The sequence below is a fragment of the Cannabis sativa genome, chromosome 6 (assembly GCF_029168945.1).
Source record: "Cannabis sativa cultivar Pink pepper isolate KNU-18-1 chromosome 6, ASM2916894v1, whole genome shotgun sequence".
Taxonomy (NCBI): Eukaryota; Viridiplantae; Streptophyta; class Magnoliopsida; order Rosales; family Cannabaceae; genus Cannabis; species Cannabis sativa.
The window spans coordinates 26,978,225-27,050,313 of record NC_083606.1 but is presented as its reverse complement, the minus strand read 5'-3'; the positions used below and the strand labels follow the sequence as shown (position 1 = coordinate 27,050,313).

The 72,089-nt window shown below is 34.3% G+C and overlaps 2 protein-coding genes across 3 annotated transcripts; one reads left to right on the top strand and one right to left on the bottom strand.

Moving 5' to 3' along the window:
* Positions 1–7,434: 7,434 nt before the first annotated feature.
* LOC115724455 (uncharacterized) lies at positions 7,435–16,079 on the bottom strand. Of its 2 annotated transcripts, XM_030653743.2 has the most exons (20): positions 15,523–16,079; positions 15,319–15,407; positions 14,940–15,052; positions 14,796–14,850; positions 13,852–13,940; positions 13,514–13,580; positions 13,359–13,421; positions 12,950–13,120; positions 12,777–12,870; positions 12,604–12,683; positions 12,440–12,515; positions 12,080–12,123; positions 11,565–11,632; positions 11,227–11,312; positions 10,954–11,111; positions 9,520–10,852; positions 9,092–9,366; positions 8,505–8,711; positions 8,228–8,384; positions 7,435–8,095 (listed from the first exon to the last, which is right to left on the bottom strand). In XM_030653743.2, the coding sequence occupies exons 1-20, from the start codon at positions 15,632–15,634 to the stop codon at positions 7,809–7,811; spliced, it is 3,624 nt and encodes a 1,207-aa protein (XP_030509603.1). In that variant the 5' UTR covers positions 15,635–16,079; the 3' UTR covers positions 7,435–7,808. The 2 variants fall into 2 exon arrangements, with proteins under 2 accessions (XP_030509603.1, XP_030509604.1); XM_030653744.2 differs by lacking the exon at positions 7,435–8,095 and having other exon boundaries at positions 8,244–8,384; positions 8,483–8,711.
* A 26,211-nt stretch (positions 16,080–42,290) lies between these two features.
* On the top strand, positions 42,291–51,977 carry LOC115724695 (protein MALE DISCOVERER 2). Its single transcript, XM_030654034.2, has 12 exons — positions 42,291–42,729; positions 42,830–42,962; positions 43,071–43,142; positions 44,446–44,589; positions 44,671–44,814; positions 49,053–49,154; positions 49,243–49,769; positions 50,296–50,486; positions 50,617–50,749; positions 50,872–51,029; positions 51,109–51,294; positions 51,392–51,977. Exons 1-12 carry the CDS (start codon positions 42,630–42,632, stop codon positions 51,650–51,652), a joined length of 2,151 nt encoding a protein of 716 aa, XP_030509894.1. The 5' UTR covers positions 42,291–42,629; the 3' UTR covers positions 51,653–51,977.
* Positions 51,978–72,089: the final 20,112 nt, after the last annotated feature.

The window sequence follows — 72,089 nt, the reverse complement described above, 5'->3', positions numbered from 1 at the left end:
CATTGGTTATTAAGATTCTTTAGATATTTTTTAAGTTAATATCTTTTCGAATATTAACTTAAAATGGAATATTTTCAAATTAAGTGGTTACAACTTAATTTTTGATATTTAATTAAATTTAAATTTGAAAATATTTAAGTTCTAGATTTTTTCTAATACAACTTAAATTAGATATTTTTTCAAATTTTGTGGAAAAGATACTTAGTTAAATAAGATATTTTCTAGATAGTTATTTCTAGACTACTTATTATTTCTAATATTAAATAGGAAAATATTATTTGTGAAATTAATTATTTAATTAATTTTGGTACAATTTATTTTAAGTATATTTTTCCTAGTATTAAACTAGAAATTAATAATTAAGCCTTCTCTACACTTAATTATTTATTTCTTGAATTTAATACATTTAATTAATTTGAAAATTAAATATCTAAGTTGATTTTTATCATCATACTTAAATATTTCTTTTTCATGACATTTAATTAAATAGAAAATTATTTTTAGTTGAAATTTAATTTTTCAACTAAATTTAAATAATTTTCAAAATATATTTTTTTTATTTTATTAATCAATTTTCGAAATTGCATTTCTTAAATGCTAGAATTTCGAATTTTATCTTGAAAAATAGATTAAGTTGTAAATTAATTATTTATTTAATTAATTCTTGGATCAACTTAAATCAATGATTTTTTCATTTATTGATTAATTTAAAATAAATTGAATTAAAGTATATTATTAGAAATTAAATTAATTAGTCAAAGGAAAATCTAGATAGGTGATATTTTTGCTTGAAGTATTTTTTCTAGTGTATTTAATTAAATAGAAAATTAATATTTAAGTTGATTTTCATCATCATACTTAAATATTTGAAATTTTTCTTATATATTTAATTAAATAGGAAAATTATATTTTTTGTTGTAAATTAATTTTATTAATTAATTTTGGGCCAACATTAAATTAGAATAATTTTTTATTTTAACATGCATTTTCGAAAATTGTATTCTTAAATACTTTAATTTTTCGAAATGCAATATATATTTATAGAAAGTTAAATTTGAGTTGTAAATTAATTTATATTAATTTTGTAACAACTTAAATTGAATATTTTTCTAAATATTTATTGGAAATTATTACTAAGATGGAAATAATTCATGTTATTTTCATATCCATCTAAGTAAAATTTATAAATATTAAATTAAAATTTATATTTGGAATTTTTCATTCTAAATTGGAAATTTTAATTAAATAAATATATATTTAAAATAAATAGAATAAATAAAGAGAATCAAAGAAAATACAACTCACTTTAAATAATGAGCTTGATTATTATTAAGATATTCGATCTCCATTGTGGGTTTTACACCGCGTTTGTTTTAGTGAGTAATCCTCCCTAATGGAGGAACGTTCATTAGCAATTTCGCACCGTTTAATCTCGAATGATAAGTAGTTTGTAAGTGTTTTGTATGGTATAGATCACCCTAATGGTGGCGACCATACTTGACTTGCAAATTATGAAACAATGGTGGAAGCTCATAAGATAGAATTGCCTTGACTCTCGCCTAAACGGGACAACGCTGAATTCCAATCTTGATCGAATAAAAGGTTGCTAGAATGGTTATCATTTTAGATGAGCTGACAACTCTATTCAATGGATGATGCTTTGACTCTCGCCTAAACGGGACACTGTATCAGTTTGTTGAAAAACCTTGGAAATTATTTAGGATTGTATGTTTTAGTATTTTCACTTGTCATTCCTACTTGCTATATGTTTATAATTTCTGAATTGTGTATGAATTTATATTGAACCATGTTATTTTCTGTTATTAAATTGTAGTTTAATTTCGAATCTTCATTGTTGGTCTAACATGTTTGTTTTTCTAATGAGATAAATCCCTAATGGATTTTCACCATTAGACATACATAATAGTGTAAGATCTCGAAAGATAAGTATTGTATATGCGACATCTAGCTGTTCATCAATTGATGACACCTTAGACTAGTATTTTTACAATATGAAACAAGAAGATTACATAAATAAGATTACTTTGTCTTTCGCTAATCGAAGCATCGTTGGATTCTTATTTATAAACGAAATTATCCTAATTCCTCTTAGCTTATTCAATTCGAATTAGCTTAATAATATATCATTGGATGAATGGTCTATAAATCATTTCATGTCATTATATTTTCTCTTAAGAAATTAAATGACGCTTATGATTATAATCCCGAAATTCTATTCCCAATTGACATAAATCCTCAAACTTAGAAATCTCCTACTTGTATGGGCAAATCTGACTTAGAGTTTGTATTAGTAGTGGTGGTACAAGAAAGAATTACTCATTATATTTGGTTGAATTTAAGTCTTTGACTTTAATTTTAGAATCCAAATAGAAATTTTCTTATATTTCTAATTCCAGAATACAATACAGTTACACTTTCTCAAGTGTTTAAATATCCATCAACTATCAATGGATTAGAACTGTATGGAATATGAGTTAGGTATTCTGTGACCAGGATCCACTTGCAGTATTCTAAGAACTCTTTGATGTAACTAAACCTATGTCATCATAGACACTACCACATTTTTTTAATCTATGGCATTTGTATCTTGTTCATAGTGGATTTGACAAGATCAATCTCTACAAAGAGTTAATATGCCTATATCCACTGAAAGTAGTTCATCTCATTCGCAGATGGATGTACATTCAGGGGTGGATATGAGTTTTTCGTTGTATTCTTAAAACGATAACTCTAGATTATACCTTTTAGCAAGAAATTTGAAATGTTTGAAAAATTTCATTAATTTCTAGCAATGGTTAAAACCATTAAGGTAAGTGGTTAAAGATCTTGCGAACTGATAGGGGTGGAGAAATAGTTAGTAGATATGCAGTTCAAAGATCATTAAATTGATTTTTGAATTATATCCAAACTTACCTCCCCAGAAATTTCGAGTTGCGTGTTGATGATTAGTTACTAGTCGTTGCCTAAATCCTTATATGGTAATACAATTTCAGAATGATGTAATGGTTGGCTACTTAATGTAAATCATTACTAGATTCATGGATGACCTAATCAAAATCTTAAGAAAAGCTAGAACTGTTAACCATGGTTTCTTAGCTATTCTAAGTGATTAGGGGTGGACCATCCCATTGTCAATAGATAAGAAAGTGTTTATTCAAACAAATACTACTTTTCTAAGAAAATAACTAAGTCTGAAAAACAAGTAGCAAATAAAGGAGATATTTAATTCTTGATTCCAAAAGTGTTCTATCATCTTATATAATATATGATGATCCCACTGCCTCTGTTGTCTTGTCACAACCAAAGAGGTTAATACCATTTAGTTTTCTTCGACATAATTCACGGTACCTCGTCGTAGTGGGAGAGTTTCTAGGAACTCACCTTCTTATGACTTGGGAGACACTAGTAATTAAAATCCATTGTGAGTTTAAACAAGTAATGGATTGTCAAGATAAGAAACTAAGAAGAAAGCCAATAGAACTATGGTTTAATCCATTCACATGGAGTAACCTAAAGTTTTCTATTACAAGGACATAAAAGGAAATTTTAGTTAATAAGTCCATTCAATGGACTTAACAAAACTTCCTGTTCCTAGTATTATAGGTTTGAGTTTATCTAAACCTATGGCTTGTGGTATACCTGGTAATTACTTACTCTAATGCAAGCAACTTACTTTAGTAAGATGCTGAAGCATTTTCTTTCTAATGGCAATCTATAGAAGCTTCACAACTTCTTAGGTATAGATTTTATTTATCTAAGGAAAAGTCTTAACTATTCCAGAAAAGATAAAGCCATGAAAGAATTTCTTATATCAACAGTGAAAGGTCTTAGATATGCTTTTGTATGCCTTAGACCAGACACCTGCTGTTGAGTGGGAGTAATGAGTAGGTATCAGATTAATCCAGGAGAAGAACATTGGAAGACAATCAAGTAAATCTTAAGATTAAGAAGAGGAACTATATGTTAGTCTATAAGGGTGTGTTTAAAACTCTTAGACTACACCATATCAGATTTTCGAAATTTGCCTATGTGCTAGTAAATATTTCTGATAAGATGGTGGTTACTCTGGGGGTGGAATAGTGATTTTGGAGAAGTGTAAAAACCTATCTGAAGTCTCTAGGTCTACCAGAGACTGAATGTTAAAGTTGCAGGAAAGGTACTTATTCAGTCTAAGGAAAGTTCTATACATCTTTGGCACCATTCCAAATTGCCTTAAACTACTAGTGTTAATTTCCTGATTAACCAAAAGTAGTTGCCAAAAGTATAGAATCCAGTATCCCAAGAGAGTAGACATATAGAGAGGAATTTCACATTATCAATGATTTTGTGATTAAAGGAAGAGTAATGGTGGAGAAAAGGTTGTGGTTAATTCAACCTTTCAGATCCTATTACGAGGAGTTTACTACTACTACACTTGATTTGTATATCAAGGTGTTGAGATTATTTGAAACGCACTTTTTGTTTTATATTAGTGCAAGTGGGAGTTTGTTGGGTTTTATGCCCTAAATAAAACTCATTTCAATATAATCAGATTTACTTATTAATATAGATCAGAAATAACATTTAATGTTGCATGGTTCACATGATTTATTTCATGATTATATGTACATAATGTATAAATTCATCTGAAATCCTTTTCACATACTTGATCCTGTTTATTGTGTCGTCAACACATTGGAAAGTAAACATGACTATGTGAATAAAGTTTCCTAGATTTATCAGACACAGGGTTTTACTGATATGATAATCTACAACAAGAGTTTACTTGCATTTGGAGAAGTGTTATGTTCTTTCCAGAGCATTGGTTAAAGTAAAGCTCAGGTTGGATGCATGGAGTATGCATCGGTAGGGACCGATATTGAACTTTGACTTAGATTTAATTAAACTTACCATAAAATCTATTCAAGTCAATATCGCCTAGTTGATCCTAGATCAAATGATCTTAATCCTGTTATGATTAGGCTCAATCTTGAAAGGCTATTCGTGTTCCTTGAATTGTTAGTTAAGCCTACCTTTTGGTCAGGGTGATACGTACTTTTTGGGAACACGGTAGTGCAATTGAGTGGGAGCGCTATCATAAACATGGAATCTATAGCTTCTATCTGGCGAATAGTAAGCAAAGGATGATCTCCTTCGAGCTTGACCAAACGAACATAAATGGTGGAGTACTCATTTCACATAAGCTGAAATATCATTTATACGGGGTCAAGTGTTTTAAGGAATAAATACATTGTAGGGTGTAACGGTAATCTAATCCCTTTACAGTGTAGATCATTCATATAGAGGATCATTGATCACATTAGGATTATAACAATGGATAACTAATGATGTGTCTATATGGTGGAACATATAGAGCATTCTATATACTGAGAGTGCAATTCTAAGTTCTATGCGTGGATTCAACGAAGAATTAATAAGTTAGTGAATTTTAGTGATAAATTCTTGATCTACTTATTGGAAGCTCGGTTATATAGACCCATGGTCCCCCCACTAGTTGAGATAATATTGCTTGTAAGACTCATGTAATTGGTTTTGATTAATCAATTATAATTCACGAATTAGACTATGTCTATTTGTGAAATTTTCACTAAGTAAGGGCGAAATTGTAAAGAAAGAGTTTATAGGGGCATATTTGTTAATTATGATACTTTGTATGGTTCAATTAATAAATATGATAAATGACAATATTATTTAATAATTATTTATAGTTATTAAATAGTTAGAATTGGCATTTAAATGGTTGAATTAGGAAATTGGCATTTTTGAGAAAATCAGATACAAAAGGTGTTAAAATTGCAAAATTGCAAAGCCCAAGGCCCAATCCACTTATGTATGGCCGGCCACCTTTATGTATATTTTAAGTTGATTTTTTCATTATTTTAATGCCATATAATTCAAATCTAACCCTAGTGGAATGATATAAATAGATAGTGAAGGCTTCAGGAAAAACACACTTTTCTTCAGACTTTCTGAATCAGAAAAAACTGAGCCTTCTCTCTCCCTATCTTTAGCTGACCACTCTCTCTCTTCTTCCTTAGAATTTCGAAATCCTTAGTGATTAGAGTAGTGCCCACACACATCAAGCAATACCTCAATCATAGTGAGGAAGATCGTGAAGAAAGATCATCAGCAAAGGAGACTCAGCATCAAAGATTCAGAGAAAGAGATCCAGGTTCAGATATTGATAATGCTCTGCTACAGAAAGGAATCAAGGGCTAGATATCTGAACGGAAGGAGTCATATTATTCCGCTGCACCCAATGTAAGGTTTCTTAAACTTTATATGTGTTTATTTTATCGTTTTAGAAAGTTCATATTTAGGATGTTAATAAACATACTTGTGAGTAGATCTAAGATCCTGGTAAAATAAATTCCAACACCTTCCATGTCAACCTGCACGCTAGGTCTAGGGTTTGCCCCGCCTGGGCACAATTTTTAAAAACTCAAGTCCTAGCATCGTTCTTTGTTGGATTTGAGGAATCGAAATGTAAAGAAGTTTCCGAAAAGCCAAGCCCTAGTTGTCGTGTCTCCCAGGTTGACTGAGAATGTCAACCTGGGTGCTGGGTACCCTGGCACTCAAGATTGGAAATGTTCAAATGTTATTTCTAGGCTTGTAGCTTGCTTTGTGGCATGTTTCTCATGTATCTGAGTGCAAAGGCTTAGCAGTTTGCATAGAGATAATGGCTAGGGGAAAGGAACTAATGCATTCTATGGCACAAAACTGTCAACTTCGGCACTGGGCAAGGCCCTTGGTACTAGTTTGATTTTCAAGATGCCGAGTTGACATCCTTAGCTTCTTGGTCCATTGTTTGGAGTCTTGAATGACAAAACTTTGAAAACGACTTTGTGGGATCCAAGTGCCTACTTTGGGGACTCAGTGTCCGAGTGACACTGCACTATCCTGGGAAGCGGGGCCCCAAGGTTTGGGTACACGAAAGCCATTTCTCTTGCTGGTGACTTGGGCTGAGGCTTTCCACTATCTTAAGTTAGTCAAAATGTTCAAGTGCCCGTAGCTGTAGCCAATGAGTGGACTAGAAACATTTATCCTCTCCTCAACCTACATATTCTATGGACACTTTAACCCCTAAACAACCTTAATACACTTCGAAGCCATCTTTGGCGTTCAGCTCTCATTGATACTGTCTCAGCGGCGTTGGGCAGAATGCTTTGAAGATTTTTAACTTTTATAGTTATCTATTCTTTATTTATTGGGTCTCTTTCTCTTTCTATGAACTCACTGTTATGTAGAACGAGGGAGAAGTAGATTGGTGAGTGGTAAGTGGAGAGAGTAAGTAAAATGAATTTTTATTTTATCTCTACTTTTCACCGGCTTTCTTTATTTATTTCTAATTATCATTATCGGTCAACATTTGGTCATTTTTAGGGTGATTATCAATAAAAGACAAAAGGAACAGAAAAAAAAAGAACCATTAAAATATACCTCAGAAAATTTACCAACTTACAACTAGATCCATTTGGCACAAAATTAATAGAAAGTTAGACACCAAGAGTTTACGCTCCTCAGCTACCAAGCACCAAGCATAGTGGTTAAATTTTCTTCTAACAAAAGAACACGCGCATTGTTTTTCCTTTCAAAGCTGTAATTCATACGAGGGATCTATCATGTTACAAAACTTTTTTACTTATATAATTTTGACTTTCTGGCTCTAGTTCTAGATACACTCTGCGTTCAATGTATAGCTATGCACTATATACAGAAAAAATGGCTGCACTATATAATTGGGATCCTTCACATCCCGACCTATAATAGCGAACAAAAAGTGGAACCTATATTTGGGTTCGTAACTGTGTCAGAAGAGACTGCATACTTTCAAGTTTCTGAGTAAGTTGAGTGATAGTAGCAAGATTTACAGGAGAATCTGAACCTTCTAAATCACTTACAAAAGTAGCACACTGGGCTTGTGAATCTACAATGGCTTGCTCAAGTGAAGCAACTGTTGATTCCAAAGTTAAACGTGAGTTTTCACCTTTTAAATTTGATGAAGTTAGCCCAATACTAGAAGCACTAGCACTGAGCTTCTCTGAGGAGAAAATCTTGTCAATGCCCTCGCTTCCTGCAAATTTATACTAAATGTTATCATTTCCTAAAGAAGTTCGACATCCGTGTGAGGAAATGGAATAATGCAATTAATTTCTTATTATAATTGCAAAATATATTCATTTCTCACAAAATGTTAAAAGCATACCTAGATTGCTTAGTTGATCTATGGCTGCTTGGCCAACGGACCCCTCCAGCTTGAGTACCCTCAGAATGCCAGCTGTTATTCTACCCATTGAGTCAACTTCCGACTTGCACAGAAAAGCAAGGTGTTGCAGCTCATCCTTCGTCACAACGGCCTCAATCTATAAAGATAAAATTTCATGGTGTGAGTATAGGGTGAAAGTAGATCTTTCATACGATGAATCATTGATTATTATGATTTTTCTATTAAAATAGTCACTTGAAGTTAAGGATCAAATCACCGGTTCCTTGACCGAGAATTTCACATTTTCCACAATCCATTTCACCATTTCACTATCGACATTGTTCTCTGATATCACAATGCGAGTTTCAACATTTATTCCTCCAACTGTCTCAACAGGTTCTTTGATCCCATTTACTTGAGCCACAATTGAGCGGTTGTCCTTTTGGGCATGAGGCTTTAAGGTCTGCAAGCCTTCAATACCAACCTGTAAAGACTTATAATGTGAGACCTTAGGTAAAATGTAATCAATGTGCATTGTAACAGAAACAAAACGATTCTGGACCTAGCACGTCAATATAAGCCAACATAGGCTTCAAATTAACAAATTTTCAGCAACAAATAAATGGGCTAATCCAATTTCAACAAATCATGACACATGGTATAACCATCATATATGCTTGCTTGATATTCTAGCTTCCACATATTCTAGAACAGCATAAATATTTTCTTAAGATATGCTTCTAAACAATCAAGTTGAATCAACCAAATTTCCAATTAATTAAGAACTTCTAAACTAGAGAATGGTATTAACAATCTTATAAACACCTTTAATAAACTCTATCAAGCATGCATGAAAACACTTACTGTAACCAATTCAACAGGATATTTCTTTATTCCATGTGTACTGCCATTCTTCTTTGGACTACTTTTTGCTTTTACTCGTACATTCTGGAAAGTTGTGTGCCAACACCTTTCTTCTCTGCCTAAATGTTCATTATCAGAAAACCACCAACTTTCTGCCATTTCTCGTGCGCCTTCAAGAGCAAATAACCAGTTTTTCAACTCTATAGAGACTTCCACATCATCCGGCTTTCCCAAGTGCAAAAGAGTGCTTTCTTTTCCATCTCCCAAACTTCCATCTAGAGAAAAGTATGAAGGTTAATAAAAAAGAAAAAGAAAAGACTGAATGAAACTATATGTAATAGAGAGAAAAGTTAACTTCATGACTAAGTACATGAAAGATGGTGACCTATCTGATAAATTCAAAGTAACCCAAATAATTTCTTTCTTACCGTCTTCCATATCATCAACAAAAGATGATGTTTTGAAAATTTTTGACAACGGTCCTGCCTTTAAGTTATCCAACCCTTTCGAGAGCCCTTTTCCAGGGCCACCATCAGGGCTCAGTATTCCAAAGCGATGCAACAGAGCTTCAGCATAGTTCATTCCTCCGCCTAAGCGAACACCCGAAATACAAGCTGACACATTCAAACTATGACACTCTATGTCCACTTCATTCAAAGGAATGACATTTTCGATGTTAATATCCAAAAATGGATCAACAGAAGCAATGCCATTTGGTTTCTGGTGTTTTGGATTATGTATCCAAAGAACAGCTTTTAGCTGTGGATACCCAGTCCCACACATAGAAAGACCATTTTCATTGGAAATTAGTGCAGTATTATTCTGATGAACCAAATTACCCTCAGTGTCAACACAGTCTACCTCAACATTATCCCAGCGCAAAATGGATGAAACAGCAACTGCGCCACCAAGGGTTCTGTGAGTAACTTTGATAAATAGATCATTCCCAACAAACTGTACCAGAGGCATTCCCTGAATATTCATAGAAGTAGACTCCAAAAATCTAAGCTTAAGGTTCTTGACTGCTAAACTTACTCCTGTATCACTAGGAACCTTATCTATAAGCCTTTCATGAGAAGATCCCTTACAGTTCTTTTTCCTGGCATTTTTTCCAATGAGAACAATCTTTTCACTAACTTTGCCAAAGTATGCATAAAGATCCAGGACAAAAAATAATTGTTCAACTGAAGTATTTGACAAATATTGTTCACAGGCAACTCCTATTCTGACAATACCACCTGGAGGAGGTACGTTTGTTAATGGGCTCCCATCAGCAGTTACCATAGCTACCTCAATACAAGCATCTTTAAGTTCAACACATCTCCACAGGTCAGAGGCAGAATTAAGAACAATTTGAACCCTAGATGATTCGGCTGATGTTTCAAGAGACAAACTAAGTTCTGAAGCTCCAGCAGTCCATTTCTTTTGACTCGCATCAACAGGTTGCCCTTCCCAGAGACAAAAGCAAGCAGGATCTCTCTCCAGATTCAGTAGCTTCAATTTAAGTGAAGGCGACTGTGAAAAGAATAAATCCTCAATATGAAGCCTTGCTCCAGTAAAGGAGTTTTGAGCAATAATATCCCTGTTGCTAGCAGGACAACCCAATTTAGCTGGATCCAAAGGAACTGTAACATCTAGCTCCATCAGATTGAAAATAAATGAGTTTATGGAAAAATCTGGTAAAACAGAACCAGGATTGACTACAACTCCATCAGCAAGGAAAGAAGATATGCGCAAACAGGATTCTTCTTGAAGATGAATCTGGCCATATAATGCAAAGATCATACTTTAGGAATTTATTAAAGAAAGAAATATTAGATAGAAATAAAAGATGCCAAGAATAGAAGTATTACTGCACTTACCGTAAGAGGTTGGCAGTTAATGACTGTTTGTGAAGCAAACAATGGTGGAACAGGGGTGGGCTTAATTTGAAGAGAATGAAGACATAATAGAGGGACACCCTCAATTAATTGCCACTGCTGCTCTTCCAATGGATATATGAGAGGACAGAAGTTCTTAGCTGTCATGAAAATCACAGTGATCAGCTTCACAGATAAAATGAAACTTTAACCATACATGGGGCCACAGGAGTAATCTCCTTTCTATACGATCAGTTCATAAATTTTAACTTTTACCAAAGTCAGGAACAGGAACAGGTTCTTTAGCAGTTGCGTGCATTGATGGTTGCACTAATGTACATGGAGGCCGTGAAAAGGTATCCCTACATTCCAGCTCACACAACATTAATATCATCTGCAACTCTATACAAGCATCCTACTCTGTACTAAAACATCGCAATTAAATACGAAATAGTATTTTTTTATTATTATTATTGTTATCATTAGCACACTTGGTGCTTAATTGAGACCAACTGCTTAATTGAACCTTCGATCTCTTGGTATTAATCCGAAATAGTATTTATAATACTCCCTCATCACCAAATCTCATGAAAGAGTTGAGCCAGAAAGGTCACCTTAAAAATAGTCCAGAAATCATGACTTTAGTCAAGTTATTGACATTTTCTCCATCAGAAACGCTAGCCTACAAAGCAAAGTAGGTTTGAAAATAAAATCTTGATAGTGAAATGAACATGGCACTGCAGAAACGCTATGATATTACACTGAAGCAGGCCACATCCAGTATATATATAAGCTATACAGAACTTAGGCATACATTGAAAATAATTATATAGTATATTTTAAAACTACTCAAAAGCAACCAGGTTAGTTGGGAAAATGCTCCAATGCACTTCTTAATTGTCAACATTTTAGAAATGTACTATGGTTTAACATATGTCAGCATGTATGAAGGAATGCGTTATTTGGATTAGATATACATTTAAGTTAGCTATATAGTTTAAACTAGCATAGAAGCTTATGGCTGGGTGGCTGCTTGCTTAAATTACAAAATATTCAGGAAAGGTGGGGGAAGAAATTTCCACCAGAAAATATAACTGAAAGTAAAACTACACACATACAGAGTACATACCCGAGAAAAGAAGAGTGACTGCATCAAAAGTTCAAGCTGGAATTCTGCAAGTAAATTGAAGTTGTTCTAGAATGTTAACTGATAGCATATGCTTCCAGAGAAAACAAAATATGACACTACTGCAAGCCAATACTAGACCATTTTATCAATTTATAATAAACCTTAGCCACTAGCATAAGTTACAGCCATATGGATCATTTTTCCAATATGTACCTAGAGTGTGTCTGTGTGTGTCCGTAAGTTTTATATTCCAAGCTACCAATAAATGCGTGTCATTTTATGAGCATGCATGCTTACATTAAAAGTTTAAATTATTTGATAAACTAATATAAGTCCAAACTCCCAAGTAAGAGCACAAACCAGCGTCCTTAATACATAGAAATATGTGGTCAACAACAATAGAGATAAGAGAACGCCCAGCTGCTTCTATAGATCTCTGCAAAAGAAAGACACAACATAATTGAGAAGTCACATAATATGTTGAGCAAGAAATATTTTTCTAATTCAATAAAGGCAACTAAAACCTGCTGAGCCTTTGGATCAACATCTCCTCTATTTAGACAAACGTATAATCCAGTCATAAAGCGGAGAAGAGCACGTAATCCTGCCACATTATTATACATCAGAATCATGCTAAAAGCTTCATACTTTTAGTTCAAAAATTAAAATATGAAACTGGAAACACAAGGTTATTCACCTGGTTCACTAATAGCAGGACAAATAGCTTCTGTAATGTGTAACTGAACTTCAAGTCCAAGTGGACTGTTTAACACGGTCCTTTGCACTGTGATCTGGTCACAATTACAACGATACGTTAGATACACCTTAAAAATTTTATTAAAATTAACCTTACTGTAAGATTCAACTTACATATGCTTCTCCAGCTATTCCTTCAATAAAGCGCTCCCCACCAAAAAAAGCTCGCTTTGCACCATCGTCATCTCTCTGGTTTCCTCCCTCTTGAGAGCATGCTACATTAGCATCCATGAACATATCAGGATGAGGCAAGAGATCAATAGACAGTGACTCCCACTCAAGTTTCTGGTAGGAAAAGGATACATTTCATCAGTATCAAGCCAAGCAAATGTGACTTGTTAGAGAGCAATAACCACAGTATATTAATACTAATGTGCACACGCCAGAGAAGCAATAACCACAGTATATCAATACTAATGTGACCCTAATCAAGGGAAGTGATTACAAAAGATAAATATAGAAATAAATGAACATGAAAGTATATAGAAGAAATGCCTCTAATGAAAACGGAATAGACTATTACTTTGAACACGTATATGAACTTTTTGTCATTGTTGAAGTCTCGTGCCTCCTTAAGATTTACCACCTGTTACAGTAAATGTTCTGAGTTAAGAAGCTGAATGTGTACAATGTGGTAAAAAAAACACTTGTGAGTTGTGAGAATAATTAGTGAATTACCTGCCAATCTTCATTAGTTGTATACAGCAAAAGGTTGCGAATAGTAATGGATGCTAGAGGCGACGCCCTATTCAAAAAATGCAAAGGAAATTTGAGTAAACAAGGCTAGGATTACTATCATGTCTTAAGTCTACAATTGAAATATCATATGAAACATCAGTGTAAATAAATTCTCCACAAATGTCCTAGCATTTGATAGAATAATTGGATTTTTTTTATAGCGTGTACATCAGTAAGAAGTTGCATTCATGTGATGAGGACCTGTTCGTTAATAGTTTCAAGTTCAAAAAGAAAAAAAAAACATGAAAGCTAAACATTCGAAAGCAACAAGAAATTACCAACTTGCCCCTCCTTCTCGTCGAGCACCTCCACGAGTTTCAAGTAGCAGATTGACAGTACCAATCTCCACAGTCATTCCGTCTGCAATCTGACATTATGAAAGGCCCAAGTCATAGCTTATAATGCAAGTAGGCATGTATATTATATGCTCTTAGACACAGCCAGATAAGAGTGCTTTCAGGACGGCATCGTCATTGAATTTTTAGTACATGCCTTGTGATCAAAGTTCTGATATTACATCATATCAGAACACTTTCATGTCTGTACTAAAGAACAATGATGACAAGACAATCGACGTACTGAAATGACATACAAAAGTGGAAAAGCAAGGGCACAAAGACATGAATATGGAAGAAGGGAAGGCGCAAAAAGAAAACTGTTGGGGAAGCTGGGAGCCGCAAAGTGCAACTCTTAATGGGAGAAGACACGTGTCAATTACCTAACATACCAACTCCTCCCTACTTTTCATTGGGCAACATCACCCTGTAAACGTATTTACTTAAAAATTATAAATTTATACTTACCAACACCACACCTAAAAACTGAATTCAATACCTTTCATGCAACTACTTATTAAATGCTATATCCTTTCAGGACAATCGGGTTGAATTTGGATCAACAAATATTATTACTTACCACCACCACACCACAAAACTGAATTCATTATCTTTCATGCAACTTCTTATTAATTGCCATATCCTTCCAGGACAATCAGGTTGAATTTGGATCAACAAATATTATTATTATTTGAATTTTTGGCCCTGTCAGTTCGACCGGGAGACCTCCCACTCCCAGTGCCCCCAAGGTTTTTTTGAGCATGTGGGAGATTCGAACCTTGAAACTTGAAACAAATGCCTACCAGCACTTTCCAATACAAATAGGCCACCCCTTGGGGTTAATAATCAACAAATATTATTTTATCATACAAAAGATAGAGCCCAACCTTGTCAGCGAATCCATAACCGCTACCCTTAGCAGAGGTCGAGGATGTTTGGGAACTGCCAAAACGAAGCATAAATTAAAATCTTAGAGTAGAAACCTTACATTAATCTTCATAAGAAAATTATGCAACTATGTTTAGCATTACCTGCTTGGGCTTTTACATGCATCTGCATCTGGATTCTCCTCTAGAACCAAATCAAGTCTATCAATTTGCACTATTATAGGCTCGACTTGTACATTGCTTACAGATGATGGGAGCTAGTAAACCACAGAAGACAATGTTGCTCAAATAAAATATATTGTTATTTCGACAATAAAAAACATTTTGGCAGTTGAAAATTAGCTAGAAGAATTTCAATGTCCATTCTTTCGCACTCGAATAATGAATGACATCATTGTTCGCAGAGCAGAGAGTAGTTTATACTAGTTAAAACTAAATTGCATCTCAAATCAAATTCTGAGCAGATAAATGTTGAATTTCCTACATAATCAGGAAAAAGAAGAAAAGAATTCTAATCACCAACCACAATCTCTAATTTCCCAACTTTTGCAGTCGTCACATTCAGAGCAGGGGGAAATCCGACGCTTGAATGCAAAGCATCGCCATTTATATCTGCGAAAATTGAGCCCAAAATCAACCAAATTTCCCAACTCAAATCTCAAAACAAAACCCTCGCGGAACCAAATAATAATAAAAATGATCTCTGAATTTATTTATTTTCTATTACCCAAATTAGAGAGCTGAACAGTCCTTCCCTGCAACTTAAACTGGTCCCTGGAGAAAGATTTCAACCAGTACTTGAGAGTGTACTCGAGAGCCCGAGCCAGAATCGACTCCATTGCAGAAATCTCTCGCCCTCCCTGAGAACCTCAGAGAAGCTTCTGGAGAAGACAAACACTGGTCCGGAGTCCGGATCTTTCTTCCAGATCTACAAAATCTCAAATGCCAAAGTTCGATCGGAGGCCCGACAATGGCGGCTTCAGCTTTTATGGGGATTCGCAAGGAGAATTTCGCTTTTACTTTTGTTTTTGCATTCGCCTTTTTAGGTTCTGAAGCCCAGCTCAGAAGATCAAGGAATCTCAGAACAGTGGGGGTGGTGGAAGAGTGGAAAGGAATGAAGGTGAGTCGCACGTGACGAGAGAGGTGTGTCCGTATGTGTGGCACGTGCGAGAGAGATGGGGTGTGCAGTGGTGTTGTGTTGGATCTTGGATCTAAACACTCATTTAGCTCTCAATGAGGGGGTGAGTTTGGACTGTTTCAGTTCTGACACGCTGTGTACGTGTCAGAATGAAGATTTGTCGGCCTGCCTTCGCGTTTTTGGAAAAAGCGGTTCAAGTACTAACTTGAGTTTCTCAAACATATGCATCCCGCCAAATTATGCCTCTTTCCTCTAATTATTATTTTTTATTTCATAATTAAGTAATTTGTGACATAACTTTTTTAAGTGGTCAGATTTTTGCATTTAACATTCAATTTTAAAATTTTGGTGGTAAAACCTTTTAAACTTTCTGTGAGCACTTAGTCCTTTTCATCCATTTTGGATGTTAAGTGTTAAGTTAGATTGTCCACGCGTACACAATATACACGTGCCATAATATACACATAAATAAATATTTAAAAAAATAATAAAATTAATTATTTCAAAAATAAAAAATAAAATAAATTATTTTTCTTTAAAAATTAAAAAAAACAATTTTTTTTTTAAAAAAAAAAAAAAAAACCTAATTCCCTAATTCAACCTTCTTCTTCTTCTTCGTTCTTCTTCTTTTTCTTCAATTTATCAACATCACCAAGCCCACCACCATCCACAACTACGGACGCCACCACCACCAATATCAAAACCTATTTTTAGTTCTTAATCCAACAAAATCAAAATAAAATCCAAATCAAATTCAATTCCAACAAAATCAAATTAAAACCCATCAAATCCAACAAAAGTAAACAAAAATACAAATCAAATGAAAAAAATAATACTAGATCCAAAAAAGAACAAGATTTTCCTTCCTCAACCCAGAAGCCTAACTCCAAACAACTATCTCATCCTCAAGCTCGTCGATTCGAAGCTTCGTTGTCCCAACCTCCTACAGTTGCGAGTTCCTCCGTCGACATAACGTGCTAAAGATGATCTTGACAAAGGGGAGCCTAAATCTCGTTGTCCTCGGCGCCCACTAAGAAGATGAGGAGTGAGAGAGATCCAGAATGGGAGAATCGGCGTGGTATGTTCGAGGGAGGTCTGGGAAGGAGGTGGTGGTGGTGTCGTGCAAAGAGATCTGGGCATTGGATCTTGTCATTTGAATCTCATTCACGATTCCCATTTGAACGGCTATGGGTTTTTAATTTTTTCCATATGTGATTATATTCATTTTTGGGGTTTTAGTCTTTAGGTTAAATGAATGTTCATACCTACTGTTAAGTGAGAGAGTACGGGGAAGAGATGGGATTATGGTGGTGAGTGATGTGGGTGTTGGTAGTGAGTGATGATGGCTCTCAGTTTACAGAGAAAAAAAAAGGAAGAAGAAGAAGAAGAAGAAAAAAAGAAGGAAAAATAAAAATATTGTTATAAAATAATATAAAGTAAATGAAAAGAAAGAAGAAGAAGAGAGAAAGAGAAAGAGAAAGTGAATGAGAATTTCTGAGTTATTTATTCCAATGGGGTGAACCCCTATTTATACAAATACAAGAGTGAGATATTAAGAAACTAAGAAAAAGGGAAACTAAGAAAAAGATGAATATTGATTACAATTAATGGTAATAAATAAAAGATTTGGACATCCACATAATTATTAATATTTATAACACTCCCCCTTGGATGTCCATAATAACTGTCTTATTAAAAATCTTGCTGAAAACTTGACCAAAGGAAAAAGAGTATAGTGTAAACTAATTCCCCCTCATTTAGGCATTTGTGGAGATCTTCTAATCGACGAATTTCGATCTTATCTGCCGTCTTCTCAAATGTTGATGTTGGTAATAACTTTGTGAATAAATTTACAAGATTGACACTTAATTAAATATGTTGAATACCAATATGTATTTTCTTGAAGCGTATAAAGAAGAATTTCGTGAAATGTGTTCTAACTCTATCTCCTTCAATGTACCATCATTTTAGTTGAGCGATGCAAGCAGTATTATCCATAGAGAATTGCTTGGGTTGATACTTCTTTATTGAGTGCAATTCATATGTTTCCCAAATATGCTATGTCAATAATCTCACTCACACACATTCTCTACTTGCTTCATAAAATGCAAGTATGTTAACATAATTTATAGTTGCCTCGTTAAAAATCTTGCCAGAAAAACCCAGTGGGACAAAATCTGAGCTAGGGAAAAGAGTACAATATATATTTCATATTCATAACTATTTGCAAGTTGCCTCGTTAAAAACCTTGCCAGGAAAACCCATTGGGACAAAACCTGAACTAAGGGAAAAAGAGTGCAACATGAATATGTCTCCCCCTCATGCACATATGATCCATAATTCTTTTGGTGATAATATATCTCATAAGATTATTGTTATCACTTTTAAAATATCACCATATATAATCTTTGATCATATATTTTCTATAACTCTTCCAGAGTATGTATGGACTTCTAAATTATAGATGAGGGGTTCGTGGAACATTAGTCTTTATCCAACTAATTGTATCATTCATGTGTGTACACAACTTTGTTCATACGAAAATTTAAAATTTCAAGTAGATATGAACATAACACATTAATGGTACTATAAATTTTCATTTGTGACAATGATGGTACTCCAAGACCATATATTTATTCCATCTTGTTTTATGATCTTAATTTCCATATCAAATGATCATATATCTATAATTCTTGATACATATGAAGTACTTCAGGACTTCAATACTAATGAACAAACTTTATACATTAATATTTCTCGAAATACAAAAGAAATAAAAGTTTGTTCTTCAATTAATCAAAAACTCTTCAAGAGTCTATCACAACGTATAATTTACGTATTTATATTGCATAGACAACCATAGGTATTTTTCAAATAATAATTTACTTACATGTCTTTATTTCATACAAAGATCTTTGTCATATAGTGCGCGCGACTTTGAATTTATATCACTTAAGACATGTATTAAATTGTTCTAGAATTTTTAGATAAGGCTTATTTCAAATTCTCACTATATTAGGAGCTCCAAATAAATAATCTTTTGTTGCAACATTTATGTGACGCTTATAAATCCTCATAAAATATATTCCAGGCTATAATCAAATCATGATTATATTTTCTCAATATTTAAGCCTTACTTCAATCAATCTCATGTCTATGCAAACTTTGTACAACAATTCATTATGTACAAATACATATATGCAAATTTCTCATTAGAAATATTTATTTGCACACCCTACAGGTCTTACTTCACTTTATGTGAGTAAATTTGCTTGGACTGCGTCATAATATTTTGGCTAAAAATCAAAATGTATGTCGATAATTCTCGACAAATCTAATACAATGATCCTTGCTATCTCATGTTAGTTTATTGCATATGCACACATTCAATATTTATTGTCGACAAAAATTTCAATAAATGATAATTTCCTCCCATATTGACATAACTTATAGAGACCTCTTTAAATTACATATTTTCAAATATGTTTATCATTTATAGGTACCTATAACGAATCACTTTAGGGATTCAATTATGATTAAATGTGTTATGTATAACTTCTCTCGGGAGTCTCTTCGAGTACCGTTTTCATCACGGTTATCATTTTAATACTTTATAACATTAAGGTATCTCCATGAGTACCTCTAGATTTAACAACTTCAGGGCAAATCAAATGAACATTTACTAATAATTTCTATATTGTTCATTTACGCTTCAGGCGTTTTCAACTCATTCTATCTCAACTTTGAGTAATATTGATTTGCAGTTGGTATATATCATTTTGAACTATATCGTTCTTATATACTCTGTGCAAGGATCATTTTTCAAAAATTATCATCGATCCCAACTGCTTCTCTCCCCCTGATCGAGAGAATTTTAAGAAATTGTGATATCTAATAATATTAATACACCTGTAGGGATTTCAATATATCACAATGAATCAATATCTATTTAAACTCATATATATTATATGACATTGAACTTCAGGTTCAATAACTTCAGTTTCAAGTTCAATACTTATGAACTTAATTCATTTCTAAGAATGAGTCATACATGTATAATTAGAAATACATAAATTTACACATTTTGTAAATGCATGATCATATAATCTTATCACATCGATAAGAAACTATGCAATAAAAATCTAACAATGGCTCAAGATTGTTAAAGAAATATAATTTAAATATTTTCTATGTGCAAATATATGCACATTCTTCTTTTGAGCCTTATAAATTAACAATGAGAAGAATCTTTTGGTTCTTCAACAAAATTTAGTCAAATCCTTTGACAATTTATTGCATATGATTTATCATGTCAAAATAATTCAATTAATGAACTTCAGGTTCACTATAATTTGTATTTCAATGAAACTTTCAAAGGTAATGTAAATTTATTACAACATAATCATTATAAGTTTCATTTTTATATACACGAATAATATAATTATATTATTCTCCAAAACATATACACTCTTCAGGAGTCACTATTATGTTTATCAAATTTTATATTTCTTCAGGAATCACTATCATTAATTTAATGATGTGTATTATATAAAATGTACATAACAATTTCATCATATTGTTATAATGGTCAAATAGATATAACTATAATATATCATTCATTTTTCCTGATATCTTTTTAACAAGTCGTCTAATTTATTTAGACTATTCATCAGTCTAATTATCATGACTTGATATATTATATATTTAAATGTACAACCAGTACATATAATAAGCTATTTATTATCACTTTCATAACTAGATAAAAGTTATACATCTAGGTACATACAAAGATATTTTACTTGTAACACCCTAACTAACATAGGCGTATTACGTGATTTTTAAACATGCTGTGCAGCTCGTTGCTAATCAACGAGGTTTATGGAAAAAAAACGTGATTAATTAAAATTTTGCTTTTTAATTAAACTTATATAACAATAATACAAAAGACTCGGGATCCCGATTATAAAATTATTTACAAAAAGATTTAACTGTTTAACTGATACACAAAATAAAGGTCGTCTAACGACCAGTTACAAAAATCAGCCTCGCTGTCCCGATGATCGTACGCTCCAGGCCTAACCGCCCCGACATGTACAATCTTCACAAGCTCGCTCACGGCCCATCAGCTTTAGCCTTGCCTTTACCTACACATAAACGTAAAACTGTGAGTCGACAGACTCAGTAAGAAAAGCATAATAATACTCATACATAATCCCGGTTATGATCAGACGCCCATACCCCTGATCATAACCCTAACTGCCGTGTCCAACACGATACTGAGTCCCGCTACTGCCGTGTCCAACACGCATCGAGCCACTACCGCCATGTCCAACATGGTACCGAGTTACGAACGTTCACAGGGACGGTACTATTGACAAGTATCCTCCAGATCGGTCGAACCGGTCATACTCCGGCTGCTGGTCATACTCCAGCCTGTACCGACGGGATAGGTCAATAGCACGGAACCACCAACCAAATGTCAGCCTGATCGGTCAAACCGGTCATACTCCGGCTGCTGGTCATACTCCAGCCTGTACCGACGTGACAGGGTTGGATGGTTCGAAGCCAACATACAACTAATGTAATCTAATAGGCTTCCTACATGCACGCTAAACATGTAATCTACATATGCATACTGTTATACTAATCTTACCTGGATTCCGAATTCAGGTGTGCTTGGTCAACATTTGGAACTTTAGGCTGACGGCGGATTACAGGCTCCTAAACCATAAAAATCACAACGCTATAAGTGACACGCTAAATCACTTCCCGGGGACTTAAACTAGGAATTAAAAGTTTTCCTATCGATAAAAAGCATGGCAATACCCCCTAAAACATAAAAACGAGGAAAAACACGGGTTCTGAAAATTCCCCAACCGGTAGACCGGTTGCCCAACCGAATTACGGTTACGGGAAATTTAGGACCCTCATCCGAATTCCGGATGCACAACCGAATTCGGTTCCTCGCAGGCAGCAACAATCAAATTTTCATATCTTGCTCAAATCAACTCCAAATTACCTCAAACTTTCCAGACCTATTTCATATAACCCCTAGAACATTTCTAAGGCATCAAAACCACCCAGATTGCACAAATTCGAATTTCACCATTAGAGCTCAAGCTTTGAGTTCTAAACTCAAACTTGAGCAAACTTAGCTAACATGTAATCAAAACCATCTAAACTTACATAAACAAGCTTAGAATAACCTCTGGAAACACAAACAAACTTTCACAACATCACAGCAACAAAATATAACCTTTTCTTTCAAAAATCACATATTTTACATAGAAAACTCAAAGCTTTACACAACCTATCTAACATGCTTCACCACAGTTCAAATCAACTCAAATAAACAAGCTTCAAACCTCAAAAATCAACCACAAAATACAAAGAAGAACAACTTCAATTTATCATGCATGCATTACATCAATTTCATCAAAATTCAACAAATCTTAAAGAAACAATGAAGAGAAGCTAACCTAGCTTGAAGAATGCTTAGAATGGATGAGAAATTACTTGAAAAATCTGAGCAAAACCCAGCTCCTTGCAGCCCAAGACTTGGCCGAAAATGAGAGAGAGAATGAGAGTTTTTTTGAAAATTTCTTTCTTTTCCTTTACTTTGTAATTTTTGTTGTAAAATGAAAAATAAACAAAGGACACCTAGCATATAACTATTTCAGCCAAATAAACCTTAAAATAAATATTTAATCTTCAAATAATAAGGTCACTAAAGACAAAACACTAATGGGGTATTTTTGGGAAATTCTAAATTCCCGGCCATTCCCGACATTCTCAATGTCTAATAAACCGTCCCAAACTAATAACATGCTAAGTTGTGATTTCTACTGAGCCAAACGCCGAGTTCCAAAATACGAGACATGGAAATGCAAAATATGAAAACTACTGAATAACATAACCATGCATTTCTGAATTCCATAAATAACAGTATAATAAATTATTTAAATAGCTATAAATAATTTTCATAATTAATCATAATTAACTGATAATTTCCAAATTAACTAAGCGGGCTTTACAACTATTCCCCCCTTAAAAAGGATTTCGTCCCCGAAATCTAACCTGAATAACTCTGGATATTGAGCTCTCATATCTGACTCTAGCTCCCAGGTGGCTTCCTCCACCTTGCTGTTTCTCCAGAGAACCTTGACCAATGCTATGGTCTTATTCCGAAGGACTTTATCCTTTCTATCCAGGATCTGCACTGGCTGCTCCTCATAAGTCATGTCTGGTTGTAGCTCAAGACTCTCATAACTGAGTATATGAGAGGGATCTGAAACGTATTTTCTCAACATCGAGACATGGAATACGTTGTGAACTGCTGATAAGGCTGGAGGCAATGCTAACCGATATGCCACTTGACCTATCTTCTCGAGAATCTCGAAAGGTCCTGTAAATCTAGGGCATAACTTGCCTCTTTTCCCGAAACGTTTAATCCCCTTCATCGGAGATACCCGTAAAAACACATGGTCCCCTACTTGGAACTCAACATCTCTGCGTTTCGGATCTGAGTAACTCTTCTGTCTGCTCTGTGAGGTAAGCATTCTAGCTTTTATCTTTTCTATTGCCTCATTGGTCCGCTGCACTGACTCTGGACCTAGGTATTTCCTCTCCCCTGTCTCATCCCAGTGGATAGGAGATCTACATTTCCTACCGTATAACAGTTCATAGGGAGCCATCCCTATCGTACTACGATAGCGTTGTTGTAAGAAAATTCTATCAACGGTAGATACTTATTCCATGAGCCTTCAAAGTCCATAACACAGGCTCTCAACATGTCCTCCAATATCTGAATTGTTCTTTCGGACTGACCATCTGTCTGAGGATGGAATGCTGTACTAAATTTCAGCCTTGTACCCATTGCCCGTTGCAAACTTTGCCAAAATTTGGAGGTAAACTTCGGATCCCTGTCCGAAACTACAGACTTCGGTACACCGTGAAGTCTCACAATCTCTCTAACATACAATTCTGCCAACTGATCCACTGTGAATGTTGTTCTAACCGGCAGAAAATGAGCAGATTTCGTAAATCGATCCACCACTACCCAGATGGAATCAAATAAACCCGTGGTCCTAGGTAACCCGACCACAAAATCCATCGTAATATCTTCCCATTTCCATTCTGGTAGGGTTAGAGGCTGCAACAACCCCCGTGGTCTACGATGTTCGGCCTTAACCTGCGACAAGTGAGGCATCTCGATACGAATTCTACCAAATTCTTCTTCATACCGCTCCACCGAAGTACGGTTTCAAATCTTGGTACATCTTAGTGGTGCGGGATGCGAAGAATACGGGGTAGAATGAGCCTCCTCAAAGATCTCATTCCTAAGTTCCACACTATTCGGAACACAAACCCTGGCTTTATACAAAAGCATCCCACTGTCTGACACTGAAAAGTCCTTGGCTTGACCAGCCAACACCTCATCTCGGATCTTCACTAACTCCGGATCTGTCATCTGAGCGACTTTTATTCTTTCCAACAGATCAGATTGCAGCGTTAAGTTGTGAAGCTGACCTACCACAAACTCAATGCTGGATCTAACCATATCCTCTGCTAGCTGAGGTGAGATCTGAACCATACTAGCTACTTGCCCGAGACCCTTTCTGCTCAGGGCATCGGCCACTACATTGGCTTTTCCGGGATGATAAAGGATCTCACAATCATAATCCTTCACTAATTCCAACCAACACCTTTGTCTCATATTCAAATCCTTCTGAGTAAAGAAATACTTGAGACTTTTATGGTAGGTATAGATCTCACACTTCTCCCCCGTAAAGGTAATGCCGCCAAATCTTTAATGCAAAAACCACTGCGGCCAACTCTAGGTCATGAGTCGGGTATCGCTGTTCATAATCCTTTAACTGACGGGAAGCATAAGCGATGACCCGATCGGCTTGCATCAACACACACCCCAAACCCTGTTTGGATGCGTCACAATAAACTACGAACTTCTCCGTGTCTGAAGGCAAAGCTAGCACTGGAGCGGTAATCAGCCTCTGTTTTAGCTCCTGAAAACTAGCTTCGCACTTGTCTGACCAAATAAATTGCTGATTCTTCTTTGTAAGCTCGGTTAGGGGCATTGAAATTTTAGAGAACCCTTCGACGAACCTACGATAGTACCCAGCTAAACCCAAGAAGCTTCTGATCTCTGTCACTGTCTTCGGTCTCGGCCAATCCCTGACGGATTCGATCTTCCTGGGATCCACCTTGATCCCATCTTTGCTCACAATGTGCCCTAGGAAGGACACCTGAGATAGCCAGAACTCACATTTCTTGAACTTGGCATAAAGCTTATGTTCTCGAAGCCGTTGCAATACCATCTGAAGATGTAACTCATGCTCCTCTTCTGATTGAGAGTACACGAGGATGTCGTCGATAAACACAATCACACAGATATCGAGGAAATCCTTGAATACTCTATTCATCAGGTCCATGAATGCTGCAGGAGCATTGGTTAGTCCGAATGACATAACCAGAAATTTGTAATGTCCATACCTAGTGCGGAAAGCCGTCTTCGGAATGTCCTCCTCTCGGATTCTCAACTGATGATAACCTGAACGGAGATCAATCTTAGAAAAGACCATCTTCCCCTGAAGCTGATCGAACAAATCATCGATCCTAGGTAATGGATATTTATTCTTCACCGTCAGCTTGTTCAATTCTCTGTAGTCGATGCACATCCTCATAGATCCATCCTTCTTCTTGACGAATAAAACCGGGGCTCCCCAGGGTGACACACTGGGCCGAATGAACCCTATGTCAAGCAACCCTTGGAGCTGAATCTTTAATTCCTTAAGTTCAGCTGGAGCCATTCTGTATGGGGCTTTGGAAACTGGTTCCACCCCTGGTGCCAAGTCTATCACGAAATCAATCTCCCGCTGAGGTGGTAACCCTGGAAGTTCTTCGGGAAAAACATCCAAAAATTCCCGAACCACTCTGATGTCCTCTGGCCGAATGGTATCTGGCCGAGTGGTGTCCATCACCACGGCCAGAAACCCTAAGCAACCACCGTGCAATAATTCTCTAGCTGACATAGCCGAGATCACCGGGATCCGAGATCCCTGAACTGAACCAACAAACACAAATGGTTCCTCACTTTCCGGTTGGAAGACCACCATCTTCCTTTTACAATCAATGCTCGCCGAATATTTAGATAGGAAATCCATTCCTAAAGTAATATCGAATTCAACTAAACTCATCTCTATCAGATCAGCACTTAACTCTCTACCATCTATCCTGATCAGCATAGACCTAATCCACCTATTGGAGATAACCAATTCTCCGCCAAGTAACAGGGTTCCAAACCCTGATTCATATCTATCATACGGTCTACCCAATTTACTAAAGACTCTGGCCGCCACATAAGAATGTGTAGCCCCAGAATCAAACATCACTGAATATAGCGAGTTGTTAATAGAAAGCTGACCTGTGATAACTGATGGGCTGGCATCTGCATCAGCCTTCGTGATAGCAAACACCCTGGCTGGAGTGGGTATCGCTGGAGCTCTCGGTGCCTCTGATCGGAGATGGGGACAGTCCCTCTTGAAGTGTCCGGGCATGCCACAGTGAAAGCATCCCTGACCTTTGCACTCGCCCCGATGGTGCCTCTTGCAGCTAGGGCACTCGGGATAGGAGAATCGGGTCTCAGTACCACCAGGACGACTCCCTCTGTTCTGGTTCCCCCGGAACCTCTTGTTCTGACTCGAGCCACCGGAAGCAGTGGGTGCTCTCTTCCTCTGATCAATGGTCGAACCACTACTCCCCCTGCTAAAGCCTGATGCAGGAGGGGTAGGAGCCCCGCCACTCACCGGAGTACTGGCTGATTCTGACATATACCCAACTGCGCCCTCAGCACGCAGTGCCTTCTCCACCATCTGAGCATAGGTGGTGCTGTCGTCCGTGGTAATCATCAAGTCATGCCTGATCTTGGCATTCAACCCGTCCAGATACTTCTCCTTCTTGCTGAAGTCGGTCGGCACAATTCCCGAGGCTAACCTCGCCAACCGGTCAAACTGAGTAGTATACTCAGTGACGCTCATGTTCTCACGCTGGGTCAGGTGAGCGAACTCTTTCCTCTTGGCGCTTCTGACCGCCTCATTGTAGTACTTTGCATTAAAGAGTTCCTGGAACCTTTCCTAGGTCATGGTGGTGACGTCATGGATCTGAGACACCATGTCCCACCAGACCAGAGCGTCCTCCTGGAACTAGAATGTGGCGCACACCACTCTGTCGTTACCGGTGACACCCATGAAGTTCAGAATCTTGGTGATCACCGTCAGCCACTGCTCGGCTTTCATCACGTCCGGACCTCTCAGGAAAACCGGAGGTGCTTGCTTCCGGAACCGCTCATACCAAGGTTCCAATCTATGGGCCGCCACTACTATCTCGGCCTGGGCGGCAGGGGCAGGTGCCACTGGAACTATGGGCACTGGAACTGCAGGAGCACCCTGCTGTCTCAACCTCTGAATCTCGAGGTCTTGTTCTTCTATCCGGGCTTGCATTTCCGCAAACTGCAACTCCCACCCCGGGTTCCCCGATCGGCCGGGGAGCTGGGCGGCTGTGGCGGGTTCTCATCACCCCGACCACGAGCCCTGCCTCGGGGACCTCTACCTCGGCCCTTAACAGGTGGGGGAAACTGAGCTCCCTGACCTTGATTCGACCCCACTCAGTTGCCCTGACTCCTGGTGGTCCGCCTGGCGTCCATCTGATTAGAACCGCCTGCGAAACCAAGAATTGGCATATCAGGTCGTATACAAGGAGAGCTTACTAATGCCGCTTAATTTGGAAATTAAAAACGAAACATGCGCCTATTCTACTATCAGCCTACTAACATGCTTCCTAACAGGCTTTTCTTTTTCATAACTGAATAAAATAAACTACTAAAGCAATAAAGGCTTACTGAACCGTGAAACGAGCTAACTGCTGATGATGATTGTACATGTCGTGACGATCTTCGGAAGACAACACAGCGGCTACGATACCAAATTGTAACACCCTAACTAACATAGGCGTATTACGTGATTTTTAAACATGCTGTGCAGCTCGTTGCTAATCAACGAGGTTTATGGAAAAAACGTGATTAATTAAAATTTTGCTTTTTAATTAAACTTATATAACAATATTACAAAAGACTCGGGATCCCGATTATAAAATTATTTACAAAAAGATTTAACTGTTTAACTGATACACAAAATAAAGGTCGTCTAACGACCAGTTACAAAAATCAGCCTCGCTGTCCCGATGATCGTACGCTCCAGGCCTAACCGCCCCGACATGTACAATCTTCACAAGCTCGCTCACGGCCCATCAGCTTTAGCCTTGCCTTTACCTACACATAAACGTAAAACTGTGAGTCGACAGACTCAGTAAGAAAAGCATAATAATACTCATACATAATCCCGGTTATGATCAAACGCCCATACCCCTGATCATAACCCTAACTGCCGTGTCCAACACGATACTGAGTCCCGCTACTGCCGTGTCCAACACGGTACTGAGCCACTACTGCCATGTCCAACATGGTACTGAGTTCTGAACGTTCACAGGGACGGTACTATTGACAAGTATCCTCCCGATCGGCCGAACCGGTCATACTCCGCTTGGTCATACTCCAAAGATGTACCGACGGGATAGGTCAATAGCACGGAACCACCAACCAAATGTCACTGATCGGTCAAGCCGGTCATACTCCGCCGTTGGTCATACTCCAGCCTGTACCGACGTGACAGGGTTGGATGGTTCGAAGCCAACATACAACTAATGTAATCTAATAGGCTTCCTACATGCACGCTAAACATGTAATCTACATATGCATACTGTTATACTAATCTTACCTGGATTCCGAATTCAGGTGTGCTGGTCAACCTGACTGGAACTTTAGCTGAGCGGCGGATTACAGGCTCCTAAACCATAAAAATCACAACGCTATAAGTGACATGCTAAATCACTTCCCGGGGACTTAAACTAGGAATTAAAAGTTTTCCTATCGATAAAAAGCATGGCAATACCCCCTAAAACATAAAAACGAGGAAAAACACGGGTTCTGAAAATTCCCCAACCGGTAGACCGGTTGCCCAACCGGAATGCAGTTGCGGGAAATTCAGGACCCTCATCCGGAATTCCGGATGCACAACCGGAATTCCGATTCCTCGCAGGCAGCAACAATCAAATTTTCATATCTTGCTCAAATCAACTCCAAATTACCTCAAACTTTCCAGACCTATTTCATATAACCCCTAGAACATTTCTAAGGCATCAAAACCACCCAGATTGCACAAATTCGAATTTCACCATTAGAGCTCAAGCTTTGAGTTTTAAACTCAAACTTGAGCAAACTTAGCTAACATGTAATCAAAACCATCTAAACTTACATAAACAAGCTTAGAATAACCTCTGGAAACACAAACAAACTTCCACAACATCACAGCAACAAAATATAACCTTTTTCTTTCAAAAATCACATATTTTACATAGAAAACTCAAAGCTTTACACAACCTATCTAACATGCTTCACCACAGTTCAAATCAACTCAAATAAACAAGCTTCAAACCTCAAAAATCAACCACAAAATACAGTAGCAACAACTTCAATTTATCATGCATGCATTACATCAATTTCATCAAAATTCAACAAATCTTAAAGAAACAATGAAGAGAAGCTAACCTAGCTTGAAGAATGCTTAGAATGGATGAGAAATTACTTGAAAAATCTGAGCAAAACCCAGCTCCTTGCAGCCCAAGACTTGGCCGAAAATGAGAGAGAGAATGAGAGTTTTTTTGAAAATTTCTTTCTTTTCCTTTACTTTGTAATTTTTGTTGTAAAATGAAAAATAAACAAATGACACCTAGCATATAACTATTTCAGCCAAATAAACCTTAAAATAAATATTTAATCTTCAAATAATAAAGTCACTAAAGACAAAACACTAATGGGGTATTTTTGGGAAATTCTAAATTCCCGGCCATTCTCGACATTCCCAATGTCTAATAAACCGTCACAAACTAATAACATGCTAAGTTGTGATTTCTACTGAGCCAAACGCCGAGTTCCAAAATACCGGGCACCGGAAATGCAAAATATGAAAACTATTGAATAACATAACCATGCATTTCTGAATTCCATAAATAACAGTATAATAAATTATTTAAATAGCTATAAATAATTTTCATAATTAATCATAATTAACTGATAATTTCCAAATTAACTAAGCGGGCTTTACATTACTACTCAAAGTAGTAATTGTATGTAAGACTTCTTCAGGAAGCTTTTCAAATAATCATTTTGTGGTTCTTTATCACTTTGATTATATTGGATCACTAACAAATATTAGTAAATTATATATCCACTTTTGGGAATATGCAAACTGAATTATATAGTAACTATATATCTATACATATCCTGTACCAACAATAGTTTGAAACTATTGATTTCAAGAAATAATAAAATATGTATATATTAATTTACTTTTGGCATTGCCAATATATGTGAAATCTATATTCTTTGAAATAGAATTTCATGTCTATTCATTCTCTTTAGGTAATGATATTTAAATATTCTAAATGTACAATAAGTTTGTACAATTCACATTCTATTAAATAATCAAGTATACTTTTATCTTGATTATAAGTGTGTCCGTACTACAAGTACGCGACCACTATTATTCAATTCCACACATGATATATAGATTTTATGCACTTTGATTGTGTGTGGTATCTCATCTTTTGGTTGTTTCCACTTTTTTTTTGGAAATATTTGAGTAGTAAATAATGTCATTGATTATTTAAATCATTACATTCACTTCAGGGAATGACGTTGAACAAGTAGAACATTATTATAAATTTCTTAAAAATTTATTACTTGTTCATCCATAAAAATATAAGAAATTATTCAACAATTTCTTTTACGATATTTCAAAGAATATATGAATGCAATTTTTGCATAGTCTCCAAGATGTATGCAAAATTTAATCTTTAATATATGTCAGATTCAATAATTTCCAACATTGCAAGTAATAACAATGTATAATAACATGACTAATACGAGGAATCTTTAAAAGTAATTGACTTCAATTCGTATCATTCTCTGCAGGGAATGATGAACAATAAATACATGCCTCATGTATTTAAATAACATTAGTCATGCTCATTGTTATTCTTATACTTTGATGTTTCAATGCAATTTTCTTAACATTCTTTTTGGATATTCAAAACCCACTATAAAATTGCATCAATAATAATCATTTTTAATGATTCATTAGTTGTATTCACATAAATACAACCATTTTTTTTTTGACAAATATAAAACATTTACTTTAGGAAATGTTTGTCAAAATCTATCTCGATATTAGATTACTTTTCATTGTCCTCAAAGAATACAAGAACATATATATAAATATGTATTCATCTCTTTCATTATATATCCATCAACTATATAATGAATATTACGTTTGCATAATCTTCAGGATATATGCAAGATTTTATTGAGGACGCATAATCATCAGGATATATGCAATATTTTATCGATGATGCATAATCTTTAGGATATATGCAATATTTTATCGATGATGCATAATCTTCAGGATATATGTAATATTTTATCGATGATGCATAATCTTTAGGATATATGCAATATTTTATCGATGATACATAATCTTCTGGATATATGTATAATTTATATAGATTTTCTCTATCATATCATAGGGACACATATATTGTAAATATTATGAATGATGAGAACATAATATATATATATATGAAATAAATAATAAATATATAAAAACATATACATAAATATATAATATATAGATATATAGATAAAAAGAAAAAAGAAACTGAATGATTCTTGAAATTGTTTTAGTCAGAGGAGTATATATATAAATATATATTTAGTGTATTTTGACTTTGAAACAATTCAAGAACTTTAACAAGATACTTACATTGAGACTTGGGCAGAGACTCATGCTTGAAGCTTGGGCAGAGACTCGTGCTGATAACGTGTTATAAAATAATATAAAGTAAATGAAAAGAAAGAAGAAGAAGAGAGAAAGAGAAAGAGAAAGTGAATGAGAATTTCTGAGTTATTTATTCCAATGGGGTGAACCCCTATTTATACAAATACAAGAGTGAGATATTAAAAAACTAAGAAAAAGGGAAACTAAGAAAAAGAGGAATATTGATTACAATTAATGGTAATAAATAAAAGATTTGGACATCCACATAATTATTAATATTTATAACAAATAAATATTTTTTTTATTTTTGTAATTTTTATTTTTATTATTTATTTTCTAAAGTACTTTTTAAAATTATTTTTTTAATTTTTAAAGAAAAATTTATAATTTTTTTTATTTTTTATTTTTAAAATAATTGATTTTTATATTTTTTTAAATATTTATTTACGTGGACCAATAAAATTGTGCCACGTGTACACTGTGTACGTGTGGACATTCCAACCTGACACTTAACACCTAAAAATGGATGGAAAGGGCTAAGTGCTAACAGAACTTGGGTTTAGGAGGTTTTACCACCAAAACTTTAGAATTGGGGGTCAGTTGTAAAAATCTGACCACTTAAGGAGGTTATGCCGCAAATTACTCTTAATAATTTCATTAGAAATTATTTTAAGCGTTAAAATAATATTTAGATAATTCAAGATTGTCTTCGTATTTCATACAAATTTTATATTAAATTTCTTAAATTTTAAATTAATCACATATCCAAAATGGGTTTTCTGACACTATGGTGGCATTTAGTTGGAGGTAATGAAATAGAATGGAAAGAAAAAGAAATAATCTTCATTATATTCATTTGTTTGGTTGTATATTAAAGTGTTGGAATGTCATTCCAATGGAATGGCCTTTCTACCATCTTGGTGGAATGACAATTTCATTTTAAAATGAAATAAAAGATCATTCCATTGCAGGATGGGAAAAAATTTAATAATTGATTTAGTTCGTGATTTCAATATTATAATTTTAAAATAAAAAAAATTGAGTTTATAACTTAAAATGTGTTTTTGAAAGTATGATTGATTTAGTATTAGTAAATAGTTTTTTTTTTTTTATTTTAAAAACCTTAGATCAATGATTAGTAGAAAATTTAAAAATATAATAATATTAGTATATGTGATTGGTTTAACTGAATCTATAGAAAAATTTAGATTGTTGACACTGAAAAGTGGTCAACACTAGCTCGCTAGATTGACAAGATGAATAATTAATGCAAGTATATAGAAACACAAAATTTATAATAGATTCACTCCCCTTTTCGCGAAGGTAATGGAGCTACGTCCACTTCGAGCTTTTATTTCTCACGAGATTACAAAAAAAAAAAAAATAGCTAAGTGCTTCAGCTCTAATTTCTAGGAGTGTGCGAAAAGTCATCCAATGCAATTACAATCGACCAATCCAATCCTAATTGATCCAATAGAATCGGATATCCAATCATAATTGGATCGGATCAGATGTAAATTTTGAAAATCTAATCGGATCGGTTGTTGGATTGGACATCCGATCCAATAGATAACTAACCAAACCAATTCAATTATCATCCAATGATCATCTAATTATATTTATACATTTTTAAATAATATTTATAATTTTATATATTTAATATATTTTATTTAAAAATATATATTAATTGATTTAATATATATTCAACACATGATATTAAAAAAAAACTTTAGATTAAAAATATTAATTCTCATATTCCTAAACGCTAATAACATTGTCAATACGTATTGAATAAATTTTATTTTTTAACAGCTTTATTATGAGATCATGAGAATTAGGTTGGACTAAACTAATGTTTATTATATATGTTGGATTATTAAGTTTTAAATTATCTTTTTTTATATATATTTTTCTTCTTAATGAAATTAACTTAAATGATAGCTAAAATGGATTGAATGGATCCAATCTAATCCAATAAAAAACTAGTTAATGCATCCAATGGTTGGAACCGATCCAACCTAATACATCCATTGGATCCGATTGAATTAGATGAATCAATTCAATTTAATTGGATCGGATGACAAAATTCAATGTCCAATAAATAATTGGATTGGATCGGTTGAGTCCAAATCTAAATGAACACCTCTACTAATTTCTAAAAGATATGATCTGACCTTGTGGGTAGTTTTCTAAATATGAAAAATGAGCAAGAGGAGCTCTCGTTTTTTAGGTAAAGGAGGTCCTTGAAAATAGGAAAAATAATTCAAAATAGGAAAAAAAAATTGGCTAAGTTTGACCGTAAATGATGATATAACAGTCAAAATTAACTTCTGAGATTGATAGTCAATTTTTTGAGCCTGGGCCGCAGTGGGACTTGCTCTGGGTAAGTTCGAGCTTATTTTTGTAACTCTATTGGAGTAAAATTTGAGGTTGATGACTTCAGAATTGGAATTAAAATGTGAGACATGACTTAATAAAAGCATTGAAATTAAATAACTTCAAAACTAAAATTGAATCGTGTTAATCAGATCAATATTGAGTGAGTTATGACCATTTTACTGAAGGTTGTTCAAGGCCTAGCATCCAAATTGACATCCCAATGCAGTTGACATCTAACGCCCAGGTTAACATCCAGCGTGCATATTGACATATAACATCAACCTGGACTTTGGGTGAGTGAAAAAACGTCCTAGGGATGTCTTTTTTGATGCCTAAATTATAATTTGACATCACTTAGTTTGTTCTGTGTTCTGGAAAAATTAGTCACCAGCTCTTGGAGATGTTGCTGATTTGCGGAAATGAAAGACTGTAAACTCTTCATTAACAAGTGGTCTTCCCATGTTAAAAATGAGAAATGCAAAGTTTTGAATTTGACTTCTCTGAATTCATGGATCTTAGTTATTGTGAAAAACTATATGGACATTCGAAGTAGAATCAGATAAGCAGAACCCAACGCACCAGGCCATTTATCAACTTGGGCGATGGGTGCTTATTTCAGAGCTTCCTGGATGTCGTTTTGATACTTATAAGATTCTAGAACTTGAGATTAAGGTCTCCCTCTTCGTTTTTGACCATCCTGGAATGAATGCTCAGACCAGATTTGACATTTGGATCATCGAAACCAGCACACCAGGTTGATTGTCAACTTGAGCGCTAGGCCCAACACCAGCTCAACTTGGGAACTGTGCTCTGTTTCCAGGCCTTCGGGTTTGTGGTTTGTTCCCCGAGTTTGCTTGAATCTTCATTACTTCTGATAAAAAAAAATGCCCTGAACACTTTTTTGAGAATTTGATTAGAAAAGGCTCAGGTTGACAACATGTAAACCTGGGCACTGGGTCTCAGTTTTTGCCCCTTGGAAATTTTGTTTATTCCTAGAAATAGTTGAATCTTAATTTTTGCTAAAAACAGAGAATATGCTAAGAAGAGTTCTTGGAAAACATCATCGGAATTGGCCCAGGTTGACATTGGGCGCTACGCCTTGCTTTTGGCACCAAGGAAGTGTTATTTCTTCCCCGAAATTACCTATTTCCCCATTTTTTATGAAGATGAAGATGATGCAAAAGTCGGATCATTGATCTGATAAATGGAAGTCGCCTAGAGTGATAAATTGTCAACCTGAGTGATGGGTGCCTGGGCACCGGGTACTCTGGGTGCTCAAAAATGAACTTTCGTCGAATCTGATTCTGATGCCTCAAATATGTCTGGTATCTCTAGTTCATGTCCAAATGCAAAGCTTGACCCATTTGCACTAAGACGGTCACGAAAACTGAAACCCTAGTTAGGGATGTCAACCTAGGCACTGGGTGAAACAGTAGGTGCCCAAGTTGACTTTCGGGGTGTAAGTTCATGCAATTTCAGCTTCCGAGCCTAGATTTGGTTGCTCCAAGTCTTCATGGTACAAATTACCAAAAGATAGTTAGTTGGAAACGAGTTATCAAAGTCCAAACTTCTGTCCCGGAGTTCCTAAAGTTAACTTGGGTGAAGGGCTAGGGACCCCTCCCAGGTTTAGTTGCTATGACTTGAGACTACTCAACTCTGAGATGTCATCTTTCTTGTCACGTGTCAAATATTGATGTCCACATCATCAGGAGACTTTTGGTGTAAATATTTGCCCCCAAGTTAACTTTACACTTGCGTGAGGTTGACTTAATGACATTAACTAAGCTGTTTCTCTCAAAACTACCGGTTGGGCATCAATTACGTCCGGAGTTCCTAAAGTTAACTTGGGTGAAGGGCTAGGGACCCCTCCCAGGTTTAGTTGCTATGACTTGAGACTACTCAACTCTGAGATGTCATCTTTCTTGTCACGTGTCAAATATTGATGTCCACATCATCAGGAGACTTTTGGTGTAAATATTTGCCCCCAAGTTAACTTTACACTTGCGTGAGGTTGACTTAATGACATTAACTAAGCCTGTTTCTCTCAAAACTACCAGTTGGGCATCAATTCTGTCCCGGAGTTCCTAAAGTTAACTTGGGTGAAGGGCTAGGGACCCCTCCCAGGTTTAGTTGCTATGACTTGAGACTACTCAACTCTGAGATGTCATCTTTCTTGTCACGTGTCAAATATTGATGTCCACATCATCAGGAGACTTTTGGTGTAAATATTTGCCCCCAAGTTAACTTTACACTTGCGTGAGGTTGACTTAATGACATTAACTAAGCCTGTTTCTCTCAAAACTACCAGTTGGGCATCAATTTTGACAATCTTGAACAATTGTTTCTATTCTTCAAGCATTCCCAGTGAGAGTAGGATTTCAAATTCCCAATCCTTGTTGAATAGTGGAATTCAAAATGGTAAGTATAAAAGGAGAAGAGGAAAGATGATCATCTTTTCTTATCACCTATCCTTTCCTTTCAACTTAAAATTTAGATGACTCCTTGAGTGATTTTCTTTGATTTGGGATACTTCTGAAATGTGTCAACATCTGAATGTCAATACTTACTCTAATCTTTTGGTTGTTGTCTTCCCATTGACTCTCTGGTCACACTGTGCGTTTATGTGGTTATAGATGTAGTCTTTGTCTTCTCTTAGGTTGTAGCCTTGAAGTTCTTTAGCATTCCCTTAGTTATGCTATTAGTGAAGGTGGTCTTGTTCATCTCCTCAGTTTGGTAATGGATGAGGCCTTTGTCAACTTTTTAAATTTACAGTATAAGAGGCATTTAACATCCCCTCAACTTTGCAGCGGAGGAGGCCTTCAACATCCCCACAACTTTGCAGCGGCCTTCATTATCTCCTCAACTTTACAGCGAAGGAGGTCTTTGTCATCTCCTCAACTTCATAGTGGAGGAGGTCTTCATCATCTCCTCAACTTTACAGCAGAGGAGGTCTTCTTGACGACTATCAATGATGTGCTATAGCAGTTGTTGGCTATTCTTTGGTCAATTGAGTGTGTGACCAACTCCCAAATTAATATACCTAAGATGGGAGTGATGTATTCCCCGTCTCGTGTGCACCTTAGAGTGATTATAGGTGCGGTCTCCATTTTATCCTTGGTCTTAACCATAGAGGTCTTCGTCCACTACTACAAAAATGGGGTTCAGTGACTCATTTTAAGAGACTCTAAAGATTTTTAGTGACACTCAACTGCGTGTCACTAATGTAGGTGTTAGGAAAAGTAATATTTAGTGACACTTCAGTGCATGTCACTAAAACCTTTTAGACTCTCTCACCGCGCGTCACTATAGACATTTAGAATCTCACATTGTCAGACTCTAAAGATAACAACCACACCTGTAGAGTGTCACTGTATCTACTTTTTTTCTTTTTTTTCAATAATTTTCTTAACAATGGCCACACTTATAGTGCGTCACTATATCATATTTTTTTTTTAAAAAAAAAGAAAAAAATGTATGGTATATCAAATTTGTTTTAATTTTATTTTCCTTTTATATTAAATAAAAAAGAATAAAGCATAAAACTACAAAATACATCAATAATTCAACAATAGAAATAAAATTTTAGTGTTCACAAAAATTGTAGATCAAAATGGGTAACATTCAAGACTTGAAATATAACATTTTTAAACACCAAATCTAAAAACTGGAACTTGGAAGCTTACTCGGATGAGCTTCTTTGCCATAGATTGATGAACTTTTTTTTCCATTATTAGGGACCTAATAAACCTAAAGGAAAATAAAAAATACAAAGAAAAATATTATCATTACTAAATCTGAATACATAAACCATAGAGAGCAAAATAGTGATACTAAAATTACTGAACCAAAATTTTAAATTGAAACACTATACAATAATTTATGATTCAACAAATATTCATATAACATTAGGCATGAACAATTCATTTATCCAAAAAAAAAAAAAAATCAGAATGTACTGATTTCAATACTTGAGAGAAATCAAGGTAAGAAAGAATGAGGAGTTCTTCTTAGCCTTGTCAACAACCATCAAAATCTCTCCATTACAACTAGATAGAAGAAAATAAATATCAAAAGAACACATGTGAAAAAAATGAAAAACATAAGAAAAATACAAACAAAGCACAAAAGAGGAACACAAATATTTCATGGCCATCGTCAACCACAGACTGCTATCAACCACAAACCCAGTCGTCGTTGACCACCAACTCAGAACCAAGAACCCAATGTCATCGTCGACTGCCAGCCTAGAACCCACTCTCGCCGTGGACCGCCACCTGCATAGATAGTGAGAGAGAGAGAGAGAGAGAGAGAGAGAGAGAGAGAGAGAGAGAGAGAGAGAGAGAGAGAGAGAGAGAGAGAGAGAGAGAATCAGAATGTAAAAAAAATCAATTAAGTCAAAAGAGGATTGGACCTTAGGGATTTTTATGGTTTTAAGACCATCGATAATGGGCGCGGTCTCTATTTGAGAATACAACAGCCGGGAGTGGCCCATTGTCGTCGGTCGAGAGTGGCTTGAGAGAGAGACTATGGGTCAAGGTCCTGAGAGAGTCCGACGGTGGAGAAGAGTACTTCGTCTGCCAAGCTTGGATTCATGTCGTCGTCGATGGGAAGCTGCTGCACGAATTGCTAGCAGAGGGCTTGAGTCTTCAGGCGGCAAAGGAAGAAAGAAGATAAAAAGTTTGAGTGTTTAGGGTTTTCTAAATGTTAACCTTTTTATTTTTTTTATTATATTTATTTTATATTTAATTATTTAATTTTTTTTTTATATTTATTTTCTTTGCTGATAGAAAATAGTGATGATGTAATTGATTGAGAAAGATTATTTAAAAAAATAAAAAATTAATTGAGAAAGAGAGATAAGCGTGATTTTTATTATTATTATATCAAATATATATTTTTTTAATTTTTGTTTACAGATGTATTTAAAAAAAATAAAGTTAGATATAGTGACGCGCCAAGTGGGTCGGGACACACTTACGTAGTCGCACCTAGTGTGTGACTATAGACTAATTTTTTTTTAAAAAAAAAAATAATATAAATTATGGGAGTTACTCTTTAGTGACACCTCATATTTTTAGTGACACGCATTATAAGATGCTAACATTGAATTTGTAGAGTCATTTTGTGCGTGTCACTAAAACTCACCCTTAACCTTTTAGTGACCCGCACTTTTGTGCGGGTCACTAAAGAGTGTCACTAAAACCTAATTTTGTAGTAGTGGTCATCCCTTCTACTGTATTCACAATGGAAGAGGCCTTCTTCGTCCCCTTGGTTGGCTCGATAATGAAAGATGTCTTTTACTTCCCCTCGGCTGCTAGCACAGTAGAGGAGGTCTTCCTCATCCCCTTGGCTGTTAGCACAGCTGAGGAGTTTTTCTTGGTGAATGTCAATGATATGTTGTAACATTTTACATGCTACTCTTTGGTTTCCAAGGAGACGGCCGATACCAGTTGCTGCTGAGAACTTGATAAATAGGTGGTAGATGAGTGAGATGGCTCGGAGGTTGCTGGATGTTGACCTTCCAATGAGATTTGGTGTCGATCACTATGGATATAGTCATAATGATGTTTGCCACTAGGCAATTTCAACTATGAGCGGTAATCTTATTTTACTACCAGGACCGATGTTGGCTCACCTGAAACCATACATAAGCTACTTGTATGGCTTTAGATCTCTTAGGGAGTGACCCACTCTTTTCAGGGTCTAATGTGATTAGAATATATGGTGATGCTTGATCATTAACCATCACCTTTGTCGCCATTATGTTTGAAATTTCGTTGATATTATATGTGCTTTACTGCTCTTGCCCCCAGTGTTGATCTCTTAGTAACTAGGGTAAAAAAAATTAAAGTCTTGTATGTTGAAGCTATCTGTTGTGAGGGAGATAAACCATTGTTGAGATGTAGTGGGTTATTGCTTTTGTGCTTGTTGCTCAAGCATGAGTTCACTTTATGATCATAAGTGAGATGAATCATTGTCGAAGAGTAGTGCATAAAAACTCGTCAAATCTTCTATACATGGGCAAAATCACAGGTTGTTGAAGAGCCTTTGCTTGATGATTTTAACTCATTGAATTTTGTTAAAGAAAAAACTCTAAGGGAGGAAAAGAAAAAAAGATAGATTGGATTAAACTCAAGCTAAGTATTGCTAGTTTTATGGTACTAAATCAGATACTTAGCGGATTGATTTTATATTGCTGATTATCATTGTATCATATCCCAATAGATCTCTAGATGTGTGTACATTAAATCAAAATATAAAATAGTTATAAGTTTAGAATATATACTTCTTGAACACTATAAGGGTATCCCTGAACTTCTCGTATGTTGTATCCCTTGATCCAGATGATGAGAATGATGCAATAGTTTGGGACTAAATAGTTTGAATCATATAATTATGATTATTTTTCACTGTGTAGAGACAACACTATAATCACGAGTAACTATATGTTTGGAATTTAATAAAATTTATATATTAAACATATAATCATGAAAGTATTCAGGTGAACCATGCAACATAAAAAAATTTATGATATTTTATTAATTAGTAAATACAATCATATTGCAATGAGTTTTATTTGGGGCATAAAATCTCAACACTGGTTTGGGGTTCGGGTTCGAAACAAGTTTGGGGGCTGGGGTCGTTCGGGTTTGGATCTGGATCGGGGTCGAGGTCAGGTTCCGGGTTACAAGGTCTAGATTGATTGAAAAAATATATTTTTTTAAAAATATTTGAAAGTGATTTTTTTTTTTTTTTTGTTTTTAAAATTTTGATTCTTAATTAAAATATTGAAAAAGTAAAAACAATTTTATAAAAGATGATTTTAGAAAATATTTTTACTTTTTTTATTTAAAAAATAAAAAATTAATTAAAAAATTATTATTAATCGCAATCTAACAAAAAAAGAAAACATAGCTAAGGATGTCTTATTTAAAAAAAAAAGTTTGATTTTTTTTTTGAAATAAGACATCTAGATTATTAGACCTTAAATGATGATGTTAAATGATTTGAGAAATGTTTATGTTAATTTTATTAGACGTTCTGCAAATAGTGTTGCTCACTTCTTAGCTCGAGCATCCTATTTAGTTGTTGATCGTGTTATCAAGAGTAGTGATGTTACTCCAGATTTTAATCATATAATCACTTTAGATTGCAATTAATAAAGATGATGATTTTATTTAAAAAAAAAATGCTTGATTTTAATGATTATCAAAAATAAAAATAAAAGAAATAGAGGAGAGAGAGGCAGAGAGGCAAGCACGCAACAAAAGAGAGAATTTTATGCAAGAATTAATACAAAACTCCTGATTTGCCGCTCCGTAAGAGTTGGCCTAAACCAATCACACAATAGAAGAAAAAAAAACAAGTTAGTGGGACCCCATCAATCCCTTGAGCAAGAAAAAAATAAAAATAAATAAATAAATAAACAAAAAAAACCGAAATAGGTTGTCGGGGTGGCTGGTGGGAGAGAAAGAAAATAAAATTAAAATAAAACAAAATACGTAAAAATAGTGAAAGAGAGAGTTTCCTGAGGAAGGAGACCCAAAAGATGGTCGAAGACAACGTGCTCTGAGATCATCCTGGAAAAGGCAGTAATAGAGAAGAAATTAAAAAAATACATTTTTTGAAAAATAATATGAAATCAAATATGATTTCATATTATTTTTTGTTTGCTGCCTTTTGAGTCTCAATCTCCACTTCTATCCCCAGAAACTTTGGAGTTCTATTTCGATTTCAATTTCAATTTCGTTCATTTTGTTTGTTTCCAGCAAATAATTATACATATATATATTAATCTTAATAAAATAATAAAAAGTTTGTGTTGATCAACATCCTTTTTGGCCCTTGTGCATGGTAAAGTTCACTATTTTGTGTCTCTATCTATCTTTTTCAAATAAATGTCTCTCTTGTTACTTTACTTTTTTCCTTAGGGGATAGCTTGCTGAAGAGGGTATTTTATAGATTCTTGTTCTGAATTCTGTTTCTATGATTACTTTTCAGCGTCATCCTAGCGGTACTGTGTTCTGCATTTATCGATGAAAAGGGTGTTGTAAAATCGAATCAAAAGTCGTAATGATGAGGGATCCACATGTCATTATGATTGTTCGACGATTTGTTTATAACATAGTTTTTGTTTAGGTAGCTTTCTTTGTATTTTGTTACCTTGTTTGAAGAGAAAGAGGACGACAAAGAAGAAAGAAGAAACGGGTAAAAGGAAATAAATAAATAAATAAATCAATAAAAGTAAAAGAAGAGAAACCTGGCGATTTTGTATAGTACATTGTGTAGCGTCGTGGCTTTCAGCGGCAATAGTCACTGCCTCTACCATTGTAGAATCAGGTTCGTCAAGCTATGGGGGATAGATGGAACCCATTTGGACTTGGGATTTCCTATTTTTTTGTTTTGATTCTTTGTTCAGGACATCGAGTATGTTGGTCGCTTAACGATGAAGGTAAGCACGCACTTTTTGTTATCTGGGTCTGCTGTTTGTTCTTTTTCACTTCATCATTTGGTTCAATGAAATGTCGTTTTGAATTTGAGCTGAGATACAGGTGTCATTTTGCTCAAATTCCGGGTTAGGATCAATTCAGACCCATCTGGGTTTTTCGAGAATTGGAATCCTAATGATGACGATCCTTGCTTTTGGTCAGGAGTTGATTGTGTAGATGGCAAAGTGCATAAACTGTAAGTTCTCCTTTTCTAATAAAAGAGCGAGACAGAGACACACATACATAAGCTAATGATGATTACTGCTCTTAGTTAATTTTGTCTTCATCACGTTATTAATTGTAGGAGTATGAGTAATCTTGCACTGGAAGGGACTTTGGCACCTGAACTTGCAAAACTTAGTAACCTAACCGCTCTGTAAGGATTCCAATGACTTCATTATATATTTATTGCTAAAACTTGTGTAAAATAGGATTTTCATTGTCATGATATTGATATAGGTTACTTTTATCCTCACAACATTATTGAAGTAAATTGATAAATTAAAGACTAAAGAACAAGCTAATAACCAACTAATAAGCAAAAAATTAGAGCATTCCTATTAGGCATAAGGTTGTAAGATTTAATATTTATTTGCATCAATAAGGATATGATATCTCTTATGGTGCTCCGTACCAGTGCCCTTAGCATTTCTCCAAAAATTAATATCATGATGGTTTGGTTTTACCCCTAAAGTCTTTCTTTTAGTAACTGATTTATCCATGCAAAAATATCATTATTCTTTGCTGAAATTATTCTTGGTTTCTTATTACAGCATAACATTTTATCCTACTTTGCCAACTCTGATCTGGATATATATTTTTTTCATCAAATAATTAATAATGTTTTGGTCCTTTCATTATAACTTCTAATTTTAATGTTATTTATGCAATATCTTTTAGTTTGGACTATCCCGTGTTGCACTTGACTTCACTTATTATTTTTCAGAAAAACTTTTTATTTTTATTTTTCAAATAACAGTATACTCTATCACTCTATCATAAATTTGAATTATTTTACTATACATCTTTTAACAAAGTAACTAATACATTATATTTTTAATGGGATTTATATACATTATTAGTGTATAGTGTGCATGTCTTGATCCCGTATTTTAAAATTAATAATTATTTTTAATTCTAAGCTGTATCCACTTTATGTATATTATATTTGAAAAATGTTTTTAATGTTATTTTGTATTTAATAGCTATGAAATTTTAATTAATGATTAATTCGTAAATTTTTTTATTTCGGTGCCGTTTAGTAAAACAAATAAACAAAAAAAAACCCTCAAAAGAATTATATGTGAATTGTGGCAATAAATAAAAGGTAGTAGAAGTACACATTGATGTAATAAACAAAAGTGCTTTTAAATACTAAATGTACTAAAAAAATAAAATATGTATAACAAAAATATAAAATAAATATTTTGTATGATATAAAATATTTTGAGTTAAAACCATTTCTGCATTATTGTTCCTTAATTGTAGAGTGGGTCTATTAGATTTTCTTTTTCAATTTAGTTGGGTCTCTCCATCTATGTAAGGTACAACCTTTTGATTTTCTGGAGTTGATTCTATTAGTTGATGAATATCTAATTAGGTTTCTTGTGCCACCTTTAGAGGTGCTAATATATTTTAAATATTAATGAAATTATTTTATTCTTGTGTTTTCATTTAAGGGTGCTTAGCAAGAATCACTTTTCTGGATCAATCCCTAAGGAAATTGGGGAGCTCAGGGAATTAGAGCTGTTTGATTTGAGGGATAACAACTTCAATGGAACAATTCCTGTTGAAATAGGCATGATACAGTCACTGAAATATTTGTGAGTTATCTACTGTATCTTTGATCTTTACTTTGTTCTGTAATTTATAGGTCACTGGAGCAATTTTGTTTCGTATTCTAGGTTTCTTTCTGACAATAGATTTGAAGGTAGCATTCCTCTAGATCTTGGTAGGCTCAACAAGCTCACTGAATTCGAGTTTGAAGACTACCACCAATTTAATGACATTAATGGAATTGGCTACAATAACAGAAAGTTGGGACACTGGTAATATTCTACTTTGTTTTCTCATCTTTATTTTCTAGATAGCGAGATAAATATATGTAGACATAAAAATGAAAAGTAAAACTATATCCCTTGGCCAATTGATGTCATTCTTTTATGCCACCTGACCTTTATCTAGTTATGCAGTAACAACAAATTCGTTTTACTTTCCAACTACTAGTCTTTAGTGTATATAAACATATATGCGTATAATAATGCTGTCGAGAGGTTGCTTAAGGCCATAAAGACTTTTGTGTAATAGGCATACAGGGTTGGGGGTAGCTCCCCCTCATGTACATATCCTTTGGGAAGTGTCACGTCACGTATACCTTTTCATTAAGGTCCCATGTAAAAAAACAATATCTATGTCCATTTGGTGAAGTGTCCAGTTGTTGATAGCAACCAAAGCTAAGAAAAGTTTAAGAGTATTGAATTTTGCAACAGCCAACACGGGCAAAGGTTTCAACACAATCAATGCCATGTTGTTGTGAATACCCTTTAGCAACTAGGCATTCCTTGTATCTATCAACTTCACCTTAATGTTCATTGTATTTGATTTTATATACCCACTTATTACCAATTGGTTGACAGCCAGGTGGTATGGAGACTACTGAGCAGGTTTTATTTTTCTTAAGGGCAAAGAGTTCTATGTCCATGGCTTTTAACCATTGAGTGAATTTTGATGCCTGTTTGAATGTAGTTGGTTCGAATTCAGTGTAGGCATGTAATATAGCATTTCTAAGAGAAACACTCAACCTTTCATACTTGAGATATTTAACCAAGGGGTGAGCAGTAGAAGACTGACAAATGTAGTCTTTAAGGTGACTATGTGTGGATGTTTGTCGACCTGCTTTGGTAATTTGAGGATGCTGAATGACCTTAGGGGGTATTATTGCAGCAGGGGCCTGTGCTGGTTTAGGGTCAGCAAGGGCCTTTGCTGGTGTAGGTGCAGTAGGAGACATCACTAGTTTATGAATAAGGCCAGCAGGGTTATGTATTGGTTTAGAAGTAGTTGTATTGGTTTAGAAGTAGTGACAGGGTGTGTTGGAGAATGAGAAATGGCCGAGAGTTTGGTGGTTTGAGCAGGTGACATTGAGGCAGGAAGTAAAGCATCCAATTGTTGGAAATTTAAAGACCCCTTAAGTGGAAAAATCTGCTCATAAAACACAACATCTGGAGAGTGAAATATTTTATTTGTGGAAAGATCGAGAAGTGTGTAAGCTTTCATGCCATTGGGATAACTAATGAATATGCAGGCATGTCCTCGAGGAGAGCATTTGTGTCTTGTAGTGGCTAGTAATAAAGCATATGCAAGACAATTAAAATTTCTTTAATGGTCACTGCTGAAGGTTTATTGTACAACAATTGAAATGGTGTTAAAAGCTGTAATAAGGGAGTAGGTGTTTGATTGATCAAGTAGACTGCAGTGTTTATAAGATGTGGCCAATAAACCAAGGCTATGGAAGATTGAAAAACCAAGGCGCGAGCCACATTTAACATGTGTTAATATTTTCTCTCAACAATTGAGTTCTATTGAGGTCTTTTAACACATGAGTTATACACTTGAATACTTTTTTGAACATAAAAAGATATGATATTGAGGTCCTTTGCATTATCACATCTTACAACTTTTATATTTTTAGAGAATTGTGTGGAGACATGGTTATAGAATTCTGGAATTAAATGTTGCACATCAAATTTGGATTGTAACATGTAAACCCAAGTATGTCTGCTGTGATCATCCATAATGGTTAAAAAATATCTATAACCCTCAATACTATGATCATGAAAGGGACCCCATATGTCAAGATGGATTAAATCAAAGCAAGATTCTACAATATGATTTTGAGAATTAAATGGGAATCTCCTTTGTTTAGCTAAATGACAAATAAAACATGGGAAAAAACAATATGCTCAAAATGTAGTTGTTTATTGATAATCTTTTATGTGGACAAGGAAGGATGTCCAAGTCTAGAGTGTCATGAGTGGACACTGTTACATGATTTATTAGAGTAATAGGATGAATTACTATGATTAGGAGTATTGGCAGATTGAAGTAGAAAATATAAGTTGCCAATGCGTTTAGCTGTCCCAATCTTCTTGTTCTGTGTACCCTGAAGTATGCAAGAATTATGAGTGAACACAATGGTGTTAGTGGTGGTAAGAAGATAGCTTGGAACACTAAAAAGATTGAATTGGAAATCAGGAACATATAAGACATTGTAGATAGTTAATTCAGTTGAAAAAGTAATGTCACCAGATTTAAGAACTCTAATGGTAGAACTATTTGGAAGAGTAACAGTATTAGTAATGACAGTATTGGGTAAAGTAGTAAAAAGAGAAATATCACAACAATTTAATTGCATCACGGAGAGTATAGGCCTCTCGAATGTGTAGGGACTTGCTCTATAATTCTTTTTTGTTGTAACATCATTAAAATACAATGCTTTCTCTATTTGTTGCTACTATTAGTAGCATTTGCATTTAATATTGTTCTAGGAACTACCTCTCTTTTGCTGTAATTTATTAATTGCATCATGGAGAGCCTAGGCCTCTCAAATGTCAAGGGATCTTGCTATGTAACTCTCATTTGTTGTAATATCAACTAATAATACAAAGCTCTCCCTATTTTCTGCTACTATTAGTAGAATTTTCATTTAATAATTGTTCCAAGAGCACTCGATCTTGTGTTATTCTCCATCATGGCATCAATTAGTCAGTCACATAGAAGACTATTTGCATGTTCATCGGGTACCTGAGAGAGACAAGTTGCAGAATGGCATCGATCGACATTTTGATCATCTTTTTTCTCCATAAGAAATGGTGGGTGTGGACGAGTTGAATCACAATACTCAACCAACAATGTTCTTTGTAAAAAGAACCGAGTTTAATGGTGAAGATGATTTATTACAGCCTGGTGAGGAAAAGCTTACTGATTCGTCCTCACCCGTACTGGAGCATACACAAGAGAAAGAGGGGTTAGATGGAGAGCATAAATGGCTTCAGAAAGCTTTTACTTGATACCGTCGTTGCCTGAGAAGAACGACCCATCAGATAACATCCTATCAACAGTGGGGATGCCGATTGAGGTGTGGATGAAACCTCCATTGTCGGACACACTATACGAGTTGAAGTTCCTCCATTGAAGATGACAAAGATTCTTTAATACAATCAGACAATTTATTCGGCTTAGGCAGATGAGAAGTTGGGAAGGCTATAATTTTGAAATCAGACAATCATGGATTTCATGTTTATTACATGGTAGACACGGATTTAACAATGATTTTATCTCTATTTCTTCCTCACAGAAAACCTATTGGAGTAAGGCAGCAAGATTGAATTTCTACCTAATTTTTACTATACCTTCTTTTCCTTTTTTTATTAAGTTCTTGTTGGGTTAGGCAGTCTGCTATGAGCACTTGGTTATTGAATATAGTTATGTTCAAATTCTTCAGTGGATTCTTTTATAAAGGGTGAGAGCACACCAAACTAGCACATGAATCAAAGCTTCCCATGCAACTCAATTGCCAATCTGTGGTTTGTATTCTTTATACCTCCACTTAGTTGCAAAGAAGTTGTTTGTTGTTGGGTTTTCGACAGGGGATGGATAATTAATTATTGGGAATTTACCAAGTGGCATATTCCAAGTGTTAATGGATATGGGGGCTATTATCCTTCACTTTGAGAATAAGGTGAAATTTAGGTTGTCGGTAATGTTAGACCCCAAAAGTAGTGGAATATGATAGAAGAGAGTAAATAAAGGGGTAGATGAGCCATTGTGGTAAATGTTAGTTTTTTAAGTAGAGTAGGATAGTATAAGTAGGTGAGTATAGGGAGAGAGAGATTATGCCATGATTGAGTATTCTCTATTTCATCAAGGAGAGCCTAGGCCTCTAGATTTCCTAGGACCTTGCTCTGTAATTCTCTTTTGCAAAAATATCAGCTTATAATACAATACTTTGTCTGTTTTGTACTATTATTAGTAGAATTTGCATTTAATAATTGTTCTAGGAGGTACAAGTTATACCAATCTTTTTTAAAAATAAACTTAGTCTCAGCTAGCTTAAGATAGTTAAATAATTCTTTGTGCTGCAAATATATCTTTGGGCGTGGCTCATTTACCACGTAAGCAAATTATTTTTTAAAAAATGAGTTGAATGCAACTGTAGGAGGATATTTGTAATGACTAAAACTATTTTACATGTGTTAGCTTTTGATGCTTTTATGTATTTCTTGAGCAGCATTTTCAACAGATATGCCAACCACAACACTTTGGCTTCTTCTTTGTTGAGTCCAATCAAAGGAGCTATGACGTACTATCTAAATTTGCTAGAACTGCCATTGTATGGATTTCGTACTATCTATGACATGCTCATTTTGTATCTTCATTGCGGTGATAAGTGAACTAAAATATTTGCTTTTTCTTTCAAGGTTCAATTCTGAAAAGGACTCTTTGCATACTAGTAAATCCATTTTGTCTGAGTCTCATTCAGTACAAATTGGTCAGAAGTTTCCCAGTATTGCACGTCGTAAGCTACTGGATCAAGCTACTAATCTCCCAGCTGCACCTGCACTTGGTGTTTCACCTCCTGGACAAATCATTGCTCTTCCATTTTCACGAAGTAGTGGGGCATTCCCTGCTATACCAAAAGGAAAGAAGAAACGATTTCCTACTCCTGCACCACTTTCTTTGTCAGCCACTCCTCCAATAGACAATCATTTAAATCCTCAAGGACATCATTCAAAACATGCAACTGAATTCCCCTTGAATTCAACAAACCATGATTTTTCAAATAATTATGAGACCATATGGAAGTATATAATTATTGCTGGAAGTCTCGTTTTCTTATTTATTGTTGCGGCAGCAATGCTCTGTATGTGGCAAAGCAAAGCAGTGAAGACCATAGGTCCTTGGAAAACTGGGCTGAGTGGACAACTGCAAAAAGCATTTATAACAGGTAATCTTTCTTACACAATTGAGAAAATTATTTGGAGGTACTAGTTCTTGCTTATTTGGTAATATGTAAACGAGATTTGTGTGCTGAATTTGTTCACAAAATTTATAAAATTGGTACATTAATGCAGGTTTATATTCTAACGTTATAATATGATCAAGATTTTATCCATATAAAAAGTAATATCAAGATTTTTTAAGCAATCTGTATATGTTTCTATCTTAAATAAATTTATAGCCAAGAAATGATAATTTGTAAGATAGTAGACTGAATCATTTTCCTTTTGTAATTTGTGTTGAGTCTTGAGCTTAATCTGTTAGTAATGCTATGTAAGATGAGTAAGATATGTGCAGACATAAATTACCAAAAATTGACCACTTATGTAGGTAATCACTTCTAATAAATGAAGCCCATCTTAAATTTATTAAAACAACATACCTCTGTTAAAAATATTGGATTTATTTAAGGCTTGATTTCTAGTTTACTTTCCTTGATATTGATTCGTACGATTGTGATCATATTATTTCAGGAGTTCCAAAGTTGAACCGTTCAGAGTTAGAAACAGCATGTGAAGATTTCAGCAATATTCTTCACACTGTTGATGGTGCCACTATGTACAAAGGAACATTGTCTAGTGGGGTTGAGATTGCTGTTGCATCAACCACGGTATCTAGTTTCAAAGAATGGAAAAAATCTGCTGAACTAGCTTATCGAAAAAAGGTTCATTAGCTAAAGTTCCAATTGTATTCTATAAATAAAGGGCTGAATCTTTCTTACTTGTTTTTATTTCTACGATTTCTTAGTTTATTTTCTCTAAGGTTTCTGAGTTAATTTTTTCGATCTGTCATAGATTGATACACTTTCAAGGGTGAACCACAAAAACTTTGTCAATCTCATTGGTTACTGTGAAGAGGATGAACCTTTTGTCAGGATGATGGTGTTTGAATATGCTCCAAATGGATCCCTGTTTGAGCATCTGCATGGTAATTTTTTATTTATCAGTTTTAGCTTCAACAAGTTTCAGGTGTTAATTTATATTTTAGTCAATATTGATCAAATATAACTAAATATTCCAAAGGCTTATAACTTATTGGTGTGTTTGCAGTTAAAGAAGTTGAACATCTTGACTGGAATGCCAGGATGAGGATTTTAATGGGGACTGCTTACTGTCTTCAGTATATGCACCATGATCTTAATCCTCCAGTAGCACATCCTAACCTCTCTTCAAATGTCATCTTTTTAACGGATGATTATGCAGCTAAGGTAAGACAGTAACTGTGTTATGATTTATTGCTTCAGTAAAATACAATTATTTAAACGCGTACACATTTATTTTACACAGATTGGAGAGGTGAATTTTTGGGAAAATTTTAAGTTAAAGAATCACAATGACAATGATAAAGAAAACTCAGAATTGCCACCATCTGCTGATCCAGAAACAAATGTCTATTGTTTTGGAATCTTATTGCTAGAGATCATTTCTGGAAAGCTTACCTACTCAGAAGAACAAGGTTCCCTTGTTGATTGGGTAAGTGTCAAATGAACATTATATTTTAATATATCATAAAACAATGTAAAAATCTTTTTCAATGAGATAAAATAACAATATGGTGGTTATTTTACAGGCTTCTCAATACTTAAATGACAAAAGAAGCATTAGCTACATGATTGATCCGAACCTAAATTCGTTCAAGAATAATGAGTTGGATGTTATTTGTGAGGTCATCCAGGATTGCATCCAACAAGATTCAAGACGGAGACCAACAATGAAGGAAGTTACTTCAAAGTTAAGGACAACGATTTCTATATCACCAGACCAAGCTACCCCAAGACTTTCTCCACTTTGGTGGGCTGAACTTGAGATTTTATCAGTAGAGGCAACTTAACATCTCTATATGTGTTGTATGTCAAGTTCCTCTCTATCTCTTTGTATCAAAATGGTATAGGAAATATTTTTACATGTGCTCCACCTACTTAAATTGTATTTAAATCCTTTTTTTTCATCGTCAATGGTCACTTCATTATTCATATTCTTTCTTTTTTCTTCATTCTCTAAGGTAAAAATAATTACGCAATACGATTGTTATCCTAATTTTACAAGTGGGGTGTGGTAACTTTGCACATAACACTGTATGTACTCATACCGCAAGTATATATTTGTATTTTGGTGTTGTTTGGAATGTAAAATTAACACTACTGGGATTCTTTAGACATTTGAATACGTACTTGTGAAACTTATATTATTTGTAGGTTGGTCAAAAATCTTATCCAAATTACTTGTACATTTTTTTTGGTTATGTTCTTCTCCTTCGGTGAAGAACAATAAAAAAATAAATTAAAGTGGCTTTTGGTAACACTTTTATTTTTAAATTTTTAAATCACAATTTTTAAAATTAATTTTAAAAAATAAAAATGCATTCTATAACCACTTTTGTATTTTAAAAACAGAAAATAAAAGTGTGCTATGTAAACTTTATTTTCATTTGTTAATTTTATTTAAGTTGGGTTCGGTTCCAAACTCGGGATCGGGATTCGAGGTTTGGGCTAGGGGTTCATTTGGTTTCCAAAGTCTAGGTTAGAGTCAGAGTCCAAAATATTTATTAAAAAAAATAAATTGTTTAAAAAAATTTAGAAAGTGATATTTTTTTTTTCAAAATTTTTGACATTTTGATTTTTAATTCAAAAATTGAAAAGTAAAAATAGTTTTATAGAACATGATTTAGAAAATATTTTCATTTTTTTAATTCTAAAAATAAAAAATTAACTAAAAAAGTGTTACTAAATGCACCCTAAGTTTGTTCACTTATTGATCCCCATATCTTGTAAGGTGCAATATCAAAGTCTCAAAATGTGACTATTCAAAATACAAAGTCGAGCCTATAACTATCCCCAAGGGAGGCTTGCATTCACCATGCCCTTGCCCCCTATTGAGCCTAAAAAAAAAAATCAACCCTCTAGTGACCCCCAAGTTGTTGTTCCACCAGCAAGCGTTAAGGGTGCTCACTCACTTGCCCCCACTCGCCTTCCACGCCTGCCTAGCGAGCCTAAGGGCGCTCGCCCCCCTAGTGACCCTCCTAGAAAATATGAAGGGTGCTCAACCCCTTAGTAAGACTGAAGGGTGCTTGGCCCACTAACGGGGTTGTTTAGACCTCTAATGAGTTCCAGCTCTTGCTACACCAAGGAGCCTTAAAAGCACTCATTTTTTTGCTGCACCAACCATTTGCTCACTCTCTAGAGAGCCTCAACGGTGCCAACTAAATGAGGCCCCTGGTGACCACAAGCACACCAATAGGCCTCTGCCTAAGAAAGCATGACCGCAAAAGTGAGGCTCTTCTTACCTTATAAAGAGATGTCACTGACGTGGCCTAACCCTTAATATTCTTCAAAGTGCCTCACAAAGGAAAGGCTCACTTCCTTTATTATGAGTGTGTATTAAAGTTGTTACAAGTTGTTAGTTAGTTAGATGAGTTGTCCATTTTTCTGTTATTTTTAAGTTTTCTGTTATTTCTCTTTCTTTCTCTTGTTGAGCTATATATAGCTCCTTCTCTTTGTAATCAACTTTGTACAGAATAATACATCTTGTTTGATTCAGTTACTCTATTCTTCTTCTCTCTCTTTCTCTGGTTTTCATTTTGTAATATGGTATTAGAGCCACGATTCTAGTGTGCTCCGTTCTTGGTGCTGTCATCTTCAATGGCTCGTGGTGGAACTTAGACTAGAAGTACAACTGCTAAAAGAAATGGATCTGAGAATAGTATCAGGTCCTCTGTTCTTAATGCCAATGACAGATCTCCTGGAGAAAATCCTCGAAGTCCCTACTACATCTATAGTGGAGATCAGTCTGTGGTTAATTTGGTTCCATAAATTCTTACAGGATGTGAGAATTATAGCTCTTGGAGACGATCGATGATAGTTGCTCTTGCAGCTACGAACAAGATTAAATTCGTTGATGGTCGATTACCACAACCCGAGGAAGACGATGAAGTGTATGATATCTGGTTCGGATGCAACAATTTAGTGTTTTCATGGATTCTTCATGCGATTTCTGGGGAAATTGCCGATAGTGTTATGTATCTGGATAATGCAACTGATATCTAGATATAATTACAAGAAAGATAGTATCAAAAGAATGCACCTAAGGTGTTCGAGGCTAAGAGATCTATGCAAGCTTTGATCCAAGGTTCTAATTCGGTGACTACTTACTTCACTAAACTGAATTCCTATTGGGATCTAATCCAGGAATACAGGCCACAACCTGTTTGCAGCTGTGGTGCTATGAAAGTTATTCAAGAGTATGAAGATGAGAATCGTGCTCTTGAGTTTCTCATTGGCTTGAATGAGTCCTACAGTGGTGCACGATCATAAATCTTGATGCAAGATCCCTTTCCTAGCATCAATAAAGCCTTTGCCTCAGTTATTCAGGAAGGGAGACAAAGAGGTATTATATCCAATACTACTAAAACTGAGAAAACATCTGCTTCTACACTAAATTCCGGTAACTTTGCTGGGAGTGTTCAACCACACAAGCCTAAAACCGTGTGTCATCATTGTGGAATTGCTGGTCATATAATGGCAAAATGATATAGGTTGCATGGTTATTCCCTTGGGCACATGTTGTATGGAAGATTTCCAAATAGGAATGCTGCAGAAACAGGAAAGGCACCTGCTGCTAATCAGACTGATGCACAGGAAAATGGAGATGCTGCTGTCAGTGGAAATGGTAATAATCATGGGAATGGTAAGAACATGGAGCAAGATCTTGTAGCTACTTTTGCTCAGTGCCAAAAGCTTATGAACATTCTGTCTTAGAAAGTTGGTGAGAAACAAAACTCTGCACAAACTAGCCAGCCATCTATATCTCAAATTTTCGGGAAAAGTTCTCCTCACTTACCTTTTTCTTGGGTAATTGACACTGGTGCCACACACCACATGTGTCATAATCTATCATTTTTCAGCACTACTCATGTTGATAAATGCATTTCGTATGTCAATCATCCTAATGGAAATTCTGTTAAGGTTGTGTGTCTTGGTACAATGATTATTTCCTCAAAACTTACTCTTAAAAATGTCTTGTATGTGCCTGATTTCAACATAAAACTACTATTTGTCCCTTCCTTGCTTGAATCTGGTGACTGTATACTCACTTTTCATCCTGACCATTGTTTGATCCAGGACATTTTGACGACCCAGCTGATTGGGATGGCTAAAAGAGAAGGGAAACTCTTCTACTTGCAACCACCTGATAACAATAACAATCCCTTTATTTTTTTCTCTTAAATCTGATTCTCAAATCAGTGATGACGCAGTGTGGCATTACAGAATGGGACATCATTCTTGTATCAAATTACATGCCTTGAATAAAGAATTAAATTTTCAAAGCCAATCTTGTCCTAATTTTTATTGTTCTATTTGTCATTATGCTAAACAAATAAAACTTCCTTTTGTTTCAAATTATAATATTGCAAAAGCTTATTTTGATATTGTGCATATTGACATATACTTACTATTCAGGGGCATAGTTATTTCATTACTATTGTGGATGACCACTCTAGATTCACTTGGGTTCACTTTATAAAAACTAAATTTGAGGCTCAAGTTGCTATTCCTAATTTCATTCAGCTTATTCAAACACAGTATCAAAAGACTATTAAAGTCATAAGACCTGACAATGGAAAAGAGTTACAATTTGGTGAGTTGTTTAGATCCTTAGGAATAGTTCATCAACATTCTTTTGTCCATAGACCTCAAGAAAATTCTGTTGTTGAGAGGAAACATCAACATTTATTGAATGTTGCTCGGGCTCTCTTGTTTCAATCCTATGTTCCCCTATCCTATTGGAATGAATGTGTAGCTACTGCTGCATATTTAATTAATAGAACCCCCACTCCAAATTTGCAAAATGTTTCCCCTTTTGAAATTCTTAATTCCAAGCCACCTAACTACAATCATTTAAAGGCTTTTGGTTGTCTTGCATATGCATCTACCCTATCCAATTCAGGGACTCAATTCTCTCCTAGAGCTACTCCATGTGTTTTCATAGGGTATCCTAGTGGTATGAAAGCTTACAAGCTTTTAGATTTGCATTCTAATAAAATTTTCTAATCAAGGGATGTTCAATATCATGAGACTATCTTCCCATTCTCCAACAATAGTGGTCTTTTTGTTGAATATCGCCATTTTTTTCCACCACTGTTGCTGCTACTAAATCTGTTATTCAGCATGACAACATCTCTTCACCTGCTGCTTCTACTAAATCTAATATTTAGTATCAAAGCACATCTCCACCTGCTGCTACTTCCCTTGGAAAACCTGTTCACACTAGTAATAAACCTTCTTATTTGCAAGACTACCACTGTTTCTTGCAAACACAAATTGCTCTATCATGCCTGCACAACCCCCTCTTGTCATACCTTACTCTATATCTCAAGTGCTCAATTACAGTAAATTGGCACCACACTTTCGTGCTACTGTTCTTGCTATTTCCAGCCATGTTGAACTTGAGTTTTATCATCAAGCTCGAGGCATTAAATTGTGGGATGATGCCATGAATAATGAGATTGATGCTTTGGAAAGAAATCACACTTGGATAGTGGTTTCTCTTCCTGCTGAGCATCATGCCATAGGCTGTAGGTGGGTCTATAAAATTAAATATAATGCAGATGGTTCAGTTGAAAGGTGCAAGGCAAGGCTTGTAGCTAAAGGCTACAATCAACAGGAAGGTATTGATTATACTAATACTTTTACCCCTGTCAAAAAATTAGTAACAGTCAAGCTTGTTCTAGCCTTGGCTGCAATTCATGGGTGGTTTCTTCACCAATTAGATGTGAATAATACTTTTTTGCATAGAGATTTACATGAAGAGGTTTACATGTCTCTCCCACCAGGCTTCACTCCTTAAGGTTCTCTTCCACCAAATGATGTCTGCAAGCTTTAAAAATCCCTCTATGGGTTGAAACAAGCTTCAAGACAATGTTTCCAAAAGTTTTCCACTGCCTTGATTGCTGAAGGTTTTCACCCCTCTCCTACTGACCACTCTTTATTCATTAGACACACTGCTGATGCCTTCATTATTCTTTTGATCTATGTTCACGATGTAATATTTTCTAGCAACAACTTGGCTGCCTTGGAGGCTCTTAAAGTTAAGCTGAATAGTAAATTTTAGCTTAAGGGTCTTGGCAAGTTGACGTATTTTCTTGGTTTGGAAGTGGCTAGATCTCCCAAAGGCATCTTTGTTTCTCGAAGACCTTATGCCTTACAATTACTTGAAGACCTTGGTCACTTGGGTTGTAAACCCGTTTCTACTCCTATGGAAGGGAACCTACAACTAAGTCAAGCTGAAAAGGACAAGTTAGTTGATCCTAAGCTTTATAGGAGGATCATTGGCAAGCTTCAATACCTCACCATTACACGGCCAAATATTTTCTTCACTGTTAATAAACTCATCCAATATCTTGCTGTTCCTAAAAATTTCCACATGAATGCTGCTCAACGGGCTCTTCAATACATCAAGCATTGTCCTGGTCAAGGCATATTTTTCCCTGCTAATTTTGTTATTCATCTTCGTGCCTACACTGATGTTGATTGGGCAGCATGTCCTGACACTCGTCGATCCACTATAGGCTTTTGTATCTTTCTTGGTGACTCTCTGATTTCTTGGAAGAGCAAGAAGCAACAAACTGTTTCTCGCTCTTCAGCTAAGGTTGGGTATCAAGCCATGGCCAACACTACTTGTGAATTGGTCTAGCTCCTATCTATTCTCAAGGATTTTCACATTGATCACCAAGGCCCTGCTCTATTGTATTGTGATAATAAATCGGCCCAACATATGACTGCCAATCCTATTTTTCACGAACGCACGAAACTGTTGGAAATTATTTTACCAGGATCTAGATTTACTAACAAGTATGTTGGATTAACAACCTAATATGAATTCTAAAACAATGAAAATAAACACATATAAAGTTAGAAAACCTTACAAAGGGTGCAGCGGAATAATATGACTCCTTCCGTTCAGATCTCTAGCCCTTGATTCCTTTCTGTAGCAGAGCATCACCAAGATCTGAACCTGGATCTTCTTTTCTCCTTCTTTGATGCAGAATTTCCATAGTCTTCCATACTATGATTGAGATACCACTTGATGTGTGTGGGCACTACTCATCTCACAAGGATTTCGAAATTTTCTCTCTTTTTCTCTCTTGAATTTCGTGGCTTATGGCTTACAAGAGAAGAGAACAAAGGTTGCTTTATATAGGGAGAAGGGAGAGCACAACTTTCCATATAAAACAGTTTCCTTTTTTACTGTGTAATTGATTAACTGCCTTATTTAGTGTGATCCACCACTTTCTTATTATTGCTAGGCTTTGATTAGCAATTACATGGCAATTAAAATTGAAAATAATAATTGGGAAACACACAAAGAGGTGCCGCCCATAGGGTGAAATGGGTCTCAATTGGATTTTGCAGTTTCCTCAATTTTATTTCAATTTCTCTAAAAATGCCTTTTTTCCAATTCTAATCATTTAAATGCCAAAACTAATTATTTAATAACTAAAATAGATTATTAAATAATATTGTCATTTAAAATAATTATTAATTAGACATACAAAGTCTCTTAATTAATAATTAAACCTAGAAACCCTTTTCTTTACGATTTCATCCTTAAACTGTGAGAATTCATAAAGTAGACATAGTCTAACTTTTAGAATTATAATTGATTAATTAAAATCAATTAACTGAGTCTTACAAGCAGTATGGTCTCAACTACTATGGGGACCATGGGTCTATATGACCGAGCTTCCAATAAGTCGAACCGAATTTACCAAGTAAATTCCCTAACTTATTAATTCCTCATTGAATCCACACTTAGAACTTGGAATTGTACTCTCAGTCATATAGAACGCTCTGTATGTTCCACGATATAGACACGTCATTAGTTATCCATTGTTATAACCCTAATGTGATCAATGATCCTCTATATAGATGATTTACACTGTAAAGGGATCAAATTACCGTAACACCCTACAATGTATTTTATCCTTAAAACACTTAACCCTGTATAAATGATATTTCAGCTAAGTGAAATGAGATCTCCACCATTTATCTTCGTTTGGTTAAGCTCGAAGGAAATCATCCTTTACTTCTATTTTCCAAATAGAAGCTATAGATTCCATATTTATGTTAGCGCTCCCACTCAATTGCACTACCGTGTTCCCAAAATGTAAGTATCACCCTAATCCAAAAGTAGGCTTAACTTAACAAATCAAAGAACACGAATAACACTCTTGAGATTGAGCCTAACCATATCAGGATTGAGATCATTTGATCTAGGATCAACAGGTGATATTGAATTGAATAGATATTACGGTAAATTTTAACATATCTAATCAAAGTTCAATATCGGTCCCTTCCGATGTATACTCCATACATCCGATACTGGTAAACTTTGCTAATGTCCTGGAAAGGACATAACACTTTTCCAAGGTGTAAGAATACCTATCGCTGATTATACCATGTCAGTCTAAATCCAGTGTTCTGACAAATCAGGGAATAAACTTTTGAACATATAATAAAGATTATATTCCACTGTGCTGACAACACTATAATCTTTAACCAACTCATATGTTCTGGACTTAAAAAGAATTCATACATTATATACATATAATCATGAAATAAATCATGTGAATCATGCAACATAAAATGTTATTTCTGATCTTTATTAATAAGTAAATCTGATTATATGAAATGAGTTTTATTTAGGGCATAAAACCCAACAAACTCCCACTTGCACTAATATAAAACAAAAAGTGCATTTCAAATAATCATTAACACCTTGATATACCAATCAAGTGTAATAGTAGTAAACTCCTCGTAATAGGATCTGACAGGTTGAACACAACCTCTTCTCCACCATTACTCTTCCTTAATCACAAAATCCTTGATAATGTGAAATTCCTCTCTATATGTCTACTCTCTTGGGATACTGGATTCTATACTTTTGGGCAACTACTCTTTGGTTATACAGGAAGTAACCCTAGTAGTTAAGGCAAGTTGGAACGGTGCCACAAAAGTATAGAACTTTCCTTAGACTGAATAAGTATCTTTCCTGCAACTTTTAACATTCAGTCTCTTTCTGGTAGACCAAGAGATTTCAGATAGGTTTTTACACTTCTCCAAAATCACTACTCCACCCCCAGAGTAATCACCATCTCATCAGCTGACTTTCTAGCACACATGCAAGTCTCGAAATCTGATGTGGTGTAGTCTAAGAGTTTCAAAACCACCCTTATTGACTAACATATAGTTCCTCTTCTTAATCTTAAAATTTACTTGATTTTCTTCCAATGTTCCTCTCCTGGATTAATCTGATACCTACTCATTTCTCCCACTCAACAGCAGGTGTCTGGTCTAAGGCATACTAAAGCATATCTGAGACCTCTCACTGTTGATTCAAGAAATTCTTTCATGGCTTTATCTTTTCTGGAATAGTTGAAACTTTTCCTTAGATAAAATCTATATCTAAGAAGTTGTGAAGCTTCTATAGATTTCCATTGGAAAGAAAATGCATCAGCATCTCATGCTTGAATTAGAGTAAGTAATTTCCAAGTATACCACATGCCATAGGTTTAGATAAACTCAAACCTATAATACTAGGAACAGGAAGTTTTGTTAAGTCCATTGAATAGACTTATTAACGAAAATTTCCTTTCATGTCCTTGTAACAGAAAACTTTAGGTTACTCCATGTGAATGGATCAAACCATAATTCTCTTGGCTTTCTTCTTAGTTTCTTATCTTGACAATCCATTACTTGTTTAAACTCACAATGGATTTTAATCACTAGTATCTTCCAAGTTATAAGAAGGTGAGTTCCTAAAACTCTCCCACTACAACAAGGTACCGTGAATTATGTCTAAGAAAACTAAATGGTATTGACCTCTTCGGTTGTGTTAAGACAACAGAGGCAGTGAGATCATCTTGTAAAATAAGATGATAGAACACTTTTGGAATCAAGAAAAAAATATCTCCTTTATTTGCTACTTTATTTTCAGACTTAGTCATTTTCTTAGAAAAAGTGGTATATGTTTAAACAAACACTTTCTTATCTAATGACTATGGGATGCTCCACCCCTAATCACTTAGAATAGCTAACAAACATGCAAACCAAGGTTAGCAGTTCTAGCTTTTCTTAAGACTTCGATTAGGTCATCCATGAATCTAGTAATGGTTTACATTAAGTATACAACCATTACATCATTCTGAAATTATATTACCATAGAAGGATTTAGGCAACTACTAGTAACTAATCATCAATATGCAACTCGAATTTCTGGGGAGGTAAGTTTGGATATAATTCAAAATCAAATTAATGATCTTTGAACTGGATATCTACTATTTTTTTCTCCACCCCTATCAGTTCGCGAGATCTTTAACCACTTACCATTGCTAGAAATTCATGAAATATTTTCAAACATTTCAAATTTCTTTTGCATAAGGTAAAATCTAGAGTGATTGTTTTAAGAATACAACAAATACTCATATCCACCCCTGAATGTACATCCATCTGCGAATGAGATGAACTTACTTTCAGTGGATATAGGCATATTAACTCTTTGCAGAGAATGATCTTGTCAAAACCACTATGAACAAGATACAAATGCCATAGATTTATAAAAAATGTGGTTGTATCTTTTGATGACTTACTTTAGTTACATCAAAGAATTCTTAGAATAGTGCAAGCGGATTCTGGTCACAGAATACTAAACTCATACAGTTTGAATCCATTGATAGAAAATGGTTATGAAACACTTGTGAAAGTGTAACTGTATAATTAGTAATTCTTGTTAGGTTTTATGCCCTAAATAAAACTCTTTACAATCTGATTAGTTATCAATATAAGAAATTTGAAGTGATTGATGTTTGCATGAATTTTACATGCTAATGGTTTAATATGTTTAATATGTTTATTACATTCATACACACAAAATCAGTTAAATCCAGATCATATGTTTATTCACAATTACAGTATCGTCAACACAGTGGAATGTGATTGTGATCATATGAATCAAAAGTTTTGGTCCCTGTTTCATCAGTGTTATTGGATTTACACTAATGTGATAATCAGCGATGATGTGTACTTACACTTGGAGTAAGTGTTATGTTCTTTCCAGGACATTAGTAAAGTATACTAGTTTCGAATGTATGGAGTATACATTGGACTGGACCGATATTGCAACTAAGTTAAGATATTACAAACTTACCGTTATACATATCTTTCCAAGTCAATATCAGTAGTTGATCTTAAGATTGAAAAGAATCTAAATCCTGATATGCTTGGGCTCAACTCAGGAGTGCTATTCATGTTCTTTGATTTATTAGTTAAGCCTACTTTTGGGTCAGGGTGATACGTATATTTTGGGAACATGATAGTATGATTGAGTGGGAGTGCTGAACATAAATATGGAATCTATAGCTTCTACTGGTGTATAGAAGTTAAGTGATGATTCCCTTCGAGCTTAGCAAATAGAAGTAAATGGATGAGCTCTTGTTTAACTGACTAATTATTAGATCACTAAACACCATTTAGAGGTAGCTAAGTGTTTTAAGGGGCAAAATACATTGAGGGGTGAGAACGGTAAAGAAATCCCATCTCGATGTAAATCATCTATATAGAGGATCTTTAAATCACAATAAGATTATAACAATGGTTAAATGAGATAGTATATTGGTATTGTGAAACATACAATATGCTCTATATAAGTCTGAGAGTGCAATTCTAAGTTCTAAGAGTGGATTCAACGAAGAATTAATAAGTAGGAATTTACTTGGTAAATTTGGTTCACTTATTGGAAGCTCAGCATATAGATCCATGGTCCCCATTCTAGTTGAGAACATTCTGCTTGTAAGACTCATTAATTGATTCGTGATTGATCAATTATAATTCTAAAGTTAGACTATGTCTGATTTTATGAATTTTCACTAAGCAGGGGTGAAATTGTAAGGAAAAGAGTTTTCTAGGTTTATTTATTTATTAATAGACTTTATATGTCTAATTAATAACTAAATTAAATGACAATATTATTTAATAATGTATTTTAATTATTAAATAATTAGTTTTGGCATTTAAAAGGTTAGAATTGGAAAATTGGCATTTTTGAGAAAATAGAGATAAAATTTGATAAAATTGCAAAATTAAGTGGGGCCCATTACAACACCTATGGCCGGCCACTTATAAGGCTTTTTCAAATTATTATTTTCATTATTTTAATGCCAAATAATTCTAAACTTAAACCTAGTAAGTTGCCTATAAATAGAAAGTGATGGCTCAGTCAAAACACAAGTTTTTCAATAAGCCTTTCTGACAGAAATTTCTCTCTTCAGAAAATTGAGCCTTCCTCACTCTCTACCTTGGCCGAAACCTCTCTCCCTCTTTTCCTTCATCTTTTTCGTGACCCTAGTGAAAGAGTAAGTGCCCACACATAGCAAGCAGTAACTCAATCATAGATTGGAAGACTGTGAAGGATCAAAGCTTGAAGAAGAAGGAGATTCGGGCTCAGATCTTGATTATACTCTGCTACAGAAAGGAATCAAGGGTTAGAGATCTGAGTGGAAGGAGACATTTATTCCGCTGCATCAATGTAAGGTTTTCTTAACTTTATATGTGTTTATTTTATCGTTTTAGAAAGTTCATATTTAGGATGTTAATAAACATACTTGTGAGTAGATCTAAGATCTTGGTAAAATAATTCCCACCAATTCTTTCTTGTACCACCACTACTAATCTAACTCTATGATTTGCCTATACAAGTAGGAGATATCTAAGATTGAGGATTTATATCATTTTGGGATAGAATTCCGGGAATATAATCATATGCGTCATCTAATTTCTTAAGAGAAAATAAGACTTTATATGATTTATAGACCATTCATCCAATGATATGTCTTTAAGCTGATTCGAAATGAATAAGCTAAGAGGAATTAGGATAATTTCGTTTTAAATAAGAATCCAACGATGCTCCGATTAGCGAGAGTCAAAGTAATCTTATTTATACAATCTTCTTGTTTCATATTGTAAAACACTAGTCTAAGGTGTCATCAATTGATGAACAGTTAGATGTTGCATATACAATATTTATCTTTCGAGATCTAACACTATTATGTTAGTCTAATGGTGAAAATCCATTAGGGATTTATCTCATTAGAAAAACAAATCAAGTTAGACCAACAATGAAGATTCGAAATTAAACTACAATTTAATAACAGAAAATAACATGGTTCAATACAAATTCATACACAATTCAGAAATTATGAAGCACATAGCAAGTAGGAATGACAAGTGAAAATACTAAAACATACAATCCTAAATAATTTCCAAGGTTTTCAACAAACTGATATCAGTGTCCCGTTTAGGCGAGAGTCAAAGCTACCATCCATTGAATAGAGTTGTCAGCTCATCTAAAATGATCAACATTCTAGCAACCTTTTATTCGATCAAGATTGGAATCCGCGTTGTCCCGTTTAGGCGAGAGTCAAGGCTATTCTATCTTATGAGCTTCCACCATTGTTTCATATTCTTGCAAGTCTTATACAGTCGCCACGATTAGGGTGGTCATAAACTATATAAAAAACTTACAAGAATACTTATCTTTCGAGATTAAACGGTGCTAACTTGCTAATGAACGTTCCTCCATTAGGGAGGATTACTCACTAAAACAATAGCTATGTAAAACCAACAATGGAGATCGAATATTTTTATAATAATAAAGCTCATTATTTAATGAAGGGTTGTATTTTCTTCTAATATTTATTTTAATCCATTTATTTTAAATATATATTTATTTAATTAAAATTTCCAATTTAGAATGAAAATTCCAAATATAAATTTTAATTTAATATTTATAAATTATACTTAGATGGATATGAAAATAACGTGAATTATTTCCATCTTAGTAATAATTTCCATAAATATTTAAAAAATCATTCAATTTAAGTTGTTTCAAAATTAATTTAAATTAATTTACAACTCAAATTTAATTTTCTATAAATATATATTGTATTTCAAAATGCTTTAAAATAAAATAAAATAAATCCTGGAAAATTACTCTAATTTTATGTTGGCCCAAAATTAATAAAAATTAATTTTCAACAAAAAATATAATTTCCCTATTTAATTAAATATCTAAGAAAAATTTCAAATATTTAAGTATCATGATTAAAAAACCAACTTAAATATTAATTTTCTATTTAATTAAATACACTAGAAAAATACTTCAAGCAAAACAGATAATATCTATCTAGACTTTTATAGACTAATTAATCCAATTTCTAATTATAATATATTTTAGTTCATTTGTTTTAATTAATCATTAAATGAAAAAATCAATGATTTAAGTTGGTCCAAAATTAAATAAATAATTTTCAACTTTAATCTATTTTTCAAATAAAATTCGAAATTTCTACATTAAAGAAATGTAATTTCGAAATTTTGGGAAATGATTAATAAAATAAAATAAAATATATTTTGAAAATTATTCAGCTTTAAGTTATTCTGAAATAAGATTCCAAACTTAAGATAATTTTCAACTTTAATTAAATAACATGAAAATAACAATATTAAAGTATCATGATTAAAAAATCAACTTAGATATTGAATTTTCAATTTAATTAAATGTATTAAATTCAAGAAATAAATAATTAAGTAAAGAGGAAACTTAATTATTAATTCTAGTTTAATACTAGGAAAATATACTAAACTTAGATTGTACCAAAATTAATTAGGAAACAATTAATTTCACAATCAATGATATTTTCCTAATTAATATTAGAAATAATAATTAGTACTAGAAATAACTATCTAGAATATATCATTGACTAAGTGTTTTTCTAAAATTAACTTTAAAATATTACATGAAAAATAAATTTCATATATTTGAAAAGTTAATTATGTTGCTAATTCAATTTTAATTAGGTTAGACTAATATAATTAACCTAATACAATTATTTAAATAAGGCAAATGGGCCTTCACAATTGGGGTAGTTCATGTGAGGGGGAGCTGGGTTCAGTATGTCGTACCCACTTCTATGGCCCCCAACTCTCACACAAGGACCAAAAAAGAGGAATTTAACCTTAAAATAAACAATTGTTATTCATTGAATAAGCCCAAATCTAATTGGACCTAAATAAATTTCCTTATGTCAAAATTTATTTTAGCAACCTAGTCCATTTACTTAGTAAAAACTTAAATGAGCTTCCTATATGCATCTAAGCCCAAAAGTAAACATATAGGCTCACACAGGTCAAATGATTTGGATGGGCCCTATCATGTTACTAGGTTTACACAGATGAAAGAAGTACAAAATTTACCTGTTACAAATTATTTATAAGATCTATCGTCAATTGGACTATGATTAAAATCAGATCATTAGATCATGATCTGTCAACAAGTTAATCATAGCAATTTAGATCAGATAAATAATAGGTTTGTAAAAAAAGTTTTGAATAAACAATATAAACAAACATTGTCCATGTAACAGATGTGAAAATAAGATATTAATATAATTAAATTATTATTCTTAAACTAACCAAATAAAGGAAACTAATTTTAAAATATCTAGGTTTATTTGAATCAAATTAAATTAAATATCTAATAAGATCAATGATTTGAAAGGAAAGAATCTTCAATATTACTTTCAGATCTTATAATTTAATAAAATAAACCAATTTTAAAATAGATTTGATTAGATAATTATTATTTTAGGAATAAAATAATAAATGAATAATAATTACCATAATTATATGTCAAAATATCTCAAATTAAGCAATATTCAAATCTCTACAAAAATATCTATGTTATTTAAATATTTAAGATATGATTTATAAATTTCTAATAAGGAAAAAATGATATATATATATATATATAGAAAAAATATTATTTTTAAACTTATAATTTATAAATAATTAAATATTTAACAAAATAACAAATTTTTGAATTTGAAAAACATTATGGTAAGTATATCTATAAAAATATCTATGTTAATTTCAAATTTATTAATTATTTAATTTGCCATATAAGATAATTTTAATATAATATTTTAAATAAAAAGACAAAGTTATCTTTTAATTTAAAATATCTTAAATATCAAAATATCTAATCTTATAATTAAATAATAAATAAATATTAAAGAAGTTAACAAATTTTTAAATCTGACCATAATAGAAAATATTTAAAATTGGAAACAATCCAAAATAGAAATATTTAAAATTGGAAAAATTCTAAATTGAAAATATTTAAAATTGGAAACATTTCAATTTAGAAATATTTAAAATTGGAAAAATAAATTTTGGGAAACAATCCATGAAAAAATTGGATTTTTGGGGAAAAAACTTCAAAAATTGAAAAAAATATATTTCATGGAAAAGTTTCGTACAACATTAACATTCATCAACTAACACATAAACCACATGAAACCATCCAAATCAACACAGAAACATGCAATCATCGTTTTAATTCATATTACATGAAAGTAAATCATTACCATGGCTCTGGTGCCAGTTGTTGGAAATTATTTTACCAGGATCTAGATTTACTAACAAGTATGTTGGATTAACAATCTAATATGAATTCTAAAACAATGAAAATAAACACATATAAAGTTAGAAAACCTTACAAAGGGTGCAGCGGAATAATATGACTCCTTCCGTTCAGATCTCTAGCCCTTGATTCCTTTCTGTAGCAGAGCATCACCAAGATCTGAACCTGGATCTTCTTTTCTCCTTCTTTGATGCAGAATTTCCATAGTCTTCCATACTATGATTGAGATACCACTTGATGTGTGTGGGCACTACTCATCTCACAAGGATTTCGAAATTTTCTCTCTTGAATTTCGTGGCTTATGGCTTACAAGAGAAGAGAACAAAGGTTGCTTTATATAGGGAGAAGGGAGAGCACAACTTTCCATATAAAACAGTTTCCTCTTTTACTGTGTAATTGATTAACTGCCTTATTTAGTGTGATCCACCACTTTCCTATTATTGCTAGGCTTTGATTAGAAATTACATGACAATTAAAATTGAAAATAATAATTGAGAAACACACAAAGAGGTGCCGGCCATAGGGTGAAATGGGCCTCACTTGGATTTTGCAGTTTCCTCAATTTTATTTCAATTTCTCTAAAAATGCCTTTTTTCCAATTCTAATCATTTAAATGCCAAAACTAATTATTTAATAACTAAAATAGATTATTAAATAATATTGTCATTTAAAATAATTATTAATTAGACATACAAAGTCTCTTAATTAATAATTAAACCTAGAAACCTTTTTCTTTACGATTTCATCCTTAAACTGTGAGAATTCATAAAGTAGACATAGTCTAACTTTTAGAATTATAATTGATTAATTAAAATCAATTAACTGAGTCTTACAAGCAGTATGGTCTCAACTAGTATGGGGACCATGGGTCTATATGACCGAGCTTCCAATAAGTCGAACTGAATTTACCAAGTAAATTCCCTAACTTATTAATTCCTCATTGAATCCACACTTAGAACTTGGAATTGCACTCTCAGTCATATAGAACGCTCTATATGTTCCACGATATAGACACGTCATTAGTTTTCCATTGTTATAACCCTAATGTGATCAATGATCCTCTATATAGATGATTTACACTGTAAAGGGATCAAATTACCGTAACACCCTACAATGTATTTTATCCTTAAAACACTTAACCCTGTATAAATGATATTTCACCTAAGTGAAATGAGATCTCCACCATTTATCTTCGTTTGGTTAAGCTCGAAGGAAATCATCCTTTACTTCTATTTGCCAAATAGAAGCTATAGATTCCATATTTATGTTAGCGCTCCCACTCAATTGCACTACCGTGTTCCCAAAATGTAAGTATCACCCTAACCCAAAAGTAGGCTTAACTTAACAAATCAAAGAACACGAATAGCACTCTTGAGATTGAGCCTAACCATATCAGGATTGAGATCATTTGATCTAGGATCAACAGGTGATATTGAATTGAATAGATATTACGGTAAATTTTAACATATCTAATCAAAGTTCAATATCGGTCCCTTCCGATGTATACTCCATACATCCGATACTGGTAAACTTTGCTAATGTCCTGGAAAGGACATAACACTTTTCCAAGGTGTAAGAATACCTATCGCTGATTATACCATGTCAGTCTAAATCCAGTGTTCTGACAAATCAGGGAATAAACTTTTGAACATATAATAAAGATTATATTCCACTGTGTTGACAACACTATAATCTTTAACCAACTCATATGTTCTGGACTTAAAAAGAATTCATACATTATATATATATATAATCATGAAATAAATCATGTGAACCATGCAACATAAAATGTTATTTCTGATCTTTATTAATAAGTAAATCTGATTATATGAAATGAGTTTTATTTAGGGCATAAAACCCAACAGAAACATATCGAGATTGACTGCCATTTGGTTCGAGAGAAGTTACAGCAAGGGATCATTCAAACCAGTCATGCCTCATCTAAGGACCAACTTGCTGATATCTTTACTAAGGCCATATTCCCTACAAACTTCAATACTCTTAAAGGCAAGATGGGACTAGTCAGCATTAGTTCTCCATCTTGAGGGGGTGTATTATGAGTGTGTATTGAAGTTGTTGCAAGTTGTTAGTTGTTAGTTTGTTGGTTAGTTAGATGAGTTGTCCCTTTTCTATTATCTTTTAGTTTTCTGTTATTTCTCTTTCTTTCTCCTGCTAAGCTATATATAGCTCATTGTCTTTGTAATCAGCTTTGTACAGAATAATAGATCTTGTTTGATTTAGTTGCTCTTTTCTTCTTCTCTCTCTTTCTCTGGTTTTCATTTTGTAATATCCTTTGAGGTTTCAAAATTTAGAAAGTAGAAGGCATGCCATAAACCAATAACACACTAACATGAAGGACAAGTACAAGTATGGACTGGTGAGGAGTACAACCATACCACCTATAAGCCCTTTAGTTAGGTGTTAGTTGTACAAATTTAAGTACAAGTAGTGGGAGTAAGGAACCTACGACCATAACATGTGCTAAGGGTCAAATGCCACTATCACTTGCAATCTTCGGCCTGCAAATTTGAAGTTCACCCACATGTCTCAAGGGGACCACATGTATTATCTAGCCAATAGAGCCTACTCCTTATTCAAGGAGTGGGAAAGCTCTCAAAGAGAAACACCATTAAAGAGCAATATACAAGCACTACAAGAAAAATGGTCTATGTCTTCATTTTTTACAATTAGAAAAATAAAATGTGAGTAGGATACTATGAAATGACATTTCTCAAACAATATCTTTGTTATATGAAAAAAAAAAGAGAAAAGAATGGATATGAAAAAATATAGAAGAAACTATTATTTTTTTTTCTCATTCGAATAGAACCACAATTTTTGTTGAACCCACTTCACATTTTCCCTATGATCAGTTACGTTCAATGATTTTTTTTTGCAAAAACTTCCATTTCCCTAACCCTAAAACCTATATATATTACAACAATGACTCTATTTTTAAATTAGAGGTTAAAACCAACACGATTAGGTTGATGGTTCTTTGGGTTTTGGGTTTTGGGTTGTGATCACTGGCAGTTCGTAACATCCTGCGTTTTTTAGCCGTTTTGAAAAGTTTAGTCCCAAACAAAAATATGAACCCTACCGGGTAAAAACCTCAAATTAATAAAATAAAAAAAAATTATTTATGAAAAAGTAATACTTTAGTGCATAGGAAATTTATTGAGAGTTCAATAAATTTTATAAATGGAACTAGTGTGGGAATTCAAATTAATTATGTATCTTAACTAAGAAATGCTTGATTAAGGCTAAGTGTATTTGTTGAAAAATTAATTAAATATATTAAAAAAAATTATTTATGATTGTGAAAAATTATTAAGATGTCATAAAATAATTAATTTAATTCATGTTGAAATTATTTTATGAGAGAAAACCTTATGGTAAGTTTGAATAAAAGGAAAAGGTAGGAAACACTCGTTACATCTTTACTCTTTTAGGTAATTATGTGTGAGTTAAAATTTTAAGAGCAATTATGTACTTTCCAATACATTATTTAATTTATGTAAGTATAGAGACGGTTTTTGATACAATTTGGCTATTTTAATTGTGACAGTCAGTAGTCCCGTGATCCGTAAGGGAAAACACCGGGTAAGCTATACAATCCCACATTGCCTAGGGAAGGTCAAGTGGGATGATTCTGAGGCTGTGTAGGTATGGGACTACACAGTTGAAGAGAGCTTAAATGGATTGATTGGTACTACTTATATCAACAAGGTGCATCTTGTTTTTCGGTAGACCATCACGAAAGAACTCCACAGTTAAGCGTGCTTGACCTGGAACAATTTTAGGATGGCTGACCTCCTGGGAAGTTTTCTCAGGAAGCGTGCAAGTGAGGACAAAGCATGTTGAAAACACTCGTGTTGGTCTGTACGATCAGTCATCAGTCCATGAAGCAGCCAGAGTGACGTACTCGTGTATAAGAGCCATCATTCCGTGGGTGTAAGGGCCCCAAGGAGGCTTGAAGCGAGGATGTTTCAAATGGTATCAGAGCCTTGAGCCAGCCGAAAGTATGGTCGACGAGGGTGTCGAACCCCGTAAGGGGGGTGATTGTGACAGTCAGTAGTCCCGTGATCCGTAAGGGGAAGCACCGGGTAAGCTATACAATCCCACATCGCCTGAGGAAGGTCAAGTGGGATGATTTTGAGGCTGTGTAGGTATGAGACTACATAGTTGAAGAGAGCTTAAATGGATTGATTGGTACTACCTATATCAACAAGGTGCATCTTATTTTTTGGTAGCTCATCACGAAAGAACTCCACAGTTAAGCGTGCTTGACCTGGGGCAATTTCAGGATGGGTGACATCCTGGGAAGTTTTCCCAGGAAGCGTGCGAGTGAGGACAAAGCATGCTGAAAACACTTGTGTTGGTTTGTAGTCAGTCCATGAAGTAGGCAAAGTGACGTACTCGTGTATAAGAGCCATCATTCCGTGGGTGTAAGGGCCCAATAGAGGCTTGAAGCGGGGATGTTTCATTTATGGTCTAAATAAGGGTCAAATGCATAAGGGGTCTTATAAAATATTTTAAGATTATTATAATATGAACTATAAGCTACAAGATCTTAACATATTTACATAGATTAAATCTAACTATGAGTTAAGAATAATATATACCTTTTGTAACTTATCAGGATATCCTTGTATCTTTTTCGTACATTCAAATAATCATCTAATCTAACAAATTTGATTTGGCAAGAATCCACACTATAAATCTTCTAATTCTGC

Excerpts from the sequence above, each read along its gene's own strand:
- LOC115724455 (XM_030653743.2), bottom strand. The coding sequence starts at position 15,634 with ATGGAGTCGATTCTGGCTCGGGCTCTCGAGTACACTCTCAAGTACTGG. Across the intron at positions 11,112-11,226 it reads TGTTCCTGTTCCTGACTTTG|CTAAGAACTTCTGTCCTCTC; the intron begins GTAAAAGTTAAA and ends TTTTCATGACAG. Across the intron at positions 9,367-9,519 it reads TGTTGATGATATGGAAGACG|ATGGAAGTTTGGGAGATGGA; the intron begins GTAAGAAAGAAA and ends ACTTTTCTCTAG.
- LOC115724695 (XM_030654034.2), top strand. The coding sequence starts at position 42,630 with ATGGGGGATAGATGGAACCCATTTGGACTTGGGATTTCCTATTTTTTT. Across the intron at positions 42,963-43,070 it reads GATGGCAAAGTGCATAAACT|GAGTATGAGTAATCTTGCAC; the intron begins GTAAGTTCTCCT and ends TATTAATTGTAG. Across the intron at positions 49,155-49,242 it reads AATTTGCTAGAACTGCCATT|GTTCAATTCTGAAAAGGACT; the intron begins GTATGGATTTCG and ends TTTTCTTTCAAG.